This window comes from Camellia sinensis, chromosome 1, assembly GCF_055761805.1.
Source record: "Camellia sinensis isolate YWXY chromosome 1, ASM5576180v1, whole genome shotgun sequence".
NCBI lineage: Eukaryota > Viridiplantae > Streptophyta > Magnoliopsida > Ericales > Theaceae > Camellia > Camellia sinensis.
In genome coordinates this window covers 188770524-188842612 of record NC_138961.1, presented here as the reverse complement: position 1 = coordinate 188842612, position 72089 = coordinate 188770524, and the positions used below count along the sequence as shown (strand labels likewise).

At 36.8% G+C, this 72089-nt stretch overlaps 3 protein-coding genes across 11 annotated transcripts; 2 read left to right on the top strand and 1 right to left on the bottom strand.

The window, feature by feature from the left end:
• The first annotated feature begins 4091 nt into the window (after positions 1-4091).
• On the top strand, positions 4092-8726 carry LOC114285850 (putative mannitol dehydrogenase). The gene is made up of 5 exons (XM_028228930.2): positions 4092-5163; positions 5599-5712; positions 7329-7842; positions 7997-8150; positions 8319-8726. Exons 1-5 carry the CDS (start codon positions 5066-5068, stop codon positions 8519-8521), a joined length of 1083 nt encoding a protein of 360 aa, XP_028084731.1. The 5' UTR covers positions 4092-5065; the 3' UTR covers positions 8522-8726.
• An 18591-nt stretch (positions 8727-27317) lies between these two features.
• LOC145821680 (uncharacterized) lies at positions 27318-27713 on the top strand. The gene has a single exon (XM_082918232.1). The coding sequence runs from the start codon at positions 27318-27320 to the stop codon at positions 27711-27713; it is 396 nt and encodes a 131-aa protein (XP_082774358.1).
• An 8372-nt stretch (positions 27714-36085) lies between these two features.
• Positions 36086-66459, bottom strand: TOP3A (topoisomerase 3alpha). 9 transcript variants are annotated; one of them, XM_082923381.1, is made up of 24 exons: positions 66046-66459; positions 65039-65217; positions 64875-64947; positions 64550-64672; positions 64277-64398; positions 64114-64186; positions 63200-63316; positions 62050-62133; positions 60188-60367; positions 59978-60106; positions 58571-58645; positions 56401-56490; positions 56148-56252; positions 55112-55146; positions 53831-53960; positions 53226-53278; positions 52096-52195; positions 51233-51271; positions 43149-43227; positions 42906-42977; positions 41410-41493; positions 37397-37561; positions 36814-36943; positions 36086-36535 (listed from the first exon to the last, which is right to left on the bottom strand). In XM_082923381.1, exons 1-24 carry the CDS (start codon positions 66352-66354, stop codon positions 36301-36303), a joined length of 2781 nt encoding a protein of 926 aa, XP_082779507.1. In that variant the 5' UTR covers positions 66355-66459; the 3' UTR covers positions 36086-36300. The 9 variants fall into 9 exon arrangements, with proteins under 9 accessions (XP_082779507.1, XP_082779509.1, XP_082779514.1 ...); XM_082923383.1 differs by having other exon boundaries at positions 36814-36934; XM_082923388.1 differs by having other exon boundaries at positions 52096-52186; positions 66046-66453.
• Positions 66460-72089: the final 5630 nt, after the last annotated feature.

Below are 72089 nucleotides of genomic sequence, written 5' to 3'. Positions count from 1 at the left end.
TGGTTAATCTTTATTAACTCTATGAATTAGAAAAAGTGACAATATTGTACATAACATTAATTCATCTACATGTACAAATCATATAAAAAGTGTTGTAATGACAAATTAACTTATATTCTTATTAGGTGGAATCTCACTTGTAGACTTAAAAGTTGTTATTAACTATAAATCGTCTTTCTGCAGAGGCAAAAAACCTTTATTTTTCTGCCGAGGATAGGAATTTTGGATGGAAGTGTGTTCTATCAGTGTGTGTTTTGCAAAAATGAGCAAGAAACAGTTCAGCATGTGCTAATCTCATGCCCTTTGGTTTGGAAGGTGTGGACTGGTTTGCTACAGTGGTGGGAGATTCAATGGGTGGTTCCTAGATCAGTGGAGTGTTTGTTACAATGGTGGGATGGTATCAGATTCAAATATCTGAGAGGAGAATTTGGATGGCTTCACCTCTAGTTGCATTGTGGTCCATATGGAAGTATAAACATGAATGCTTGTTCAATGGAATTCAACCAAGGATGGGGGAGTTTCAGGAATCTATCATCATCAAATTAACTATTTGGTTGAAAGCCTCTTTCAAGGAGCACTAGTATTCTATTACTAACATCTTACTCAATTTTTCACAAATTAGAAAATGTAAAGGTGGAAGATTGTGAGGCAATTTTGTAAGATTATGAGTGTATGTTGTTTCTGTTTTGAGTTCGGAATCTCTCTAACTCTCTTTTGGGGGTTTGGGAATGCATATGATTGGTCTAATTTTGGGTGCCAATATAGTTGGGATGCTTAGTTTGGACAATGATGTAATTTTCGCCTAAGCCTTGTTGTAACCATGCTTTATCTTTAATAAAGTTTAGTTGTTTTTGCTGCTAAAAAAAAGAAAGAGTATAAATCGTTTTAATTTATGATAAATTATATTTTTTAACATTAAACTTTCACAGCCAAGGCATTTGACTTATAATACCCTTTAATAGTGTGAGTTCTCAGATTCGACTTCTATAAAGAGGAGTGTGATATCTTTTATGATAATATTTATTTCTCCTTACCAATGGATTAACTTGGGCATGTTTATTCACCTAAAAAAAAAAAAAACTTGATCATGTTTTTCATGGCCCAAGTCCATATCAATCCTAAAGTGAAGTGAACTTGGTCTATATCTTGATTAGCTAGGGGGAAGAGAAGATTGGCTCATCCTTCCATTTTTTATACAATCTTATTAATTGAAAGTATCATATTTTTTTATATCACAATTATTTTTGACTAATGATTAAAAATAATTAGCTTTCTCATAATTCATTTGAAAACTACTGTGATTAGTGGATATACAAAAACAGCCGCCAAGAAAATGTAAACTAAGCTCTTCTTGGCTCACCCGTGATTAGTAGGTACAAAATACAGCTGCCAAGAAAATGTAAATTAAGCTCTTCTTAGCTCACCGACTACATCAGTCTAATAATGTGATAAATTAACAACATTAAGCAGCCTTTCCCCACAAAAAGCCTAACAATTAATATCTAATTTGACACAGTACGTCACTCCCCCACCAGCTCAACCCCCTTTGACATCGAATAACCCTCATTTTTTTATTTTTTTATTTAATGGAGGTAGAGTTTGACTGTTACTGTTTTTAAGTAGCTTTTTTGCTTTTCGTTTTTTAGAAAAAAAAAAAAATTTGATGTGTTTGCTAATTGCTAAAATAGAAAAATTACTTTTTTATGTTGAAAAAAAATTAACAAGTCTTCAAAATTTTTGTTTATTAGTAAAAATTATCATATTATCTTTATAGTGTTGGTGGAGCGAATGTTAACATATGAAGAGTTAACTGATCTTTTAACAATTCTTTTCATATTTCTTATATATATACATATATTATAGTTACAAGAAATTAAAGATTAAGAGACAAATTTAAGAACAAAATTATTTTTTAAGGATAAAACATTTGTGTTGCCAAAAGTATTATTATTTTATTTTTAGTAACAAAATTGGATATTTAGTGATAAATTACTAACCTTTGTCTCAAATAAAAAACTTCTTGGGCATAAAAGTGTTTTTGTTGCAACATTTTCAAAATTTGGTCTTTAAAAATTTTATTTTTGACTTTTCGGAACAATCTTTTAGCAACTGTAGTCATGACAATTAAAATTAGTTCCTAAATATTTTTTTTAAGAAAATTTATACTTTTAAGTTCTATTTGTTTTGACATAAAATATTTGAAAAAGATTTTACTCATTTTCTGTTATTTAGTTGAACAAAAGCAAGTAAAACATTTTTTAAGGAAAATATTTTTGAATTATTTTTTCAAAAATAAATTCCGTAAGTCAATTTTTACAAAGTTGACTCACACACCTTTTCAACATATTTAGCATTTTTAAATAAACATTTCAGCTCACTAAAAAGTCATAAATGACACTTTATTGAATCAAAATTTTCTCTTTTAGGTAATAAAATACTTTTGTTTCAAGTATCAACCAAACACCGAAAAAAAATATTATATGTAAAATCAATTTACAAAAAAAAATTTATGTAAAATATATTACATTAAAACAAACAGGGCCTTAGAGACAAAAAACACTTGGGTACCATTTGGTTAAGTTTTCCAATAATGATTTGAACCAAAAAATTTCAAAACTTATAACCAAACAAAATTTTCAAAACTTATAACCAAACTCTTTTCAAAACTCTATTTTAAAAAAAATAATAATTCAAAAAAAATATTTTTTTATTTCTTTAAAAACATATTTTTATTTTTAAATTTTTTGAAAAAAATATTTTGTTATTTTATAATTATTAATTTGTTTTGATTTAAATGTATATGGGCGATCCAAAATTTTGCAAATTTTTTTTTAAAAAAAATTAAAATTTAAAAAACTATAAAATATTTAAAATAAAATATAAAATATAAAATATTTAAATATTTAAAAAAATAAAAATATTTAAAAAAAAAATACATCGCACAAATGTAGTAAATACAATGCACATTAAAAAAAATTATATTTACAATAAAAAATATTTATCCTAAAAAATAAAATTATGTAAATTTTTAAATATTTAAATATTTTAAAAAAAGAAAACCTAAAACAATTTCAAAATACAATTCAAAACTCAAAACTCTTTTCAAAACTTCTAACCAAACAAATTTTTTCTTTTCAAAACTTATATTTAAAAACTTATTTTTCAAAACATAACTCAAAATTCAAAATTTATTTTAAAAATTAAATCAAACAGAATTAATCTCTGAAACTTTTACATGTCGTAGTACAATAAAGTTACATTTCGGGCAAATTAAACAGACTTGCAAACTTTGGACCTTTGTAACCAAACAAAGACTGAACGCGATGGACTAGAGGTACCAAAGATGTGTTTTTTAAGCTATGTTTGACAGGAAAAATAAATAAATAAATAAAAATAAAAATCCTTGAGACAGATTTTCAATTTTCAAGTTGTTAAATAAACTTAGATATTCAACCTAACTTGTATTTTGCTCATTAAAAACTCATTTGAGATCAATTTATTAGTATATAAACAAACCAAATTCCAATACAATTTTAAGCTCACTAACTTTTCAAATCAAAATTAAACAACTTACTACTCAGCTTGATAAACTTATGTGCATTATAAAAAATCAAGCTAGTTAAGCTTGATTCATGTTTATCTCATTGAAGTTCGTTTAAAATTAACTCATTATGTAAACAAATTAAATTTGAACAAGTTTTGAAATTCATTAAGTTTTCAAATCAAACTTAAATAACATACTACTTGGTGGGTTTAAAGTCCTATCAATCACACAAAAAATAACATACTACTTGGTTGGTTTAAATAACATACTACATGCTATTAGAATTTTAACAAAAAATAATCACTGAATTGGTTGAAATTTATAAGTTTATAATTTTATTTTTAAAAACATAACGCATGTCACTTATGTGCATATTTTTTGTTAAAAAATACTAACAATTGTAATAAATTAGACAAAATTAAGACAGAGTCTAAAATTCAAAATCAAAATCAAACAAAATGAAATTACAAAAACAAAAATATAAGAATCAAAATATAAGAACTACTAAGGTAATTTATTCTGCTTTTTGTGTTCCCCTTTCCTGCAGGATTAATTGGTTTTCGAGTGGTTACGGAAGAGTCAATGGGTTACCAAAGTTAGCTATGGTGGGCAATATATCTAAACTAAATAAATTTAAAATATAATTTATTTTTTTTTAAATATTTAAAAAATTCCCTAAAAAAATCAACATAAACATAGTTGAATTTTACTGATTGATGTCCACCATCCTAATTAGGAATTATAAGTGTTGTTGGCAGTGACAGAGATAGGATTTTAATTTAAATAGGGCAATAACAAAATGTTATGTTTATAATAGTATTTTCATCCTGCCTTACTTTAACCCTAACAAATTTAATTCCCATTTTTAACCAAGACATCGGCTTAGACTATGATGATCGTCTCTAGAAAAAAACAAGTATTTTATTAAGAAATAGAAATTTCATTAAACAAGAAGTAATCTTTTACATATTTGTACATATATTCATCTCAGAAGAAGAAAAAAAATACCAATAAGAATAAATTAATAAACATTATAAAAAAGAATAAGAAATGAACATTTATCGGTAGACTTTATAATATTATAAAAGTGATTTTGTCATAAAATAAACATTTAAATAGTACAAATTATAAAATTATTTAAAAATTTTAAAAAAATATGAGTAGATATTCAAATTTAAAGGAACAAAATGAAAAATAATTTATTAATCTATACTAAAAACATAAATTTTTTGTGCCCGTCCTGGGCCCATGTGCCCATATTCCCTCCGCCACTGGTTGTTGGTTGGATGGAGAGGAAAGTAGTAATTTCAGCAGACAAGTAGAAGTCAACATTTGCTATTATATTATTAGTGCTCATCGATTACGTCACTAAACCCCAACCTCAGAGGATCTGGATCCTTCACTACTGCCTATATAAACCCCATCATCCAAGTATCACTCCTCAAAAACATTTTCCTCTCTCTCTGTGCTTTGTGTATTTTTACTTTATAGTTTTTGAAAAAAAAAACAAAAAAACAAAAAATGGGAAAAACACCAGAGGAAGAACACCCAGTGAAGGCTTTCGGATGGGCAGCCAGAGATGCATCTGGGGTCCTCTCTCCCTTCAAATTCTCTCGAAGGTATCTAACTATCAGTCATTACATATTAAAATTTTATATTTTGAATACTGTTATTTGTCGAAATGATAATATATCGCTCAAACTAATAATACTGTTATTTAAAACTATGACATGCATCGGCACCCAAAATTCTACTAGTCATGCAATGATTGTCATGTTTTTTCTTTTTTCCTTTTCGTTTCTGTTAGTTATAAAATGTTTTGAAATATTAATCCCTACATTTAAAGGAGAACTGTGAATTAGTGGGGAAAAAATTAAATACAAAAATATGGAATGTAAGTGATTTTATGTTTTGAATCAAATGAAATATGATATTATTTGTACCGTAATATAGGATCTACTCACACTTTTATAAATTTATAATTATTTTATAATCTTCTTGTTAATTTATAATTCCTCTTATATATTTATGTGCCACTGGAATTGATATTTCAGGGAAAATGAAGAATATGATGTGACATTGAAAGTACTGTATTGTGGAATTTGTCACTCCGACCTTCACTTCCTCAAGGATGAATGGGGCATGTCTATATATCCTCTTGTCCCCGGGTATGTTTATTGCACCCTCCTCTCTCTCTCTCCATCTCACGCACATACAAATACACAATGCATGATGTTGGAGATATATATATCGAGAAATGTTAGGGATCATGAAATTTTTTTCATAAAAATGATCATGAAAAATTTGTGACCCTTTGATTACCTTGATTAATATGTGGTGCTTTACTGTAAGTGTAATCCAAATGTCACAAATTTTTCATGACCATTTTTATGAAAAACTTTTCATGATACTTAGTATTGCTCTATATGTATCATCCAACTTTTAGAAAAACAGTTCAAAAAAAATAACTTCTAGAAAATCGAGGCAAGATACATTTTCCAACATCTTAATTATACAGTGCCATTTTGGGAACATGGTAAAAAGCCACGTTTTTTGACAAAATGTTCAAAAACGTGACTGCCAAAAAGGCCAGAAAAGCCATTTGGCAAGTGTCAAAAATGCAGCCGTAAAATTACAAATTAGGGCCTATGAAAAAAAATAAAAAAACAAATCTATTATGTTGAGTAAGGATATTTTGGTCATTTTAATTTGATTTGATACCATAAATAAATATTAAACTAAAAAGCAAAAACTCAGCTTTTTACCAACTTCCTAAATCACTTCCAAAAAAAGCCAAAAAGCTTGATAAAAAGCCAAAAGCCAACTTTTTACCAACTTCCCAAAACAACAGTCCACTTTCTATGTATTTTTTTGAATTATATATATTTATTTCTATGCAACTAGTAGTTTTTTTTTTTTTTTCTTCTTCTTTTATTATCTGCATTATTTTGTTGACTTTACTTGCAGATATATTTAATTTCACTTTCTTCTATTATCTCTGTTTGTAAATTCCACTGAACACAAGTTTCACCCTTCACCCAGAGCACACATCAACCCATCGCAAGGAGAGTTTCCAAAGAGATGGAAAGACAATTACTTTTTTAGTAGTTTTTATTTTTATTTTTAAATTTTTATGATAAAGTTGTTGGGGTTGACAAATGTTAAAAAAATTATTTATTTGTTATTCAAAAAGTTTAAGTGGGGCTGCCAATTTTTTTCTTTAATGAACCTTTTTTTGAATGTTTTTTACTAGAAAAGTCTTAAAATAAATCACTAAAGACAAAAGATTTTTTTTTTTTTTTGGTTTTGCTAGTTACCAAATGGGGAATTTTTTTTATAATATCAAAATTTTATAAGATAAAGGACATGTAATATTTTCATAGTAGTTGGGGTCTCTCAACATTTTCACAAAAAAAAAATTTGACATAAAAAATTTTAATTTTTTACAGAAAAATTTCTCTGATATTTTGAATTTATCTAATATGATCACAGAAAAAGTTTATCGAAGGATCTTAACCAATAAAAAAATATATATATTGAATCTCTCCTACTACCCAAAATTGAAAAGAGATGTTTTACTAATTTTTCCTTATCAAATCTGATAAATTTTGTTTAACAAGTTTTTTCCCTCTCAATTAAATGGGCTGAAACCAAACGGTCAAAAACTAGCCTTTTTTATTGAAACAAATAGAACCTAAAAATAGATATTATTTCAATTTCTCACACTGGTAGTTGAAATACAGTATTCAAACTAACATTGATCACATTGAATTCCACATTGCAGCCATGAGATTGTAGGCATAGTGACAAAGGTTGGCAGCAAGGTGCAAAAGGTCAAAGTAGGCGAAAAAGCCGGTGTGGGATGCTTAATTGGATCATGCCATTCGTGTGATGATTGTGCCAACGACCGCGAAAGCTACTGTACTAAACAAATTCTTACCTATAGCACCACTTACTATGATGGAACCACCAACTATGGGGGCTATTCAGACATCATGGTTTGTAACGAGCACTTTGTGATTCGCTTTCCTGACAACCTTCCTCTTGATGCTGGTGCTCCTCTCCTGTGTGCTGGGATCACAGTCTATAGCCCATTGAAGTACTTTGGACTAGACAAACCTGGTATGCATGTGGGTGTGGTTGGACTAGGTGGCCTTGGTCACATGGCTGTCAAATTTGCAAAGGCTTTTGGGGTTAAAGTTACAGTTATTAGTACCTCTCCTAGCAAGGAGAAGGAAGCCATTGAACATCTTGGAGCTGACTCATTCTTGGTCAGCCGTGATGTTGACCAGATGGAGGTAACTCTTTTTTTGTAGTTTGCGGATGAAATTGGCAAAATTAAAGTGCAACAAGTGCGTACTTGGTGAACTATAAGTATAATTAGTCCCCTTTTTTTTTCCCTCTTTTAGTATGTAGTAAAATTTCTCATTTTGGAATTTCGAATGTGTTTAGGCTGCAATTGGCACAATCGATGGTATCATTGATACAGTCTCTGCAGTTCATCCTCTCCTACCATTACTTAACCTCTTAAAATCACACGGAAAGCTCGTTATGGTTGGCGCACCAGAAAAGCCACTTGAGCTACCAGTCTTCCCTTTGATTATGGGTAAGCAAATATTACTTCTTCTTTCAATGGATTAAAGAAAAAAGATCCAAGGCATTTTAGATTTATTTGAAAGAATTACAATCAATATAAATAATTATTTATTACCGTCGTGTATGTATACATTTGTTTCAAGGAAAAATATTGTTGATAAGAAATGGAAAATGACAGGAAGGAAGTTGGTAGCTGGGAGTGCCACTGGAGGTTTGAAGGAAACTCAAGAAATGATTGATTTTGCAGCAAAGCACAACATTACATCGGACATAGAAGTTATTCCAATGGACTATGTGAATACTGCCCTAGAACGTCTAGTGAAAGGCGATGTTAGATACCGATTTGTGATTGACATCGGTAACACATTACATGCTACCTAAAAAGAGGCCCTTCTGGCTAATAATAATTAAACTTTTGTTCCTTTGAGGATGTGTCAAAGCCAACTGTTTTGCAAGTTAAATTGTGTATCTTCTGAGAGAGTCTTCATTCAGAAGTTGATGTATTAAAAGACGTTGTTCAATGGGTGAATAATGTGTGTTATGAGTAATGAATTCAATGAAAAGCTGTCATGTATAATTGTGGAAAGCTCCAATTTTTAGCACCGACTTGAATTGCGTTGTGTTGAAATTTAAAATAAGATAAAAGAAAATATCTTATCTATTTGAAATAAGTTAAAATGTGTTTTTTTTTCTTCTATTTCTTGGGTGTAAAAAACTAGTTACATAGTCATAGATTACCTTTGACTAATGGAGAAGAACAGACCTAACAAAAAAAATATGAAATTATTTTTTTACCCCAATATTTTTATTTAAATGAACAATAATAGTCCAACACCACATCTACAAGCTCAATAATCAACACGAGAAATAGCTCATAATGAAAAAAAAATAATCAACTAAAAACAATGAATAACCCAAAATGAGAAATAAATAATCGATCTTTACCTTTAATTAATAAAAAGAAACTCCTAACCTCCCAGTTAAAATTTTATATGACTGACTAACTGAACTATCTTTGTTGATTGATTTTCGGAATTTGTCTTGGTATAAAATGTGTGAATTGTGATTAATTTCCAGTCTTCTAGCACTGGGGATTGCATGAGACTAAAATGGGGCCAATAAAGTTTTGGAACATCTAATGGAAAAATAGAGAAAGTATGTTGCCTACTCAGTCCTGCAACACGCATATACACTCAAAATCCAAATATAAATCTCTGCTCTACCAGTGTAACCCTAGTCAAGATTAATTGATGCCTTTAACAAGGTCAAGATTGTTCACGAGTCAAAGCCCGTTTGTTAATGAGCGAAACTCAATTTTTTTACTACCTACTAAATTATTCCAACGGATTCATGTTAGTGATTATAAATTCTGAACATACTCCAAAATGTAATTTAATTCATTACCATCATATATTCGCTTTACGCCACTTTCTTGAGCTCAACTTTCAAGTGTTCTGTTTTGACAAGTTTATAATCTTTTTATGGAATTCATCTTAACCTCTACATACAATAAATGGAAGGTGATCCATAATCCAATCTAAGAAGACGAAACAAATTAAAATGCAAAGCAATACTCCATAAATCTCAAAAAAAAAAAAATAGTAGAATAAACTCACCAAAATAAATACTTGCTTAACATTGCCCTTTGTCATACGGCTGACAAAAAAAGGGCGGTGAGTAGCTTTTTTCTCATGAGTCCCTTCCCACATTGACAATTCGTGTTCACCGTCCTCTGCTTCAAATAAATAAATACATAAAATTGATGTCCTCAAACTATTTCTCATGATTTTATATTATTCACCTTAATTTATTCTTCATTTTTCCTAATTCACAAGATTCAAAAAAAGAAAAAAAGAACTATATAGTTCAAGCTATTACCATTCTTTCTGTCTAGCTTTTGACCCAGTGTTCATCCTCCTCTTTGGCGCACCTTCAAAAGCTTCGTGTGAAGAAGCATTTTCTTGCAATTTCACTCTCTTCTTTCCCTTATTTTTAACAAAGTTACTAATGTCTTGAGTACATTTTGCATGAAATGCAGCTTCTTTCTCACATGCACTTCTGTCGAACACCGTCACAATGAAATCAAAATCACCGTTGTATTTGAAAACAAAGAAATCTCCATATTCTGCAAAGTGATCTTTCGCAAATGCAAACCATCCTTAGTGAAAAAATAGACCATCTTTTTTCTGAATAAAATTAACTAGCCAAGTATTCCCACTTGGACCAGTCAAGAAAACCAACCTTGATGTCTTGCCTTTCAAGTGGTTAACAAATCCTAAAGGAACATGCTTCAGTGAAAGTAATGAATTTTAGTCAACAACTCAATGGCCATAAAATAACAGAAGATCAGTCCATCAAATATTTCATTTAACAAGATTGTGAAGAAAAAAGAAAAATAAAAAGAAAAGAAATGACACTTACAATTTCAATCTTAAATACAAATTATGCACAGGGCTGGCCCTGGGCTAAGGCGAGTAAGGCCTGTGCCTAGAGCCCCCAAAATTTGGCCCAAAATAGGGCCCCAAATTTTGAAGATCCATTATACTATCAAGTTTTAAATAAAGTCCAATTATTGTTAGAAGCCCTCAAAAACAAAACAACCCACTAAAATAGAAGCCCTTCAAAATAAAACAGCCCACTATAAAAGGCCCAAATAAAAATATGTAGCAGGCCTATATTAAAAACAAATAAAAAAATTAGTCTAATTGAAAAAACAAAGGGCCCAAATTTACTCAAGCAAACTTGAGTGGCCACTAGCAAATTTTTTTTTTTTTTTGGGCGTATGTACAAGGGGCCCAAATTTATAAGCTCGCCTAGGGCCCCTGAATTTTCAGGGCCGGCCCTGATTATGCAAATGTGAAAACAAAACAAAACATAACATGGTTGAAAGCTATAAAAGATGGGACAAACGTTTTGAGCACAAGTCATGTAAAAATAACAGATTATGAGAAATTTAAAGCAAAATTCAAATGATCATTACAAATTTATGATCCATTTTCCAATTTATGTCAAAAGCAAAAACACGAAACGAAAAACGAAAAAGCCAAAAAGCATAAAAGAGCTGCAAATATCATAGCTTCTATGATTGAAATTTGAACATTTATATCAATACAAGACATCGAAAAGTACTAGTTATTGAACATAAAAATTAAAATTTTATTAATACAGGATAAATCTCAACCTAAGAAAATTAATAGCAGAGTAGTATGAATATATATGATTACCAGACATTCGGAGTCGACATGAGGAAGAAACACCTTAAAGAAGTGAGGCTGTCTCGCACCCAATTTGTCGTCTTTGATCACAAGCGGTGCCATTTGTTTGTTTGTTTGTATAAACCTCTTCATCCAAAGAATACAAACCATTACAAGGACCCCAAAAAAAAATTACTATATTTTTTATTTTTGGTTGGAATTACACATAGTTTTAAATATGAGCAGATACTTTTATATTTTTGCTCTTCCAATATCAATACACCCCAATGTATTGATGAAAATGAAAATCACATGTATGTATATTGACTCATTCACGATTTGTATGGATTTAAATTATAGATATTGCTACTTCACGGTTGATATAGTCAATTTAACTGCTATAAAATTCCTTTTTGCATATATATATTGTTTGATATTTTAATACCATTATATTTTTGACCGATACGAATTTGTTTTCCATGATCATTTTTTAGAACTTTGGAATTAACACTATAGGAAGGGGGAAAAATACATAATATAAAGTGTTAATTATACTAAGTTTCTCTTAACTATTAGCGAATATCAGTATAATTTGATTATTTAATTATAAAAATGAATCACTTCCATCCTTCCAAAGGATGACAATTGTACAAATTTTATAATTGAGTGATCAAAATACAAGTTCATGGAATAAAATGATATTTGCTAATAGTTAAGAGGAATTTAGCGTAATTAACCCTAATATTAAAGCACTCACAAGCACAAACACAAACACAAAATACACCCAACCACACACAAAACACACACATATTGAAACACTAAAACCTCTAAATAAACCCAAAGAAAAACAAAACAAAAAAAAAAAAGACTAGAAACCCAAAACAAGCAAACAAAAATGAGCAGAGCATGAGAAAGAAGCAAAGATAGGAATCACAAAGTGTGAATAAGTAATTTACAAAGAACATGTACTTACTTGATTGATCGTGAAATTGAAAATTGGGTCTTTTGTATGGTTTATATGTGAATGTGTTTTCACTTATTCGATCAATAATAAGAATAGAAAACCCCTTTCGGGTTCTCGGTTTTGTGCAGCAATTTTTTAGGTCTTATTATAATTACTAAGATTTTATTTATTTATTTATTTATTCTTTTGTGAGATTTGGTTTGGAATTGAGTATTGACGCGCGCACACATAGGATTATATGAATGGTAACAAACAACGTAGATTATAGATATGTTTCACTCCAAAACCGTAGCTTCCTTGTCTGTAGAAATTTTGGCCATCAATTTTGTTTTTAATTGCAATTAAGTGGGAAAAAAATGCAAATCAGTTACAGAATAAAAAATAGTTAGAAAAGATATGGAAGCTTAAAAGACAAGGGAAAATTATCAAGAAATCCCATTTGAGAGAGTTTTGGATTAAGAGATCGCTATTTTTTTTTTAGTACTCTCACCAATCCTATTTGTATGGTAATGTTTACCAGCAAATCCCGTACATTGTTGGGGTGTGGATTTTGTTACTTTTTTACCCATGTATTGTATGTAGCGTGTTTGGTAACAATACAGAAACACCACATCAATCACATCAATAACATTAACCATCCCACACCCATTACCCCCACACCACACAACCCCCAACAATCTACACAAACCATTCACACAACACCTGCCACACAAAAACAAAAACTAACCACACCAGCTCCCCACATCTGAATAAACAGAACCTATACCGGAAAAAAAAAAAAAAAAAAAAAACAAACACACTAGTTACCCCCAGACATCACCAACCACAACCCCCAACCCCCCCAACAGACACCCACATCATCACAACCCCCCAACACACGAGTCCGGATCGTCTGCCGTGGTTTCCTGCAATGGCTCTTGTGACGGTCCAAAATGACATCGTTTTGAATATTTTTTTTTCTTCTTCTTCCTTCTTCTTTTGCTTTTGAGCCTCTTTTTCTTCTCTCTTAGCTCTCAAATCAGAGACAACGGCAACGACCACGAGCCCCTCCCAGTGCCAGCGACGATGGTGCAACGAGAGAACAACGATGGCCCTTTGAATCACATCTGTTAACAAGCCCTTTGATCCATGAAACTAGAGACTTGAAATTTGTCAACAAGCCATATTGGGCAAATGCTCTAGATCCATGAAACTGTCAAGTTCCTCAACCTCTTCCTCTCTCTCTCCATGGAAAGAAATCACGTCTATTAAGTTCAACACAGTGGTTGTGGTTGTGCGTTTGATTTGTTTGATTTTCAACATAGTTTTCATATCTAAAAACATACCCATTCATTATAAACAAAAATCCAGATTCATGAGGGCTTATCGAGCGATTCAAGCTTATCAAACTCATCGATCATGCACCGAACATCGTCATCCGAAGTGATCAACACCAGAGGGGCTTCATCGTCGTCGATTGGGAGTTAGTTAAGATCCGTAGATTCGAAATCTTCGATTAGAGCCTTGTTGGTAGTTTTGTATGTTGTTTTGGACACTTTGAGAACATTCCCCTTGTTCTTCTTCCTTATTCCCACACATCATCTCTCTCTCTCTCTCTTTCTCTCTCTCTCTCTATATATATATTTATATTTGAATGAATCTACAAAACAAGGTTGGACTTGAAGGGCTTTAGGGTTATTCCCTAATCATATAATCGCTCTTTCATATAAAGATGAAAAGGGTGTGAGAATATAAAGACAACCAACAACCAAGGATCAAGAAACTAAGGAAGAAACATAAACGGAAGTAAAGACAGACATTTTCTTTGGGGAGCTTCTATCTACACACACCAAATCCCCTCTATACACACACTTAATGATATTTAATTTTATTACAATTATATCCCTAAGTGAAATTACTATTTTAGACATCATACCCAATTCAAAACGTCTCAATGCACACATCCATCCAAACTTCACATCTGTCGAAGCTCCAAGTTTGTAGCTTCTTCCATTGAGCTAGAAGTGAAAGCACTCATTCACTCATTCGTAGCTTCTTCCAAGTTCGTAGCTTCTTCCATTAAGCTCCAAGTTCGTAGCTTCTCAATGCACTCATTCATCATACATTAAGCTAGAAGGGAAAGCATCAACCTTCCTCATTCGTAGCTTCTTCCTCATTCATCATTGTTATGGAGGATTTGTCTTCTGAAAATCAGCAAATAAATGTTCATGAGAAACATAGCGAAGGAAATGTGAGTTTCTCTTGTTTTTTTTTTTTCAGCGTCGTTCGGATAACCAGAGTCGAATTATATTATTTTGTTCGGAAATCTACTACCGAAATAAGTATTTAATTTCGGAAGTTGTTGTCCGAAATAAGTATTTAATTTCGGAAGTTGTTGTCCGAAATAAGTTAACTTTTACAGCATTCAACTTCCGAAATTTTAAAATGAATTCGGACAACTACTTCCGAATGAAGTAAAAAAAAAAAAATTCCCATTTTATATTCCAAATTTGCAAACTGCATACCAAATTTACAGTTTCGAATTGCAAACTAATCTTTATAATGCCATTAAAAATTTGTAATGATATACAAAACATGTAGGAATATGTGTCAACTCAAGGAAGTCAGGTTTGCGCGGATTTTGTGTTGGATTACACTACTCAATTCACAACTAAACTGGATCACGACCTCGACCACGACCTTGACCTCGTCCTCGCCCACGCCCTCGTTCCCGTTCATGGTCAACATCCAATTCACGACGTCGTCTATTTGAAGCAGTAGGTGGGACTCGTTGTTGACATTCAGAATCCATATTATTTGCAAAAAAATAATATATTTAATGACTATACAATTGAAACAAGGGAGCTTCTATTTGCACACACCCATTCCCCTCTTTACACATCTTTTTCAATAAATAATTGGTTCGGAAGTAGAATTCTAAAAATAAACAATTGGTTCTAAATTAGCATTCCGCAAATAAACAACTTGTTCGAAAGTAAAGTTTCAAATTTTTTTTTATTTTTTCCACATTCAACTTCCGAATGTGTTTATTTAATGTCTATAATAGTAATTTCACTTGAAAATAAAATTATAATAAAAATAATTTTTATTAAGTGTGTGTAAAGTGGGGAATGGGGATGTGGAAATAGAAGCTCCCTTGAAACAAGAATATACAAAAGAATGGGGGGGAAAAAAAACTGTTCGGAAGTTAAAAACCAAAACTACATATTCTGTTCGGAAGTTGAAAACCGAAACACAAACTTAATTTCGGAAGTTGAGTGTTGTCCAAATTCAAAATTTTCAGAAGTTGACTGTCGAAACAATGAAAAATTTTCGAAAATCTACTGTTGAAATTAATGATTATTTTCGGATTTCTACGTCCGAACAAATTGTTTACTTTCGGAAAACCAATTCCAAACAACTTGTTCATTTTGAAAATGGTTTAATACAAAACTCTACATTACAAATTCAAATAGGAATAAGGATTGCAAAGTAAACTAAACTAACCTAACTACGAATGAGATTGAAAATGTGCTAGAATTCAATGCTTCTTTGGGGATGAAAATGTGCTGGAAAACCGAAACTTCTTGATGGATGCAGCTTTGGGGATGAAAGCTGTGTGAAGCAGGGAGTTATAGGGAGAGATGGGTAATGTGTGAAAAAGGGTAATGTAAGAGATGCAGCGCAGCTTCAATGGGTGTATTTGCACCGTTGGTAGAGCAATGTGAGAGATGCAACTTCAATGGGTGTGCACCGTTGGGAGAGCTGGGTTTGAGGGTCTGGGGTGTGTGTGTGTGTGTGTGTGTGTGTGAGGGTAGATGTGGAATGAAATGTGTGTGTAGTAAGTAAAATAATTAGGAATTAATTTTTTTGGTGTGTGTAGTGAGAAGGATGTGCAAAGAGGGGATTTGGTGTGTGTAAATAAAAGCTCCATTTTCTTTGATTTGTGATGAAGAGTATTGGCTATTTGGCCCCTTCTCTCTCTCCCAACACACACACATCATCACAACAGCCCCAACACACACCCACATTATCAGAACGGGATATCAAATGCCGTTCACATTGCAATCCACACCACCAAATCACCCCCAACAAATCTACCAACAAGATTGCCTCATTTATCAGCCCCAACCAAATGTGGTACACCGACAAACACCCCCAACCCAAAAACAATTGATTTCCTAACAATTTTCCTAAATTACCTACTCGTCATCATTGGTTTGGCCTTAGGCCCCAATCACGACGCCTGGAGGGGTTGATGACTACTCGTGCAATAGAAGATGGATAGTTTTCGACCAACATTAGCAAGTGATGGTTTTCTAAACCTTCTACCGCATCACTATGTTTATCAAACGGTGTTCACTATGTGGAGCGTATCATCAGTTTTGAATACAAGTTGGGTTTACCCGATAAAATTTCTGCCATAAACAAAAAAACTGGCCAAAAACTGGGCTTCGATGTAGTGATGTGGTTGGACCAATCCAACGTACCAACGCAAAAAAGTCTATAGGATACTTTTCCAAAACGTGGCAAGCCCACCATTTGCACAATCTAAACAAATCAACATTAAATTTATTAACTATAGGCAAAAACGTAATACAACCAAAAATGGGACTTCTGAGATCATCATAAAACAATTGGGACTGAATGGTTTACAATTCATTCATATGGGATTTATAGGTCAATTCCCCAAAAGACAATTGCAAGCCATAAAAATTAGGCTAATTCTATTTACACATTACAATTCACACTATTTGTGTCACAACCCCAAATGGAGCTTTAAATGGAAATTCCATTAAATTAAACCATTAAGTCCATTAAAGCAGTGCATAAGTAGGTATGAAATAAAACATGCAATTTTCATTGCTTAACTTTTAAATAATTTACATCATGTACATAAATTGGAATTAGGGATGGACAATTAGTTAGAGCAGCGGGTGCTGTAGCGGAACTGATTGCAAAAGAGGGGAAATCGGCCACATTAAAATTACCTTATGCGCGGGTTGCGCAACAACAACTGCTATGCAGCGAAATGGGCCCATTTTAATTATCCGAACCGTTCATATTATAAAATACATCAAGTAGAATATGCCTGTAAAAAATCAAGTTAATCAGATATCGTTTACTCATTCATCCACTCACATTTATATTTATTTTAATACTTTAAATCACAATTATTTTTTATTTTTGTAGATACAAATATGAGTGGATGAATAGGTAAAAGATATCCGATTAACTTAATTTTTTACAAGCATGTTCTACTTAATGTATTCTAAAATATGAATGGTTCGGATTATCGAAATGAGTCCCGAAATTGGCTCATTTTGCGGCACAGCAGTTACTGCTGTGCAACCCGCGCAACAGCATCCCCAATTCCACATAAATAACAAAAAATATAAATATTTACAATCACAAGTATAAAAACCCATTAACTATTACATAACTCGTCAAAAACTCATCTCTTAAAAGTACAAAGTATCAAAAAGTTAACAAACAAAAAACTCTTCAAAAACCACTCCTCCAAAGTGAGTCTCTATTGTTGCTCCTCGTACTAATCGCATACATACATATAAGGGTGCAGGGTCAGTCAAAGCCTAGTAAATAATATCAGAGTAAAGTGATAAATGAATGAATTCTAAAAACATTCGAAGATTTCTAATAAGAATACTCTATATTAAAACATGATAATATGGTACATCCATTAGAGCGAAGCAAAACAACGCATTCTCTGTTGTCAAAGGGAGATCTCAATAACAGCCATAGTATGAAAATAAACATCCTCCAATGGTTAGGACTCACTAAGGATGCCACTAATAGATTCATCAAAATATAGAACATTCATTCATTCGGAAAGAAAATAAAGATTTCACAAAATGTGACATATTATCAAGGTTTCAAAACTAATTTTCGAACATTACTTTACAATAATATTACTTACAAATGACTCATGCTTGAAGTTATTCCTTATAGTCTCGACCTACACAACAAGAATATAAGTATTGATAAAACAAAAGTAAAACAATTAGACTATCTTAACCTAGTTTTTCTTCTCTAACTAAACATGATTTAAGGCAGTTTCTAATTATGTTTCATTTTTGTTTAGGTTCAAAACATGTATAAGGGTGTTCGATGGGTCAAAAGAAACGAAAAGAACTCAAAACAATCAAATGTCCTGTTTGGCCACTCTTGTGCACTAGAATTAGGCCGCACGAACGAAGGGTCAAGCATAATGTACTCAAGGTTCGTCGCACGTGCGCAACCTTGGCCGCTCGCACGATAGCTTGGGTCACACAGGTGGTGGCTCAAGTTAGGGTGGATTGGGTTTTGCACGCTCATGTGGTCGATGGTGGCCACTCGAAGCGCCCGACGAGCAAAAATTTAGGCTGAAGGTGTTCTTCGAGTTCTTAAGGTTCCTAACTTCAATTTCTTCACCTAAAAGCCTCAAAACATGATATATGATGTACTAAAACATAAATAAATGATGCATGATTCATAGAAACTCATTTGTATGCAAGGATTTCAAGATTAAATAACCAAAAATAAGATTTTATCCAAGAACTCTTTAACTTTGTTCCTTTTCAAACTTCCCTCATTTTCTTCATTCAAATCTTTCAAAACATGACGTTTGAGGCTTTAAAACATGAATAAATGGTTATGAGTTTTGTAGAAAAACATTCATATGCAATGAATTCAATGCTAGAGCAAATCAAAACATTATTTTCTTGCAAATTCTTCCATCCTATTTCCTTTTCCCAAAACTTTCATCAAAACTCTAACTTTAATCCTTCAAAATCTATCTTAAATGATTTTCTAACTAGATTATAACAATACATGAAAGGGGGTTGAATTCCTTATCCTTAGTTTCTAGATTGAAAGCTTGAATTCATTTTTGATCTTTCTTTGTTGATTTCCTCTATTTTCTGCTTCAAGAACACTGAACTTCTCCAACTATCAAGAATTCTCTCCAAGTCTCTCTAAACTGCTCTTTTATTGTAGAAATTGGTTAGCTTAAGTCACTAATTGTCCCATTAGCTTAATTAACCAAATTTAGGTCTAATTAACCACACTTAATTCTTAATCTTCATTAATCTAATTAATACTACTTAGATTTTAATTAATCCTACTTGAGTTTTGCTAATCCTGCTTAATTTTTAATTAAGTACTCATTAGATTCTACTCGTTAGACTAAGACTATTAAGCTCCTCACTTAAGGTTTTCTAAGTCATCTAATTGTTCAATTCTCAAGTTCAAGATAGATTTCCCTAACTACATTGTCTTCCTAATTCTCAAGCCAAAGTTGCACATTCTAATTATTGTAGGTTTCTTAGGTTTTCTCTCAAGTACATGCTTTCTAAGGCTTCCATCAAAGGCATTTCTATTCTTATTCAATAATCCTTAGTCCTCTTCTAAACTAGCACATCACATATTCAACACAAGATAACATAATCAAATTCTTAATATGAATCAATGTATGAATGCAATGCATGACTAAGTTGTCACAATTTGTGTCATTTGGATGAACTTTCAAATAAAAAAAAATGTTTGGATAGAAATTTCCGAATAATACAAATTGTCTATATTGAGAGAAAGTGTCTGTATTGGGATTATGGTGCAGTAGTGAAAAATATTAGATCCTTGGCAGATAGAGCTTGTATGTCCTCCCATAGTAGCTAATATTGGACGCTCGTGTATGCTTAAATGAGGTTTTGCCATTGAATTGGGTTTCTTGCCTCCCAATGGCTCTTGTTAATACTCTTTCGTTCAATTCTAAGTAATTGGAGTTGTTTCGATCAAAACAAAACAAAACAAAACAAAACAAAAAAGAGAAGAAAAAGAGAGAAAGTGTCCTGTTAAAATAGAATTAATATAAAATCTGGTAATGGAAATTTGGAGAAAAATACCCCGTCTATTCCTTTCTTCCTCGTCTCTATTTCTTTTCACTTAGCAACTCTAGTCACCTCACCAGTAACTCACCATTAGCTACCATTGCCATACCCTCCCCTGCTATCTCCAGCCCCTCCACTTTTGCCTCCTACCATGGTTACCACTACAACCACTCTTTCCACCACCCCCTTCACTCCTCGCTAGTCTAATCCCTTCCCACCCAACCCAACCCAACAATCTCATCTCCACCTTAATCCCTATTGCAACCCCACACCCCTTCCTTGCTACTGCAAGACGTGCTTGGTTCTAATGTAATGTCACTTTGTGCTCAATGCAAATGTCGCACTTGTCACTTGCACCATAAGGTTGGAGAGGAGCTGGGGATGGCAGGGAATGAATTAAGGATGATGGAAGAAGGTATGACAGTGCTGGCTAGTGGCGGGTGGTCAAGGACCTAAGATAGGGCAAAGAAGAGGGAAGATGAGGGGTAATTTTATCAAAGTTGCTCATTCCATATCCTTACAATTAATTTTCAAGATTACATTCCTTATGTAACTTTGAGAAATATGACACTAATTTGCAATTATTTGTTTGCTATTTTCTGCAGGGGAAATGCATGGAAATCCCCATGAATCCAAAAGGGGGCAGACCAAAGAAGCTGAAAAATTCGCAAACCGAACTGATCCAAACCAATCTAGTTGATTTGGTTTATTTTTTTAATTCGCCGTTCGGTCCTAGTTTGAAAAATTGAAAAACCAGTCTCCGCGGATTGATTTTGGATTGAGATCTACGTTTCCAAATTGTAACTGAGCCGGACCGTGTAACTTAAACCATATATATTTATTTGCTATATATTATGTTTGTTTAAGTTAATGGTGAAACAATCTGTATGTTTATGTTTTAAAAGTTTATGAGATTAATGTTGAACAATGTGTGCTTAATGATATGTTTTTTGCTTAACTAGTAAATATTATGAGAATTGTTTGTTTAATGGACAAATAATTTGAGAGGGGAGATTTGCGCCGTTAGTACAGCCGAGCTAAGATAGGGCGGGTCGTGACAGACCTCACGGCGCCGTGCTATTTCCTCTACTGAGACGGCCGGTGGGTCTGTTTTGCTCGGTCAAAAGATCGGCTGACCGGGCAAGAACTAAGCCTGGCCGAGCTGCGACTAGCAAACATTTGGCAGGGCACACAGCCAAGTGGCGAGACCGGGCTACGGGTAGCTCGGGCTAAACTATGGACAAGTGAGGGATGGCACGTCTCTGACCGGTTAGCCGAGATGGGCAGATTCCAGATAACCTCGGATGAAGGTAGAACGGACGGAGGCCAGCATGCCTCGCGACCGGTATGCCACGATAAACCGGTCAATACTAGCCCGGCCCATGAGCATCACCCCACTGCCGTAGTCCGGTGGGGCATAGCTCGGTTGAGTACCTGTGGTGACAGTTCTTCGCAAGAGATAGGCCGGTCGTGGTACTCCGGCCAGGTGTGCCACCTGGGCCAATGGCGCAAAGGAGAGGACATCTGCTCCACGCACGCCTCAATACCGTTGGACAGTTCTGCGTGTACTGGTAGAAGGACTAAGCCTTTACACGTGTAAGGTGGTGGGAGGCGAGCACTGCCACCTGTCCAAGGAAGGACAGCAGAGGCAGTGCGCGCGCAATCTTGAGGCTGCATGGCTAGCCTAGAAGTATGGTGGAAGACGAACGTTAGAGGTATGCAACTTCTCCCCCAAAAGAAAATACTCTCTCTCTATCTATCTTCTCCTTCCTCAAGTGGACTGACTTGATCGTCGGAGGGTCTATCCGGCACACCACCGCCGGGCAACTCACCATTTCTGTGTTGCCAGGTAGACGCCGTCAAGAGAAGCTTGGAGCACAAGGAGTACGGAAAGCAGAGGATATTTCGCCCCCGTACAATTGGCGCCGTCTGTGGGAAGTCTTTGATACTCAACCCTTGTTCTTAGAGCTTCTTCAACCATTTCCATGGCCAACAACGGCGAAGCCCCACTGTCCGTCGTCGATGGCGTCACACCTGAGTACGTCCGCTTGAGAGAAGGTCCTCCGAATATTCCAGCCATGGCGGGCCTAGAGACCCCTTCGCAAGATGCGCGAGACAAACGCGGGAGGAGTACTGATCGCTCGCCGAGTCCGGAGAGCCGCAGACGCCAGGGGGAGTCCCATGCGCAGCGCCTGGAGCACAAACTCAAGGACTAAGACGCCCTCATTCGCAAGATGGCGGCGGAGATGGAGCTGCTGAAATGCCAGATTAAAGGGAAGGGTGTTGCTGGAGAGGGCAACCTCAGTGAGCGCACCCTGTCCCCTCGTAGTAACAGTCGTCGCCAGGGGAGGACTCACTCTCTCTCCATCACCAGGAACTATGGGGCTGGGGATTCCGACCTAAGAGAGGGCAGGACCCTCTCTCGCGACAGCACCTACCGCCCCTCACGCCCGACGCCGACGTCGGGATCCTCTTTCTCCACACGTTCCAGGGACTTGAGGGATGTATTGGAGGAGAGGGAGCGCCTTCGGGAGGCTCGGAGAGTGCCGGCATTGCAGAGGTTAAGCGCTCCAGTTCATTGTAGTGAGGAAGTGGCGATGCCAGCCCCCAAAGTGATGGCCCCTGCGCTGGTGGACAAAGAGCTGGCACGACTTACAGCCACGCCGCTGTCTCCAGAGATTGAGGGTACGCCACTCCTTGTCGGATTCCACCAGCCAAAGTTCACTCTGTACGACGGCAAGACGGATCCGTACATGCATGTGAGCCATTACCGGCAAGTAATGGCTGGACACCGGAGCAATGACGCCTTGATGTGCCTCATATTCCCAGCAAGCTTGGGAGAGCTGGGTTTGAAATGGTTCGAAAGGCTCCCGGAGGGGAGTATTGAGGGGTGGCAGCAACTAGCAGAAGCCTTCGTCACCAGATTCAAAACCAACACACGAACGCCGAAGGAAGTCGACCATCTCCTGGGCGTCAAGATGGAGTCTGGGTGTTCGTTGAAGGCATACAATGCGAAATACTGGGAAACTTACAATGAGATCCTCGACTGCCCCACCAATCTGGCGATCACTCAATACAAACGGGGTCTCCCAGTCGGACATAGGTTGCGAGATTCACTCACGATGCATCAACCCACAACCATGGAGTCATTGATGCAGCGGATCAACGAGCACATTCGCGTGGAGGATGATGCCGCCTCCGCGACCGAGAAGGCTAATCCGGTCGCGGCGGACAGAAGGGTGACGGGGCTAGTTCACTCGGTTGGGCAAGAGGATAACCACCCAAACAACCGGTCAAAAGATCAGCGCCACGGATCAAACCGTGATGACAGAAACAAGGGCCGCCGAAACGACCAGGCTGACACTCCCCGTGATGCAGCGAAGGATGCCAAAAGAAAATTGAATGCACGGACTAGAATCACCACGGTCTTTAAAATCCCCATCTACCGCATTTTGAGCGAGATTTGAGGTGAACCCTTCGTCCGTTGGCCGGCCAAGTTAGGGGCTACGCAGAGGGGCTTCAATCCAAAATATCGCTACACCTTTCATGAAGAACGAGGGCACCGAACAGAGGACTGCTTGCCGCTCAAACAACACTTAAAAGAGTTAGTGGCCGCGGGGCATCTTGACCAATACATAGATGGGGGCATCAAGGCCATGCCAGCAGACCAAGCCGAGCCGAACGGCCTGGCCGCTCTAGAGGTGCCTCCGCAAGGTGTAATCAACGTCATCCACGGCATCATTGAACCGGCCAGGGTCTGCGAACTGAGAGGGATGATCAAGAAGGCCGAGCACATGAGGGAAGTGCTCTATGTTCAGCCCGCTGTGAAGAAGGGAAAGACCGAAGAGAGGGACATCCTTTCATTCTCAACCAAGGACTTGGAAAGAGTTCAGATGCCGCACAATGATGCTTTAGTAGTCACTCTTCGCGTCAAAGTAGAGGATCTTGATCGACCAGGGGAGTTCGGTAGAAATTATGTATTATGACGCGTTTAAACAAATGAAGTTGGAAGACAAGGACTTGGCCCCCGCAACGTCCCCTTTGGTCGGCTTCAACTCACAGCCAGAATGGCCAATCGGAAAGATTATTTTGCCGGTCAAAGCGGGATCGGTCGTAAAGCAAGTACAGTTCTGGGTGCTCAAAGTTCCATCGACTTACAACTTGATCTTAGGCAGGGGTTGGCTGCACGCCATGCAAGCAGTTGCTTCGACCTTCCACCAAGTCATGCGCTTTCCGGCACCAAGCGGACAAATAAAGGAAGTTTGGGGGGACCAGGTGATGGCGAAACAATGCTTCGTTGCGGTAAATGGCAACCGAGCAGCCAAAGGGTTCGTCCAAATGATTGAAGGGCCCGAGGGTAAAGAGGTCCTTGAAGACGTAGGAAGAAAGGCCGAGGAAAAGTCGGTCGAAGATTTGGTGGAAGTGCGCATTGACGAGAACGATCCAACTAAATTCTTCCTCTTGGGATCGTCCTTGTCTAGCGCCGAGCGGATGGATTATGTCAACTTCTTGGTTTCCAATTTGGAGGCCTTTGCCTGGACGCCTTACGACATGCCTGGCATTGACCCGAGCTTCATTTGTCATCAATTGAATGTCTTCCCCAATGCACGGCCAGTCATTCAAAGGACGCGCCGCTCAGCCTTGCACCATACTGAAGTGGTGGCAGAAGAAGTAAAGAATTTGTTGGAAGCTGGGGCCATAGAGGAGGTGCAATACCCTCCGTGGATATCCAACACGGTGGTTGTTCCGAAGAAGAATGGCAAGTGTTGAGTCTGCGTTGACTACAAGACTGTCAACCGAGCTTGCCCCAAGGATGGCTTTCCCCTCCCACGAATTGACCAGCTGGTGGACTTAACCGCTAGCCATCAGAGGTTTAGCTTCATGGACGCATATCGCGGCTACCACCAGATAGCCATGTATAAACCGGATAGAGAGATCACATCGTTCACAACCCCCAAAGGCTTATATTGCTACAAAGTCATGCCGTTTGGACTAAAGAACGCCGGGGCGACTTTTTAGAGGATGGTAACGAAGATGTTCGCTCCTCTTCTGGGCCAAACAATGGAGGCCTATATCGACGACATGGTGGTGAAGAGTAGGGAGAAGTCCCAACACCTCGCCGACCTAGCAGAAATGTTTGTCATCCTAAAGCGCCACAAGCTTCGTCTAAACGCCTCCAAATGCACCTTCGGAGTTGGCACTGGGAAGTTCTTGGGTTTTCTGGTTACGAACTGGGGAATCGAGGCCGACCCCTCACAAATCAAGGCTATACAAGACCTAGAGCGTCCCAACTCCACAAAGGACGTACAACATCTTGCCGGGATAGCAGCCGCGTTGAACAGATTTATCAGCCTGTCTTCTGATCGTTGCAGGCCCTTCTTTAAAACTCTGAAGTCCAAGTTCTTCTGGGATGACAAGTGCGACCGCGCACTAGCAGACCTGAAAGCATATCTCTCCTCAGCCCCTATTTTGGTCACACCTCAGCCGGACGAAGAGTTGTACCTCTACTTAGCTGTCTCTCAACACACAGTCAACGCGATATTGGTGCGTACTGAAGGCATCCAGCACCTACCGATCTTCTATGTAAGCAAGACTCTTCTCCCAGCCGAAACGAGATATCTTCCCTTGGAAAAATTGGCCCTGGCCCTAATGATGGCGTCAAAAAAGCTGACACACTATTTTCATGCCCATACAATAGTTGTGTTAACCGAGTTCCCGCTTAAAGTGCTTTTTGAAAAGGCAGACTTCACTAGGAGAATTTTGAAATGGGCCGTGGAATTAGGACAATATGACATCAAGTTCCGACCGCGCACCGCAATCAAGGCTTAAGCACTTGCCGACTTTGTGGCGGAATTTGCCCCTGGGATGCATCCAGTATGCCCGGTTGATTTGGTTGGTGCAGATTTAGCACAGCCCATGGTTCTGGCAACAGAAACGAGTGTTGGTTCGCAAGTAGGAAAAGGGACGAGCACGACCGGACTAACAAAGTCCGACGATGATGAACCCAACCAAGACAAGGAAAGGGACCAGAATGAACCGATCAGAGACTTGGAATTAAGAAGCTCCCAGAACCCCTCTGATTGCTGGAAGCTGTTTATTGGCGAGATGTGGAGGCTCTTTGTTGATGGGGCATCCAACAAACATGGGGCCAGGCTGGGCATCGTGCTGAACTCACCGGACGGGCTAATCATCGAGCAGGCAATTACACTCGGCTTCCCAGCATCCAACAACGAGGCTGAGTATGAAGCTCTCCTTGCCGGATTAAGAAGCGCGCTGAGAATGAAAGCCACAGCCCTTATGGTATTCAGTGATTCCAAGTTGGCGGTCAATCAGGACTCAGGGGAGTATGAGGCAAAGGACGAAAGAATGGCCAAGTATCAGGCGCTGGTACGCGCAGAGATCAAGAAGTTCGCTGCAATAAGGATGGAACAAATCGACCGCGAGGGAAACAGTGCGGCTGATGAATTGGCCGGACTTGCTTCTGCCCAGACAGCTTTTCCTAACCCCTTGATGATAGAATTTTTACCCCGGCCAAGCATTGAGGAACCAGAATCAGCCGAGGTACTCTGCACCGACTTGGGCCCTTCTTGGATGGATCCTATCATCGCCTTCCTAAAAGATAGAATTCTACCAGAAGAAAAGAAGGCGGCACACAAGATCCGGACAAAGTCAGAGCGGTTTTAGCTCTCCCCGTCCGGGGCCTTGTACAAAAAATCTTTCACCGGGCCGTATTTGAAATGTGTCCACCCCACCAAGGTGGAGGCTTTCCTCTACGAGATACACGAGGGCATCTGTGGCAGCCATACTAGGCAACCATAAAGGAAAAGGACGTAAAGAAGTTTGTATGGCAAAACGTCATCACCCGTTTCGGTATACCCAAGGCCCTCATCTCGGATAATGGCACTCAATTTGATGGTAAACTCTTTCGCAGGTTTTGCGAAGAGTTGAAGATCGAGTTCTACAACTCCACACTGGCTTACCCACAGTCCAACGGTCAAGCCGAGGCGTCGAACAAGACCATCCTGGACGGGTTGAAGAAGCGGCTTGAGAAGGCCAAAGGGAAGTGGGCTGAAGAACTCCCTAATGTGCCTTGGGCATACCGCACTACGCCAAGGCGGTAGACCGGAGAGACACCATTTGCCTTGGCCTATGGCATGGAGGTCGTCATCCCGCTGGAAATTGGCATGCCAACCATCCGGTCTGAGAATTTCGAGCCAAATTTGAACAATGAAGCAGTGGCGTTGGAGCTAGACCTGGCCGAGGAAAGAAGGGAGCGGGCTTTAGTCCACATAGCGGCTTATCAACAAAAACTCTCCAAAAAATACAACAAGGCAGTACACCCTAGGCTATTCAAGATTGGGGACTGGGTCTTAAGAAAGGTGCTTGGCAATACGGTGGTCCCCGGCGAAGGAAAGCTCGGTGCAAATTGGGAAGGACCATACAAGGTGATTGGTCTTGCTGGTAAAGGGGCATACTATCTAGAAGATTTAGATGGCAAGGCTGTCCCCAAACCATGGAATGCGGCCAACCTTAAGGTCTTTTACTTTTAGGATGTAATCTGCTTGTGTTGTTTAGCTTTTCTAGATCTTTAGCCTTTTGACACTTGATGTAAACGATAACAATGTTTTTGTAATGAAAAATAGCCCTCTTGTTGTTTGGTATTACATCTTTGTACAATGACATCGCAAGGACACAAGGCAATTATGGATGCCAGGGGCAGAGAGACCGACCTGAATGGGACCGGACTGATTTCCTCACGCCAGACTGAATGCAGACCGCACAAACAGTTGGTGCATTGTCCGACGATGTAATTGGCGTATGGCCCAATTCGCATTAGGGCCGAGCTGGTTTTGCTCGCCCGGTTGAAATGTTGGCGTCATAACCAACTTAACTAAAACATTGGTGTTTTGCCCAGTGTAAGGGCCGAGCTGATTTTGCTCGGCCCAGTCGACATATTAGTGTCTTGCCCAATATGGAAAACGAGCGGAGTTTGCTCGGCAGAATTCGCAATGTTGGAGTTTTGTCTAACCGATAAGAAGCCGAGCTGAATTTGCTCGGCCTAAAAGAAATGTTGGCGGCTTACCCAACTTAAAAGGCGAGCTGATTTTGCTCGGTCACGTCGAAATTGTATGAAGTGTACAAACGAATTAAGGCCGAGCAGATTTTGCTCGGAAGAGTTAAAATGTCAGTTCATTTGAAAGTTCATGGAACCGAACTACTAGTTCTGATTAGAAAACGTTTGAGGTGATTTTAGCTCGGCAAACTGTACGGCACAGCCGACCTGACAGTTGTGAATCGTCAACAATTGAATCAAGGAATCCATGCAGATGCAAACCGAACAGAAATAGAAGATGAGCAAGCAAAAAGTCAAAAAAATTCATTGATAAAGGAAATTTAAGTACAAGACGGGGGGCATAGCCCGGTTACATTCAAAAAAAAAAAAAATGGTCAATCCAACTCTACGTCAACCGTTTGTTCGGCGACTTGCACAGTTTGCTCGGCCTCCTCCACATTGTGCTCGGGCTGGTTTTCTTCGGCGTCATCGTCAGTGCTTTCCACCACGGCAACATCCCGATCAGCCTCTTCCTCCGCATCTGGAGATGCTTCGGGAGGATTTTGCTCTGCTTGTTTCGCGGCAGCGGCTTCTTCCTCGACCTCTTTCCTTGCCTCCGCGATGAGCCGGTTTTGGGTGGCCTTGGAGTACGCCTGCATGTAGACCGGGATATAGGCAGCAGGCAGATTGATGAACATGTTAGAATCCTGACCAAGACCAACTTTCTCCACGGTAGCTTTCCAGTGCTTCCAGCCGCACTGGAAAAAGATGTCCTTGGTCACTTGGACCTGCCGTTCGTAGGTCTTCTCGCCCTGCGCGTATCCCCGGTCTTCCGCATCATCTACGGCCTTGTCCTTCTCGGCTTTGTGCGCATCACGCAGTTTCCTCAACTCGGCGAGATACCGAGCCTTCGTCGACTTCACGGCCCGAAGTTTGTCCTCGTTAGCTCGGTCAACCGTTTGGCTCATGATATCTCGCTCGGCCTCAACTGCTTCCTGGGCAGCTTTACACTTCGCTATCTCGGCCTTTTGTGCCTTATTCTCAGCTATGGCATCCCGCAGGCTCTGCCGCACTTTGATCATTCGGTTGTGGGCCAAATAGTTCTTTTGCGCGGCCTGAAAACAAGTGAGAGATCATTAGTATTCGAAAAATCGAGCAAAAACCAAGTAAACAGATCGAAGCAAAGAATGGAGAACTTACCAGCACTATGGATTTTGCCGCCGAGCGGAGGACCTTGAGGTCGGAAAGCTCGTCGTGTTTTTTCATATCAGCGGGCAAGATCAACCCCTTGGTCAAATTGAAACCAAGCGAGCAATCCTTGTCCACGTAGACCGAGTCTTCAGCAGAAACTGCTCGGCCCTGATATTTGAACTCGGGCGCCCAGACCGGGGGGGTAGTTGGGCCCTTGGATCTGCCGGTCTGCGGTTGCTCGGTCTGGTCCCCGAGCTCGGTAGAATCTTCATCTGCCAGACGCGGCTCGGTTTGCTCCTTCCTCTGCCGCTTCTTGGACCGACTAGTCGGTTGCTCGTTGGCAAGTGCCAGTACTGCCCCTTCTTGTTGCCCGGCGGGTGTGGAGGATGTCCCCCCGGTTGCCTCCAGTGTTTGGGACTCGCTCTCTTCACCAGTAATCATAGACTTGATTGCCTTAATCTTCACCATTTCTTGCTCGGCAGTGAGGGGAACAAGCCTGATCGGTGATAGGTTTGGATCTGGTTCTGGAGATGGCTCACGCAGAAAGTCGGTAACCCGGCTCTTGCGCGGTGCGGTGTAGTGGTAGGTCTGTTCGAAGCCGAGCAGTTTCGAAGCCTCCCTCTCCTCGGTAGGATGGCGTAGCAGGGCTCTGATGGCCCCTTGGTTGGCCTGGTGGTAGTCTGCTGCTAGGTGCTTATCTGCAAAAAGAAGACAAGTGTTAGATCGGCACGGAAAGTAATTGATGCATAAAGAAAATAGCGCGGCTTTATGCGCGGTCAGCCGAGCAACTCACCGGCACTGCCAAAATCCTTTCTAATATACCATCCCGGTATGGGTGCCTCGGTGTCCTCATAGCGACCGGACACCCACAAGAAGTCGTCGTCGTTGGTCTCCTTGTCCAGGTTACCCTCTATTAATTTTGCTCGGCCCTTTTTCACTTTGAGGTACCAGCAAAGCCCGCTCTTATTTCTACTAAGACTATACTGATGGAAAATTTCAGCCAGACTGAGATTGAGACCGAGCCTCCGGTTCAGCTCGGTGACCCCGTTTATTATTTTGTAAGTGTTATTTGAAACTTGGGTCGGGCAAAGCCTTGTCTGCCTCAAAAATTCGCAGATCAAGGGCTGAACCGGGAAGCGGAGCCCTCCCTCTACTATTGACACTACCGCAAAGGGGCACCGGTCTAGATCTCCCCAAGGGGTGTCTCCCTTTTTGGCGAGCTCTAAGATGACGTCATCTGGGATGTTGTAATCCCTGCGAAACTCAGCCATCGCACCGGGTGAGCTAACCATATAGCGGTACTTCCCCATCTATCTCGGTTTTATTTGATATAGTGTATATCTCGATCAAAAATGTTGGTGGGTCTACTCGGACTTTGAGCTCCACCAATTAGTGCTGGACTGGCTTGGTCGGTCCTATTTGTTCTGCATGTTAAAAAATAATTCCAAGCGTTAGCACGGCATAAATTGCGCGGCCCCTATGGGAATTGGCTCAGTGAAGGGATTATTGGCGTTTGGCCGGTTCGACCCCTACCTCGGCTATGCTACTTGGTCGATTTCCTAGTTCGGTTCCACTTCTGGCTCGGGTAAGGTCCAAAAAGGAGATTCGAAGAAGTTACAGCTCGGTTAAGGTTTGAAATGGAGATCTCAAGTTTTAGCTCGGCGAGTTCCTACATACCAATCTAACTAAGTGTCTAACTCGGTTGAGACCTCAGCAATAAGCCACAAACCATTTTTGATCGGTTGAAGGCATAATTACGGATCTAAATGAGCGTTTAGCTCGGTCGTGCACAGTGTTCATCCTGTTCATCTTGTTTATCCTGAGTTCAAGGTTCGTTTGTTCGAACCAAGGAGAATCGGGGGCACGATGGCCCCATATACCCATCCAGTTACAGTTTGCCCTATGATGTGCCAAGACCCCCCATCAAGGAGATATTGGAAGGTTCCAAGCAAAGAAAATAAAGAACGAAAGCACAAAAAATTGAAGAGCCTATAGGAAAAAGTAGTAAAGGGGTAAAAAACTCACCAAGAACGGATGCGAAGTGAAGCAGTCCCCGCGAGCATGAACGCAGCTTCAGGAGTAACAGAAATGGTGAGTGAAATGAGAGGCAGCAGCGACGGTGGTGAAGGAAATGGAGTTTATGAGGTTAGGGTTTAGGCTCAAAGGAGAGATGAATAGTAAGAGTCGAATTGACCCTTCGTTTGTGCATAAAAATGGGGGGGGGGAAAACCCAAACGGCTGCGCCGTTTGAATTCTGTGCGTGCGGAACAGCTGGCTGCATGACCCAATGGCGTGAAGCCACGTGGCACTGAGAACGCGTTTGTCAGTATGGTGATACGACGCTTGACAAGACTGCAGTGAAAATGACCGACCAAATGATATAGCTCGGCGACAGATATCGCCCCAATCATGCTCGGCCAGGAAAGGATGCAATTCACTAACCGTTGGCTCGGTCACGGAAATAATCCCAATCACAATGACTCGGATGGGATTAATGGGCAATTGAGAGGGGAGATTTGCGCCGTTAGTACGGCCGAGCTAAGATAGGGCGGGTCGTGACAGACCTCACGGCGCCGTGCTATTTCCTCTACTGAGACGGCCGGTGGGTCTGTTTTGCTCGGTCGAAAAGATCGGCTGACCGAGCGTGAACTAAGCCTGGCCGAGCTGCGACTAGCAAACATTTGGCAGGGCACACAGCCAAGTGGCAAGACCGGGCTACGGGTAGCTCGGGCTAAACTATGGACAAGTGAGGGATGGCACGTCTCTGACCGGTTAGCCGAGATGGGCAGATTCCAAATAACCTCGGATGAAGGTAGAACGGACGGAGGCCGGCATGCCTCGCGACCGGTATGCCACGATAAACCGGTCAATACCAGCCCGACCCATGAGTATCACCCCTCTGCCCCTTTGCCGAGGGGCAGTCCGGTGGGGCATAGCTCGGTTGAGTGCCTGTGGTGACAGTTCTTCGCAAGAGATAGGCCGGTCGTGGTACTCCGGCCAGGTGTGCCACCTGGGCCAATGGCGCGAGGGAGAGGACATCTGCTCCACGCACGCCTCAATACCGTTGGACAATTCTGCGTGTACTAGTGGAAGGACTAAGCCTTTACACGCGTAAGGTGGTGGGAGGCGAGCACTACCACCTGTCCAGGGAAGGACAGCAGAGGTAGTGCGCGCGCAATCTTGAGGCTGCATGGCCAGCCTAGAAGTATGGTGGAAGACGAACGTTAGAGGTATGCAACTTCTCCCCCAAAAGAAAATACTCTCTCTCTATCTGTCTTCTCCTTCCTCAAGTGGACTGACTTGATCGTCGAAGGGTCTATCCGGCACACCACCGCCGGGCAACTCACCGTTTCTGTGTTGCCAGGTAGACGCCGTCAAAAGAAGCTTGGAGCACAAGGAGTACGGAAAGCAGAGGATATTTCGCCCCCGTACATAATTATTTTTAAAATTTATGATAGTTTGAATTTTTTTAAAATGTTTTATAATTTTTCTTGTGAAAAGATTATCTGAAACCGTGATTCCAAACCAAACCAAACCAAACCAAACCAAATTGTGTTTAATTAATTTGGTTCGAAATTGATTCCATAATTTTAATAGTATTGGTCCTAATTCCATCCCAAAGCGATCCAAACTAGACTATGCTCACCCGTACAAAAGATCACATCTCTACAATTATTTCCAAAGCTTGTGACGCTAATGCAGTATATAAAAGGACTAGATAATTGAAATTCTGAAGAAATTTTTATTGATAAGAATCTGTACGAAATAGTTATGTATCAATTTGGGGATTTTCTCAAAATAAGTCAAAATATCAAGTTATTTTTTAAACTAGGCTTAGTTCGGACGGAATTTTTAAAATAGGCTAAAATATGGTTACAAACCACGCTTTTACCGTTTTTGTGGTCCTCCCGTAAAAAATTTGTAAAATCGTAAAACGTGGTTACAAACTGCGCTTTTAATTAAAAAAATATGGTTACAAACCACACTTTTAAATAAATTTTTTTTTCTTCAGAAAACGTGATTAGGAACCGCACTTTTAAGTAAAATGTAAAAACGTGTTTTGAAAATACGTTTTCAATAAAATACAAAACGCTGCACTCACTCTTCATTCTCACACACACACACATACACTCTCTCTCTCTCTCTCTCTGACACACACACACTCTCTCTCTGTGACACACACACACCCACCACACTCACATCTTTTTAATATATATAAATTTTATTTTATAAATTTGGGACCAATATTAAATATGTATAATAATAATTTATAATAGCAAATAATAATCAACTATATAATTTTTATAATTTTTGTAAATATAAATCATTTTTATATAATTTTTATATTTCGAGTGGTTAAAAATAATTTTTCACAAATTAAATTGAAACAACCATACGTATGTGTATAACATGTCCAAAAGTTAAAATGATAATTATTTTTTACATTTAAATGATATTTATTTTTTATTTTTTATTTCTTAACCAAATTAATTTTTAATTTTTTTAAAAAATTCTAAAAATCAAACCATGCATAACCTAAAAATCTTTTGATAAGTCATTTCTTATGTTAGTAACTTATTTAATTATTTGTTAATTTTACGACATTTTTACCATCTGAGGCATGTTTGGTAACCATTTCGTTTTCAGTTTTCAATTTATATTTACAAGAAATTAAAAAACTATCATAAAAACTTGTTTGATAATTTTTTTGGTTTATAAATGGTTTTCTCAATTTGAAAATTTGAGGAAAAAATATAAATTCAAAAAATGAGTTTATATTGGTTTTTAAACAAAAATTTAAAAATTTTACTAATAAAAATTTTTTTCAATTAATTTTATTTGAAAAAAAAAATTATTTACAAACTAATGTAAACTCATTTTTTGAATTTATTTGAAAAAAAATTAATTGAAAAAAAATTTTGTTAGTAAAATTTTTAAATTTTTGTTTAAAAACCAACGTAAACCATTTTTTGAATTTACATTTTTTTCTCAAATTTACAAATTGAGACAACCATTTATAAACCAAAAAAATCATCAAACAAGTTTTTATGATAGTTTTTAAAATTTTTATAAATATAAATTGAAAACTAAAAACGAAATGATTTTGGGCCAAAACTTAGTAAAACATTAGAAAACTCACAGTACATGATGAATTACAAACTATTTTACAAAAGCTAGGCCAATTGTATTAAACAAAGCTTGAAACATGAAATAACATAACTTGCATGTAATATCATGAATTTCAATTTCCCAAAACATGATCAAATGAGTCATTAAGCTCAAAAACAAGTTGAATTCTTTTAACAAAACTAATATATGAACGTGCATGTGGAAATTCTTGTAAAAACAACTTCAAAACCTCATTAAATTATTAAAATAATTTAGTTATGTGATAGTTATGAGATAATATGGTATGTATGAATAACTAAATATAACTAAGTTATGAGTTAATATGATAATGATTATGATCTATATGATATTAGTTATTACATATCCTCATAACTGATGTACAATACATCCAAATGTACCATAGCATCACCCTCAAGTTATAAATAACCAATGTGGGATCATTAAACTGATTGAATTTATAAAGTCCCAAAACATGCCTCAGATCGTAAAAATGTCGTAAAATTAACAAATAATTAAATAAGTTACCAACGTAAGAAATGACTTATCAAAAGATTTTTAGGCTATGTATGGTTTGATTTTTAGAATTTTTTTTTGAAAATTAAAAATTAATTTGGTTAAGAAATAAAAAATAAAAAATAATTATCATTTAAGGGTAAAAAATAATTATCATTTTAGCTTTTGAACAAGTTATATACATACGTATGGTTGTTTCAATTTAATTTGTAAAAAATTATTTCTAACCACTTGAAAGAAAAAAATTATATAAAAATGATTTATATTTACAAAAATTATAAAAATTATATAATTGATTATTATTTGCTATTATAAATTATTATTATATATATTTAATATTGGTCTCAAATTTATAAAATAAAATTCATATATATTAAAAAGATGTGAGTGTGTCAGAGAGAGAGAGAGAGAGAGAGAGAGAGAGAGAGAGAGAGAGAGAGTAGAGTGAGTGCAACGTTTTGTGTTTTATTGAAAACATGTTTTCAAAACGCATTTTTATATTTTACTTAAGAACGCAATTCCTAACCACATTTTCTGAAGAAAAAAAAATTTACTTAAAAACATAATTTGTAACCATGTTTTTACAATTTTACAAATTTTCCACGGGAGGACCACAAAAACAGTAAAAGCGTTGTTTGTAACCACGTTTTAACCTATTTTGAAAATTCCGTCCGAACTAAGCCTAATTTGGAAAATAGCTTGGTATTTTAGCTTATTTTGGGAAAAGTCTCATCAATTTGTATTTTCTTATGTCATGTCATTTGGAAAACAAAAATTAAGATTCAAATTCAAATTCAAGATTCATTCATCAACTCACAATCGGCAGTCAATAGTTAAGGGTTCAAATTTCAAGTTTGTAATGAATTCGGACGTCTGTGACTAAAAAATGTTGGAAAATGCTAGAAGTCCCAAATTTTCTACCAAATAAATGATCAAATGTCTCACATGGGTGTGGGGCCCACAAAATTGCGGACCCCATACCCATGTGAGACATTTGGTCATTTATTTGGTAGAAAATTTGGTGTTCCTATCATTACTCAAAAATGTTTGATCTATCAATATAAGCAGAATCAACTAGACTTGTCCTCAAAAAGAATCAACTAGACTAGCAAGTTCGTATTGCATAATATCAAAAAAAGATACCCACAATATATATATATATATATATATATTGTATTACAGCCCACAATTATTCTAAAATGAGCAGGTACAAACATTTGCTACTTTTAAGGTAGGTGAGGGGTCATGAATCACGTATCACGATTTGGGCAAACATTCGCAAAGTGTGAAGGATCACCACAAACAAAGCACCTTCTACCAGATATCGGATCACCTGTTGCTGACACAAAAGTCGTGTCAACAGCACGTCCACTCCGGCCTCCCCTGCCACGGCCACCCCTTGCTCTGGTATTGGATGCTGAGCTGCTGACATTTGCACGCGGAACACTTCTTCCCCTATTACTGTTGTTGAGGCTATCCTCCCATCTGCATTGTGCGGGACCAAATGAAAGTATTAAATTGTGGAAGCAGGCTTCTTCATCCCATTAAAACAGATACAGAAAAAGGAAAACATTTTTGGCCCTTCGGTATCGTTTTTAAAAACTGCTTTCATGACAGCTTTTGTTTTAATTAAAAATGGGGGGATGGAAACATGGGAAGAAAAAGGAAGGAATGATTTAGAACCAATAAGAGGTCAACATATAGTTCATATCAAGTAATATTTTATGCAAAAACTATGCGAATACAAGTCTAGATTGACATACGCAAAGAAGTTGCAGCCCTGTGATTGACACGAGTAAAACTTTCTTCCTCTGTTACTTTCAGTATTCGCAGTACGCAAAATGCATGGTGTACCACATGTATCACAAGGAATTGAAGATTCTCCTGCATTATCTGAAGGCATTATAAGATAAACCACGTATGGACCTCTCAATAGCGATGATGAAAAAGCTACTCTACACTATTCAACTCATCCGTAGAGTAGTCAACAAGGGTTAGAAGCTTATGTGATAATTCAGTTCGGAATCTCTCTTAAAGAAGATGAGCTTTTTTGCCTTTGGGGGACGTGAGCAAAGCACAACTGGCACAAAGATACCCTAATAAGTCGTGTAACTCATTCTACAAGAAAGCAACTAGCCTCTTCAGGTATCAAAATATTAAAATTTTTGGTGCCAATTTCTGATCCTGGTAATTTCTGTCTAAGTATGCATAAATATTTGGATGCCTGCTCACACATTCCCCTGGATGTATTTGTCTTGCAAGTCCTAATTTGATCATATAACATGGAACATTATTCTAAAGAGATTTTCTAGTGATAAGGGAAAATAGAATTTACAGAGATCTTACCAGATTGCTGGTTCATTCCCTGAGATCGAGCCCTGGAAGAGCGAGAAGTTTGTGAAGGACAGTCGTTTGAAGAATGCCCATATTGCCTGCAGTGTGTGCAAGCAATCTGCCTTGAATTACTTCGTTGGGCACTGCTGGAGGATGTAGCAGTTCCTCGACCTCTTGCTGAAGAAAATATTACATTACTCAGGATACAGATCGTGGTTGATTGCAAGAAAATATATTAGAGTTTCTATAAATAGTCTCTCTTATGAGCACGTGAGTGCATAAGACATGATTCAATTTGTAAAATCTTTTGATGTCTTACATTGTATAAATTCTTCTTGTAAAATTCTGGGCAAAATATCAAATTAATGGGAAATGGGGGAACTAATTGCACATCAATCTGAGTGCAAAGTTTTCATTGATTTGCAATCAGTTTCCCATTTATCTAATATTCCCCCAAAATTCTTTCAAATCTTTTCTTTAAAAAGTGTTTTACCGGTATTGAAAACATGCAGTATTTTTCTTAAGCCAAATGTATAATTTGTCTGGAACAGCATAGTTTCTATCCTGAATTTCTAACAAAATATCCCGTTATCAAGTTGCAATATTCATTCCAAAGAAAACGATGATAACCTTTGGTATACCATTCCGGCAGTCATACCACCATCTATTCATCCTTCACAAACTATAGCACATGGAAATACTGCAATGCATGATTAGGATGGACTATGCAAACTATGAAGTATAATACAATATTAGTTCCAAGTCAGCTAGTGTATATTATAATCAAATGTAGAAAAACATCTATTCCTTGCTTTTTATCTCATAAAATTAGGAACTAGAAGGATCAGCATAGGAGTAGCATGCAGGGATGGTGTATTACTTTTAGACTGTTAAAATTGATGTATTATTGATTGATGTAATGTTATATTTTTTACAATGATTCATGATTCCTATATATAGAAGAGGGTGAGTGTGTAGTAGGTAAGGAGTAGGTGAAGTGGAGGTGGAAGTGGTGTAGTGGGTTAGGTTTAGTGGAGTAGGTGAGGTGGTAATGGTGTAGTGGGTTAGGTTTAGTGGAGTAGGTTTAAGTGGGTGAAGTAGGTGATAGGTTTTAACAGCCCCCCGCAAACTCAAGGGGGATAGGAACTAGCCAACTTGAGTTTGGAGAGAGTAACAAAACAAGAAAATAGATTAATACATAAAATAAAAGAGGATAGGAGACACTGTATGGTCGTGTCAGACCGTTGGTGAAGACACTGTATGGTGGTGTCATAACGGTGTAGAGGACACTGGATGGCGGTGTCAGACTGATGTAGAAGACAGTTTATGGGGTCATGTCGGACCGTTGTAGCAGACAATGTTGTGACAGTTGTTGTGACAGTTTACGGAGTCTTGCTGGACCCTTGTAGAAACTAACCGGAATCAATGTCGGGACAGTTTATAGAGTCTTGTCCGACCCATAAAGGAGCTAACCGGAATCAATGTCGGGACAGTTTACAGAGTCTTGTCGGACCCTTAAAAAATACACTGTATGATGGTGTATATAGGCTGCCCAAATATATATATATATGGATATATATAGTGAGCCCTCAAAAGTCGTGCCCTCAAAAGGCGCGCCCACTTCATCAAAAGGCGTGCCCGACAGAAAGCGTCGAGCCATCAAAAGGTGAGCCGGAGACGCGGCGAGGCACGTGAGCGACAGAGTGGCGTGTCGGCCGCGTCGTCAGTGTCGATATAAACCAATGCGGAGGCTGTGGAAACCAAACCAGGCTGAAACCTCTGAACATTGTCAGACTGAAACACTCTGAAAATACTCTGGATCCAACCCTTCTCTGAAAAACTCTGCGTTTTCGGAGAGAGAAACTTTGTAACACTCTGTAACCAGTCCTTCTCTGAAAGTACCAGTCAGAAATCGCTGCGTCGCTGAAACACTCAGCAACCCAAAAAAACATGGCCTCTTCTTCCCGTCCAGCTACCCAGAACATGGCCTCCTCTTCCCGTGGTCTGCTTACGCTCTTTCCAGACCTAAACGAGTCCACAAGAGAAATAACTGGTGCGGTGGCACTGGAACCTCAACCAAGCGCCCCGGAATTTGCTCCGTTGAACTTTCCTATGCGGTCTGTGGAGCAAAGAATGGCAGTGCAGTCGGATGTGGAAGCCAATCAGTATACATTGAAGTCATGTGTGGAAACCATGACTGCGGTTACAAACTTGTCGAACCGGCTGCAGAGTAGGGCAAATGAGGTGCAGCAGTTAAACTCCCAGCTGGCTCTACTCCAACGCATGTATAAGGATGCGCGAGCAGAGATAAGTATACTAAAGGCGAAAAATAAGGAGCTGAAGCGGAAGGCCACCGTGATGTTCCGTTTTGGAGGTCCGCCATATGCTGCAGTGGAGGAGCAGGGAGTAGTGATCATGCCCAGTGGAGTGGGAAACACGGAGGCAACACCGGCAAGGGCCGCCCAGGACGGAGGCAAGAAGAAAAGACCGGCGGCAGAGTAGAGAAGGGATGTCGGTGTGTGGCCGTCTGCAAAAAAGAAAACAAAGCCGTTGTTGTGTTTTTTTTTTTTTTTTTTTTTTTTTTTTTTTTTTTTTTGGTGTAAAATGGTGATCGGGGTGAGCCCCGACATGAATAAAATGAGTTTGTGGAATGAGGAATGTTTGTTTGTTTGTGTGTTGGGTTTTTTTTTTTTTTTTTTTTGTGAAAAGTAAGGGAATCGAATAATAAAAAAAATATGGAGAGGGGGATGAAATGATAAGCATGGTGATGATGAAGATAGAATAATGAAGAAAAAAGAGAGCACCAATTAATTTGGATAATAAAAAATAAAAGTTAGGCGGTGAATGGGTGTGATTAAAAAAAGAAAAGTGAGTGAGAGGAGAGGACGCGTGAGAAATGAGGTGGTCAAAAACGTAGAATAAAAGAAAACAAAAAAAAGTGCACATGGGTTGGTATGTGGAATAGCTCCTGGACCTACAGGGATGTCACAAAGGTGCACATGGGTTGTAAAGTAAGGGAAAACGTGGGTGCAAAAGGGGAAGTGGCTGCAGAAGAAAAATAAAAAAAGAGAGGGATGGGGATAATATTTTATAATAACATTGGAAGCTTTGTTGTGGTGTGTTTGGTGGAACACAGATAGAAACATTTTGAGGTCTTTTCCCGCAGCAATTTCCCTTAGAACTGCAAAAGCCTGATTGATTTCAATCCTGAGGGCAGAGGCAAACTCCAGAACTGGCTCCTTAGGAATGTGAACTTCAGGAATATGGGGAGTTGACTTGTTGATAAAGGTGCTAGCATTAGACCACAAGAACAATACAGCCAGCGCTAGTATCAAGGCATGGCAAACGAAAGTGAGCAAATGGTATTCAAGCAACTCAAACAGAACCCAGATAGCGGTGGCCACACCCAGGGCTCCAGCGGATATCTTCTTGTTCCTCCACAGAAACACATCAGCAGGTTTTCCGCCGCCGAGGACCTTATGGAGAGGCTTCTCTCTTCCGAAGAGCCGGTAAACCTTCGACTTCAACGGCGACGTAGACGGAGACGATTTCTCATCGTCGTCTTGATATCAGGGAGAGGAACGTCGAGTTGAAGCCTCGGATGGCGATGTCGTCGACGGAGTATTTGTCGATGTCGTCGAAGATGAGGTAGGGCAGTGGCGGTGGGAAAAGGATGAGGGCGAGGGACCAGAGAAGGGTTTGTCCGGCGAGGTGGCGAAAAAGAGTAAAGGTATGTGTAGCAAATTCTAGCGGACTAGGTTGAGGTCCGGCGGGCGGCCAAGGCAAAGTTGCCGCCCGCCGGTGAAGCAAAAATACTAGGTTCTAAACCTGCTCTGATACCATGTTAAAATTGATGTATTATTGATATTTTACTGGAACTATTTCTTTCAAGCATTAGTTATCAAAAGCAATATTAACGATAAAGACAGAAAATGTACATATAAGCCATGAACTGGTTGTAAAATATGACATGCTCTCTTGCAATTTGTTCAAGTAATAACACTAAATAAGCATCTATTACACACCAGGTGTGGTTGAAAGATTGCGGGAACCAGTTCCACAAATTTCTACCAACTGCTTCAGCATCTCATCACAGCCTCCAATGCAACCTGACAAGATATGTAGCAAAATCAGTGTTTATCATAACTACAAACAACAATTGCCAACTTAATTAATTGAAGATTCACCAGATAAGAAACAGAGACATGGACACGAGATACTGTGATGTCAAAAAAATGACAATATTACATCCACAAACAATCAAAATTAACAAAAGTTAACATTAATTCAATATTGGAAAAATATATATATAATAAAAAAAATAAAAATAAAAATAAAAAAACTAGACTTAAATAATTAATAAATCATCAACAAAAAAGAGTGAACATTTTCGTTATTTAGGGTTGATTATCACAACGGCGGGAGAGATTGGTGCGGATGTGGCACATAGGATTAAGGCGGGATGGTTTAAGTGAAGAAGTGCATCTGGGCTACTGTGCAATAAACGAATACTCACTAGACTAAAAGGTAAGTTCTATAGAACGGCTATTAGACCAGTGATGTTGTATGGAACGAAGTGTTGCGCAACCAAGAAACAACATGTACATAAGATGAGTGTTGCTGAGATGATAATGCTAAGGTGGATGTGTGGCAAAACTAGACAAGACAGAATTAAGAATGAATATTCGAGAATGGGTAACAGTAGCACCAATAGAAGATAAGTTGAGAGAGAGTCGATTGAGATGGTTTGATCATATTCAACGGGGACTAATAGAAGTAGTAATAAAGAGATGCGATACAATGACGCTAGATGGAAGTGTTAGGAGACCGGGTAGGTCTAGATTAACGTTGGCTAGCGTTGTAAATAGAGATATGAATCTACTTAATTTGACTAACGAAATGGCCTTTGATAAAGCCGCGTGGAGAAGAAGGATTCATACACCCGACCCCATTTGATGGGACTTAAAGCTTGGTTTGGTTTGGTTTGGTTACAAGATAAAGAACTTATCATCCAATGCATCATCTGTTCATTACAATCTAAGCAAAAAGTGATTATACATTCAACACCCAACATCCATCAAAAGCACTAAAGAAGAGGGGGGAAAAGTTAGTCGGTGTGTCCCATCTGTGTCCATATTAATTCTTAATCACAAAGAGAGAATTAACTGCTCACTATTTTGAAGATGAAATTGTTGTTCAACTACAACATCCCTGGTGACTCTGAAATAATTCTTAATAACAAAACTACTCATTTGGAAGAATATTCCCAACCCCAAGGTGAAGAAAGCAGCCACAACCATGAGTAGACCGAAATGAAGTGCAAAAATGAAAACATCTATGTGAAGATTAAGTTCAAATAAAATTAAACGCACTAAGTAACTGACAACAAGTTGAAGGGCAAATATCAATTAAGTACATACAAAAAATTATGACAAAAGAGTACTGCTTTATCATCATAAAATAAAGCCAATGCAACGATGAAATAAATCAAATCCCTATATCTCTTCAAATCCAGATATACCTAAATGGTCAACATTGTAGTTAGGTGGTATCTCCAGCCGCCGAAACTTAAACTGAATCATGAAAACTGGACCTGTGAAACAATTGTCTACTATCAGAACATCAAGAAATATTAAATGAGAAAGTAAGCGCCCATGAATTATTAGTATTAATTGTCAAATAATTAAATATAACAAATGAAAAAAATGACCATACAAATCAACTAGGTCGCCGCATATAAAACACTAAGCAGAGTCTAGATAACCTGGAGAGCATACGCTGCAAACATTAGTCGTAACAGTTGCTTCAGCTATAGATCCAGGAAGCCATACAACATTCCTACACTGCAAAGATGTGGTACAAAATAAATTTAAGTCACCAAAGAAAAAATAAATTCACCAAAATTAAGCAGCATAAAATTTCTCAACTGGACTCACATTAGATTTCCATGAGAGAAAGAGAGAGAGAGAGAGAGAGAGTGTAATTTGAATTTCTCCTTAATCTTGATTATTCACCTTGTCACTTCACGCAGTAATTCAGAAGCATAGAGGGAAAAAATGATGTTTGAATATGGGGGGGAAAATCATCAGCTGATGATGATAATTCCGGTAACGACTGCAAGGGCATGGTGGTGATAAATTATAGCAAAAGAGTAGCATCGGCTGTTTACTTGGTCTGGCCAAGGAAGGTCAAAACATCTATATAACTCATTCGTCAGCAAAAGTCTAGAAATTCAATCATTTGGAAGTTAGAGGATAACAAGATTGCTCAAGAAGTTGACAATCAAAATAACAAACATTAGCTAGTTCAATCTGGTCACCAGAACCCACTCAAAGTTGGTGAAAGTAAGTGACGGGCCTCTAGAGTTTGTGCAAATGCAGAAGGCTTAAAAAATTTAAGGGAAATTTTATAAGATAGCTCCAACGCCAGCTTTATTTTAACTAATCCCAAGCTTCCTAACAATATTATGAAAGCTTTTTCCATTGAATTTGCTAACTAACCAGTTAACTTCAGCCTGCCAAGAATGACAAGGCATTCTGATATTGCATAAGCTTGAAACCTGCAGCCAGACAGACCTGCAAAAGGGGCAGGAGAGGAAGAGATGCTGCAAATTTTCCTCCTCTTGACCGAAAGTAGACAGGTTGCATTGGCAATGACTCACCACTCAAAGAGCTTGTCTTTGGTTCTGAGTTTGTCCTTGAATTCCATCCAGAGAATAAAACTGTACATAGGAGTGCATTCAGCAAACCAGACTAATATGTTTTTTTAGCATCATTAGCTCTTAGATTTATTTTGTTTGGTTGTAGTTCAGATCTTCTCCTTTTGTAATGGAAGGAATACGTTACTAAACATGTACTTCTCTTATTTTTTTGGTAATAAATACTCATAAAAAACAAACATTGTTTCCAAAAGAATACAAAAAGGAAAGGAAAAAGAAATATGTACAAAATGTTAGGCTGGATGATACAGGCTACAACAAAACTAAATTAAGAAATTAACACACTTTTAGAAGTATATGAAGTACCAATCGAGGACAAGATAGAAGAATGATAATCTAAGATTGTTTGGACACAATTCCAAGATCATTGAATGGACCAATAGGAGCAATTTGACTCAAATTTAAGGTGCCAAGAGCACAAGAGCAAAGCCAAAAGGGAAGATGATGAAGGAAATAGATAGAACTGAAACTAAAGGCAAGGCTGTCAAAATCGGGATCCTAAATTAGATCATTGGAGGTGTTTACAAGATCGGATTGCAGAATCAAATCAAGGATCGTAAGATCCAACCGAAAAAGACAAATTACGTAATAATTTAATTTAAATAAACATTTCTTAAAAAGTACACACAAAATGAGCCTTTATTCTATTAAAAAAAGTGAAGATATTGTGAAAAATATAATACTCCATGTAAAATGTACAGATAAAATTATATAATACAAAACTCGATGGTAAATGTTTTATATTTTATCAAAAAAGAAGGTGAAGAAGAAGAATTATATAACAAAATACTTTACAATCTACAATAATACATAAAAAGAGAAGAAAAAATATTTAACAAAGCTGGATATGAAAATAGATTAATAACTCAAAAGAGCAGCTTAACCGAATGATAAGGTTTGTAGTTAGCATCCCTGGTGGAACGGATTCGAGTCACAAAAATAATCTCTCCAAAAATTGTGGTAAAGTTGCAATCATCTTGCCCTCCTCAAATTCGACTAAAGCTAAATTTGTTTTTCCAACTAGTTAATTTTCTTAAATAACCGCAATATTTAAATGTCTGCTTCCTAATTTGTTTTTCTTAATCTATTTGATTCAATACTACTTAATTTTTATTATTTATTTTGATCACATAAATTGGTATTTAAACAACAAATATAAAATTTACAATAAAATATGTCATACAATACAAACAAGGCTTGTAAATTGGATCGGATTTGGATTCGGATCCCATGATCCTATAAGATTCTAATACCAAGATCAAAAGATCCTACCTATAAGGAATTTTTTACACGATCCGGATCGATTGTTCCCAAATGGATCGTAAGATCCAGATTAGGATTATGATAACCATAACCAAAGGGATAACACAAATTTATGTAGCAATCTTCGCAACAACAAAAAATAGAGCTATTAACAAGTTTTGATATGAAATTGTAAGAGATGCAACAGAGATGGCTATTTTACAGAGCAATGCCACAACTTGGGAGAAGCATGTGCAACTACCCAATGCAGCACTTGGTGATGCAAACAACCAATGCAATCCTGACAATTGCAATACTCTTATGCGAAGATCCGAACCCTAAACTTAAAATTGCTAGTTTGTTCAAGTCAATTAAATAATACTCCCCTTGTCCCAAATTATTTGTCCGGCAAGGAAAACAAGAACATAAAAATAATGTATTCTTGCACTAAAATTTAATTCACTAATTAAAAGATCTCATTAAGTATTTTTAATTTGTGAAAAAAATTGAAAATTTTAAGATATACATTATTTTTAAGTTCTTCTTTGCATGTCGGACAAACAATTTGGGATGGAGGTATTATCCTATAAGGTTTAAAGAGAAAACCTTCTAAAATTGGTCATGCAAATATTGATTATCATTGTCACATGTTCTCGTTGACACTATTCCAAGTAAAGCTCCATTGCTTCTATTTTATTGTCAATCATTAGAATTTTTGAAGACATCCAACTCAAAACCAATTAGTTATAAGTTGAGGGCCCTTCAGATTATACAAAGCAAGCTTGGATGACTCAAAAAAGCGATATGGGACAAGTATCTAACACTTTCCCGCACATGCAACCCGTTCGCATGTGAAGGTGATAAACAAATGAAAGGAAACAAACCCTAGGTCAGAGATTTGGCTCGAGAGACCACCAAAGACTAGCTCTGATACCATGTTAGAATTTTAGAGGCATCCAACTCAAAACCAATTGACTATAAGTGGAGAGGCCTTTAAACTATATAAACCAATAGCAACCCAAGCTTGATTCATATAGTCTAGAGGCCTCTTCACTTAATGCCAATTGATTTTGGATTAGACGCATCAAAGAATTCTAACATGGTATCAAAACTAGGTTTTCAATAGCCTCACAACCCAAGTTTCTGTCCTGGGTCTATTTCTCTCATCTCTTTATCACCTCTACATGCAACCGAGTCACATGTGTGGGGGAGTGTTAGAGACTTGTCCCACATTGCTTCTCTAAGCCACCAAAGTTTGCTTCATATAGTCTAGAAACCTCTCCACTTAATGCTAGTTGGTTTTGGGTTGAATGCCTCCAATAATTATAACATTAGCTATAATATTTTCTTAGTCATTCTCTAAATTACATCTATTTTGTTAGAATTTCCCATCTTTACCTTCACCTACTCCACTACACACTCCACTTCACCTACCTCCACTTCACCACACACTCCACTTCACCTAACCCACTATCACCTCCACTACACCTACTACCACATTTTCTTCTATATACTCCACTTCACCTAACCCACTATCACCTCCACTACACCTACTACCACATTTTCTTCTATATATAGATTGTATAGGAATTGTAATTTATAAATCTTGTACAACATCAAGATATCAATCAATAATATATCTATTTGTTACATGGTATCAGAGCCAGGTTAATAACCTAATCATTCTGCTTCACCGGCGGGCGGCCGCCTCGCCTTGGCTGCCCGCCGGACCTCTACACATACCCAGACTGTAACTTCATCTTCCTCTCTCTTACCTCTCGGCTCTCTCAGACCATGACAGCCATCTCTCTCTCTCTAGAGACCATACCATGACAGCCATCTCTCTCTCTCTCTAGAGACCACACCATGACTCACAACAACTGTCACAACATTGTCTGCTACAATGTAACAAATAGATGTATTATTGATTGATATCTTGATGTTGTACAAGATTTATAAATTACAATTCCTATACAATCTATATATAGAAGAAAATGTGGTAGTAGGTGTAGTGGAGGTGATAGTGGGTTAGGTGAAGTGGAGTGTGTGGTGAAGTGGAGGTAGGTGAAGTAGAGTGTGTAGTGGAGTAGGTGAAGGTAAAGATGGGAAATTCTAACAGCCCCCCGCAAACTCAAGGAGGAGAGAAACTAACCAACTTGAGTTTGGAGAGAGTAACAAAACAAGAAAATACATAAAAATAAAAAAGGATAGGAGACACTGTATGGTCGTGTCAGACCGTTGGTGAAGACACTGTATGGGGTGTCATAACGTTGTAGAGGACACTGTATGGTGGTGTCAGACCGATGTAAAAGACAGTTTATGGGGTCATGTCGGACCGTTGTAGAAGACAGTTTATGGGGTCATGTCGGACCGTTGTAGAAGACAGTTTATGGGGTCATGTCGGACCGTTGTAGAAGACAGTTTACGGGGTCATGTCGGACCTGGTATCAGAGCCTCAAGATAGTGGGTTAGGTGAAGTGGAGTGTGTGGGTACTCCACCTCCATAGACACAAGATATTTCACGTGGGTACTCCACCTCCATAGACACATCAAATATTTTATTCACACCCAAAATCATCATTTTCCACCGCCCCACTTTTTAAACATATTATTATTATTATTATTATTTTTTTTTTTTTAAATATATTATTATTATTTCTTTCTTTTATTTTTATTTTTATTTTTATTTTTATTTTTCACTTTATTAAAAAAAATAAAAAAAAATAAAAATAAAATAATTGCAACCAATTTACAAATTTGCACAATACACTCATTTTATTCATATCGGGATCAACCCCGATCCACATTTTACACCAAAAAAAAAAAAAAAAAATTAACTGCCAGCCGAATGGTTAATCTTTTGAGGCAGCTTCAGAATACACTATCACCATCTGCCATATCGGGATCAACCCCGATCCACATTTGTTACAAAAAAAAAAAAAAGGATAGGAGACACTGTATGGTCGTGTCAGACCGTTGGTGAAGACACTGTATGGGGTGTCATAACGTTGTAGAGGACACTGTATGGTGGTGTCAGACCGATGTAGAAGACAGTTTATGGGGTCATGTCGGACCGTTGTAGAAGACAGTTTATGGGGTCATGTCGGACCGTTGTAGAAGACAATTTATGGGGTCATGTCGGACCGTTGTAGAAGACAGTTTATGGGGTCATGTCGGACCGTTGTAGAAGACAGTTTACGGGGTCATGTCGGACCGTTGTAGCAGACAGTTTACGGAGTCTTGTCGGACCCTTGTAGAAACTAACCGGAATCAATGTCGGGACAGTTTACAGAGTCTTGTCGGACCCTTGTAGAAACTAACCGGAATCTATGTCGGGACAGTTTACAGAGTCTTGTCGGACCCATAAAGGAGCTAACCGGAATCAATGTCGGGACAGTTTACAGAGTCTTGTCGGACCCTTAAAAAGTCGCACCCTCAAAAGGTGTGCCCAATCTTTCAAAAGGCGTGCCATCAAAAGGCGTGCCCAATCCATAAAAAGGCGTGCCATCAAAAGGCGTGCCCAATTTTGTCTTCGAGCGCCGAGCGGCGCATGATGCGCGTGGCTGCCTTGGCTATTTAACCAAGACGAAGGCTGAGGCGGAGGCATACCATTCTGAAACCTCTGAAACCAACCCTTCTCTGAAAAAACTCTGCCTCTTCGGAGAGAGAAACTGTGGAACATTTTGTAGCCCAGAAAAATGGCTTCGTCTTCCCGCGGGCTGCTCACCCTCTTTCCCGACCTCAACGAGTCAACAAGAGAGAGAACTGGTGCGGTGGCACTGGAAACTCAACCAAGCACCCCGGAGTTTGCTCCGTTGAACTTTCCGATGCGGTCGGTGGAGCAAAGAATGGCAGTGCAGTCGGATGTGGAGGCCAATCAGTATACTCTGAAGGCATGTGTGGAAAGCATGACGGCGGTCACAAACTTGTCGAACCGGCTGCAGAGTAGGACAAATGAGGTGCAGCATTTAAACTCCCAGCTGGTTCTGCTCCAACGCATGTATAAGGATGCGCGAGCAGAGATAAGTGTACTGAAAGCAGAAAACAAGGAGTGTGTGGTGAAGTGGAGGTAGGTGAAGTGGAGTGTGTAGTGGAGTAGGTGAAGGTAAAGATGGGAAATTCTAACATATTTTATAGTTTTTCTTTTTTTTATTCTCGTGCTTGAGCATATGGTGTGCAAGTATCTCAAACACCATGCTCTAAGAGTCTTAGAGCATGAATTGATCTAAGAGTCTTGTAGCATGAATTGATCATCTTCGAGCCTTCATCCCATCATTTCTTCATCTATGGTGAAGTCCTTTGATGGATTGCCAAGGCATTTGTGAAGATCTTTAGTGGATTCTAGAGGTGGTGGTCATCTCGTAAATTTAGCACTTAGAAGATTGATCCCAAGAGAGCAATGAACCCAGCAAGAGTAACTTAAGTCCGTAGAGTGTGGGTTCACCAAGGATTGTAAGAAACTCTTGTAATTGTTCATTTGATTAGTGGATTGACTTTCTGGCCTTGGGCCCATTTGCTTTCATCTCAATTGGAGGCTCTCCAATTGAGGTTTTCCATATTAAAATCATCACTCTCTTAATTGTTTAGATTGTGATCTAGCTATGGCTTGATCATTTGATTGGTTGAATTGACCAAGTGGTTGATGACTGGACTAGTAGATCCATAATTGTGAATCAACCTTGTCAAGGAATTTCAGGCTCTCCCAAGAAGTCTCTCGACTTTCCATGAAAAAGGGTAGATCTGCAGAGAAAGGGCACATTTTGATGAAGAGAATACATATTTGAGAGGGTTTTGAAGATTTGGAAGAAGGGATTTGATTTGAGGATTCAAACCCCGTGGTGCCTACCAATCACTTCATCACTGCTGCATCTGCAAAGAGGCTAGCATCTAAGCTGTTATTTTCCTTGTTGTCTAGAACTAGAAGACTACCGTATTCCGGTATTGTCCCTTGGATTTCAAGAACAAACATCATTTGGTGCTTAATATTGGTTCTAGTCGAAATGTTATGCTAGAAAATTATATTTCTTGGTTCTAGTATCCTTAATATCAGATTGTAGAAGCTGTTTGTGCTCAGGTTTTGCTATTTCTGATTTCAAGTGTCCAGGACTTCGTTGGCTGCATCTATTGCCTATTTGTTGCATCCATTTGCATCAACTTGGTAGAAGGGCCCAATCTATTTGCATCAAACATTCTGCTTGATTTACATGATGCTACATCATATCCCTAAAAATAGTAGAGCTTTTTTTATTGGCTAAAAATAGTAGACCTTATACAGCAATATTCAAAAGAGCCTTGAATCTTAAAACCACTAAGTTTCATATTTATGTATACTCCTTTGCGCAAGCTCTTTTTTCTGACAATTCCCTACGTTATTAGACCAGCATATCTTTTTCATCTCTTTACCCAGAAAAATGAAGTATTTTTCTTCCACAGTGCGTCATATTAATTTGGATAAAGCAAAATCGAATTGCATTCAGCTTACATGAGTGGATTAGACTTTTTGCTATTCATAGTCGTGGATGGTACAAAGCCGTATGAAGTAATTGATAGGATATAGAGAACATAAATAAAGTTCTACATGATTTACACAAGAAATGAAGCAATTCTATTTCACATTTCCAGATTTGCAAAATGAAAATACAGTAATGTATTGCTTCATGCATGCAATTAGTAAATACAAGATATTCAAAAGATCATCAGATGGACAATCCAACATCAAGTCAACAATAACAACATTTCGCACAGATCAAGTTTATTTTAAGAAATGAATAATTCATCTCATTCTCAAAGGTTCAGTGCAACATTGAATAGCTTGTCTAATATGTTAAACATAATTCCAAATGTAGGATTTTTAATAAGTTAACAATATCAATGGCAAAAACACCTACTTGTGGATAACCCAAGCACCCAACCATGAAATTTCCATCCTGCATTAGAAATATTTTTTTATCAGCAAAAGAAATCTTTATTGATGAATTAGAAACCCGTACAATACAAGAGTTAAACATCAATAAAGGAGGGTGCAAAAAACATCATAGAAAGAAAAATGCCAAAAGATCTAAGTTCAAAGAAAGAAAAATTCAATTTATGAAACCACAATCATATTCAAAAAAAAAATGGCAAACAAACAAACAAACAAACAAAACAAAACAAAAAGACAAATTTCTTATTATATGACAGGGGTTCAGAGGGGAGAAAAAATGAGGTAGTTTCTCGAATTTGAATAGTAAGTTCCCTGGTGATATATGAATTAGAACCTAGCAGACCAATGCCCCATAAGCCCATGGTTTGTCTTTTTCCGACAGTTTACAGGAAAGGCAAAAATAAATATGAAAGTTCATCTATAAAATGCTTTGTTCATAAACTGACTAAAAGAAATAAGAGACTTTGTACCCTAAGAAAGACGAACCAAAATGTTTAATTAGCAGCACACTTCGCATGGTACTTCAAGATATTGACCCATCTTAAATAACAAAACCAACAGTTGATTATTCCAGAAATTGACCAGAAGGATATCAGATGTATTTCAGAAAAGAAACTGCATAGCAGTGTTATCTGTTAACAATATCTATTTATGCTACATAAATATACACGTCGTTTCAACTTCAAGACAACTTGCTTAGAAACGTGAAAAATAAATGAATGCAAAACTTTTAGCAGAAATAGAACTACCCACTGCAAAACAAAGATAGTGACAAACATTTTAATTGTTTATTTACATCAACAAAAAATCTAACATGCAAATAGTTACCGGTTTCCGCTTAAGCACCATATCTGATTCCTGGCAAACACCACATCGCCGAACAACATCTCCAACTGCATGCTGCTCATCTGCACCTGATCTACTAGTTCTACAGAGATAGCAGAAGAATTTAAATAAACTATATACTATTGGGGCCGCAAATGAGCCAAGGCATGCCGAGCGGAGCTTTTTTGTGATTATGTTCAAGTTGAAAGGGTGTTTGTGCTCGGCTCACCATTTTTCAATGAACTCGAGCTTGGCTCGTTACAAAACACACAACGGCAGCTATGTAGGACAAAGAAGAAGAACAAACCTTAAGCAAACATAAATTCTTTTAGATAAGTAAAGACCAATCCAAACATATTAGATAGATTATGGTAGAAAATATCAAAAAACTAAAAATTCAAACTAAATCTCTGTCCAAATACAAAATGAAGGATCCTTTAGAGATTAAAAAAACTTCGAGATTTAGTGAACTTTTGCAGATTGATTTACACATCTAAAAGAAAAAAGTAAAGATGAATACCAAAGAAAAGGAGAAAGAAAGATGAAGTAACTCCGCTGTGAATTGAATGAAAAAGGAGAGAGTGGAATAGATAGCCAAAGAATACATAATCATCCTTCTTTCGTCTCTGCTCTCTCACTCTCTCAGTAGTGTTGACTACAAAGAGAGTGCATCTCTTTTTGTTGCCTAAGACAGGTCCTAGGAAATTAGACATTTGAGGGTCAAATATAATTATTAAACATAATTATTTTTAAGTTCAAATTCAAAGGCACTATAGATATATATCAACTCCAAGGGTATAAGTTATAACGTGAAGCATATATATTATACGTATGTTGAGACACGAGCTTCCGAAAAATATCTTATGTACATTGAGAAACTAAACAATGGCATGTTTGGAAGACCCTTTGTTGTTAGTTAGCGAATCAAGTCTAACCAAGCTGAGCTCAATCTTACTCAAGCTTGGGTCATATAACAAACAAACCTAAAATTCAAGTTCAAGCTTGGTTCATCTATTTAGTGAACGAGCTTGAGTAATCCTCATAGCGAGCCAAGCCCGAGTTGTTCATGAACAGCTCAGCTCATTTGAAGGCCAATATATTATTAAGGGCACTTGGGAAAGGTAAAGAACCACCTCTCGAAAAAAATTCCCATGGCTTCAAACAATTTTACTTTATTCAACCTTGCCTGCAAAAAAACATCCAGTATAATTATCCAAAGGCATAATCATACATAATGTGGAACGCATGGAAAAAATTAGACAGTCATATATATTAGGAAAGAGAATTACAAAGAGATGATATTTGTTACAAAGCATATACCAAAACAAATATGCATCTGATTAACCATTGTGATTGTTACATGCAAAGTTTTCATTGGTCGTAAAGAGATTTTATACTGTTGGAAAGATTTGGTTGTATGACCAATGCATGTCATGGTACACACACCATTGTAATTATTCAAGCACAAGATAATAGCAATCAACACAGTAAGTCTGTAACACAATTACATTTCATACACTAATTAAGAATATAATGAGGCCAAGAATCAAAACTCACTTCATTGGCTCACAATGTCATCTTATTATGAGTTTTTTTTTTTTTTTTTTTTTTTAATAAATAAAAATACTTGCAAACAATATTGAGGCCATATTTGCATGGAAGAAATCAACGCTACAGCATGATTTTGTTGAAATAGTATCAGGCATGGGTCTTCTCAAGAGGTCATGGATTAACTTACATCTAAGAAGCAAGCTTTCATTTGCTCCAAGCAGGTTGACAAAACCTCAGCTTTTCTCTTTGTCCCTATGCTAACTGCTTTCATGTCATTCTCCATCATAGCTCGAAGATATGGTTTCCAAAGTTCATAACTGACAAGAAGAAAACAAAATAATTTATAATTCCTCATATTACCAGTAACAGTAGCATATGAATATAACCTACATTATGTACAGATATATTGCACTTGTTCTTCAATTAAAATAATACATGCTTGTGCTTTCCTTTCTTGCCAATTATTTAGGCATTGTTGTGTGGCATGAGGATTCACCATATCAGGATAGCATGATCAAGTCATTCACCACTTCTCAAAATGTTTAACTCACTGAATAATTCTTTTTCAGGACACAACAAATGTATAGGTAACACACAATTTTTTTGTGACAGATTCATCAACAGAACCATTTCACATCAGGCAGAAACACCACAACCACTACTATGTGAACGTATGGTCTTTATGCCAAATCAGATGCATTTTGCCATGATATCCATATCCTTACAAGGATGTTGTAATGGCCATTAATATACAATTAAGACACTTCTCAATTTATGGCTGTAACAACTAAAAATAATGGCTTCTATTTTCAATTAATTTCATCACACAGCCATTATTTAATTACTTTGATTTATTTAAAAATTAAATAATAATTTCACTTCCATCCTTAAAATATTTTTAAAAAATCAATGGAATTTTAGAGGCAAAAACTGCTGAGCTTCAGACAGCATAATGAATGATGGTGGATAGTTGAGCAAGCAGTGCCATTATAACAGCTAATTATACTATTAATAATACAAAAAAAATCGAATAAATTGCTCAGGAGCAAATTGCAGTTAAAAAAATAATAATATACCAAACTATTTTTTAATGGGGTGTTTGGGAATTGGCTTTTTCAGTGCGTTTTGACCTTTTACAGAAAGACGGAAAAAAGTAGAGAGAATGATTTGAACTTGTAGTGGCTTTTTGGCAAAAAACTCTACATCCCAAACAAGGCCTAAGTATTGAAATAAAAATCTTAACCAGTTAATGTCACAGATTTACATAATATTTGTGGTCACCTTTTTTAATATAATATCCACAACAAGCAAATTGCTAATTGCATTTGCACTTTCCTGAAGCAAAGAACTAACATGCCATCTAAAATCATTAGTCAGGTAAGTTTAATATCTCTATACACCCATAGAAGGGTGATATTGTGCAGAAAACAAAAAACACTACTAAAAGAAATTAAGCTTAAATAATTACCCCATGTCATCATATCCCATAACTAGTGCCTCACCCTGAAACCAAATCAGATTCATAATCACTTAAAAAAAGAAACAATATTTTGTAGGAAGCGGCACAAAGTTTAATTGCACCAAATTATCAATGCTAAAGCTCACCCACACATCTATAACAATGAAAGAGAGTAGCATATAAGGTACTCAAAGGACAATAATGATAAATATTTATAAATAATAATATAAAAAAAAAAAGGGACAATAATGATAAATCTCAACAAAAACTACATCTAATCATTGCCCACAAGAAATCAATGGCTTGTATAACAAACTAAAAATACTTCCATTTTATCTGGTGTGTTGACATTTTTAACATGATGAACTGATGTAGACGGTTTGTATAGATAGAACTCACTAAGAAACGATGATCACTGAAGTCCAAAGAGAGTCTCGTGCACCCTTAGTTTACCCATTCATCTTTAATAGCCTAAGTCAAGTAGCCACTTGGGAGCAAAAATGGGTGATGGTGTGACACTAACAAGAACAAAAAGAATTAAGAATAGTTTGGTCCATGCTCGATGGTGACACAGTCTTGGGTAGAACTCAACTGCAAAAGCTAGCTTGTGAAGTGAGGGTGTTCTCACGCTTATACACTGCACATCCTCTTTGTACCCAGGCAACGTGGGACTTTTTCACACATCTACATCTTGATTTCTTGATAAATTCAATTCAACATGTCATTCATGTCCCATGTCCATATTTGTGCCATTTGGACAGGAGAGAGAGAGAGAGAGAGAGAAGGGAGCAAGTGGGGTATGTGCTCCGATGCAAATAAAGCCACAGTTTTCATTTGCACAAAAGCACAGATGCACTTCCACCTCCATGTTTTTAAATTACCTTCACGTCTTCCATTGATTTGCAATTCCCCAACAAAAAACAAGCACGTAATTACGGGGGAAGGGGTGGGGGGTTTGAAACTACAATTAGAGGGAAGAGGAAATATAATGCACAAAAGATTGGTTAATAATATTGCATATATAGTTGAACTTGTATGAACATACAAGATTGGTTGGTGAGAAACGAGTGTTGGAGTCTTTGGTGGCATAAAATCGATCAAGCAGCTTTTTTATGTGATCATGCATTGTGGCATCTGTGCCAATGCCCGCCTAAAAAAATAAGGGGAAAACAAAGTATTTGTTAAACCATAATAACCAACATATGAAAACTCATGACTAGTGAATTTAAGCTACAAAACAAAGCACAGAATCAAAAGCAAATCAATTTAAGTTTAAATATCCTATAAGATTTCCCCACCTTGTCCATACAATTTAGTAAATCAGCTTCACTTAAAAGTGATGGTGGCCTCGTAACTCCTGAATCAAGAGTCAATGTTGTTGGAATAAACTGCAATATTACCAGAAACAGAAAGTAGGAAATTAACATTTATTCCTCAATCTCTCTCTATATCATCATGGAGACGCATTAATGAACCAACCCGAACTAGTGCTATTCAAACAAAAGAGCATAAATTTTCTTCCTTATCTCAATTTCATCTTTTCTTTTTCATCTCTTTTTCTATCTTACATGAATTCTTCCAAATTAGAGAAGCATTTGTGCCAAACAATTGACATTTGGATGAAGTTATGGAATATGTGTTCAACATGTATTTGGATATTCACCCAACAAGCTTGTTGAACAATTCGAGTTTTCCAAATAGCTATGCATAAACCTCCCATATTATGCATGAAATGTTTTATGTCACCTTGTAAACCCCATTTTATCCTGTAAAATTAAAGATTTTTGTATCCTTGAGTCTTTGGACATAGTACTTAGATGAATCTGACATAAAACATTCTCGAACTCAACACTCATACCTGAGTCCACGTAACACAGCAAGCAGTTAACACATTCTAATGTATTTTCAAAAGGCTTCCTCAAACTGATGCTTATAATATCCAACATTCTTAAGGAGTCAACCAAATCTTTCAATTTCTAGCGATTTTATAATGAATAAGTGTTTGTTGTTGTATTACTTCAGCTCCAGCTCTTCACAGCTGTTCTACAACTGTCCTAGTGGAAGTTGTGTTAGTGGTTGGTGTAAATAAGGAGCTAATTGTCAGTAGCACTCAGTTTTGATCATTTTGAGATTGTAATTTCAAAGCCCTAGCTCTTGTACCCTAGATTTGGAGATTATCTCTATCTAATACATTCAGTTTCTACTTTTTCCCCAAACAAAGTACTTTTTCAATGATCATAGTTCACTTTTCTTGAACACATCGCACCTCTTCTATTTTTACTTTATTTACAACTTGATCACAAAGCATCAAATGACAGCACTGGAGGTGAGGAATGTGGCATTGTTGATTGCAATGTAATGGCGATGACCACGGTGGCAGTGGTTGTGATCAGATAGTAAAATGGACAGTTGTGGGATGGTTGTAGTTGCAGAATAATGCCATCGGACTATTGGCGGTAGCGGGTAGTGATTTTACAAAGCAGAAGTGACAGGCTGGCTATTACAGTGAAGTGGCAGTGTTCATGTTGGTAATACTGACATGATGGTTTTTCATTAAATATTAAAAGCTTACGGAACAAATTAGATGGAATTCTACTTAAATTAGATTTGATTAGTTCATTTTTATTTTTTTCCTTTAATGTTATATGACTTGTAAAAAAGGAATATTATTGGAATAGAGCATTCAGCTTGGCTAATGTTCTTGTTAGAATAATAAAGAAGAAGAGAGAACTTTGAGTATGCTATCATATTGAAATTGTCTTTAAGTAATCCAAGAACATGGGATCTGTTCATTACTGTGAATCAAAATACCCTTTTCTACTTAGGAATCAAGTTATATAGTCGTTTGTCTTATTTTAACGATAAAAGCACATACAAGCATGTTTAACATTCCAATTCTGTGTGACAAGAATATATCAATGTTTGACTAGAGACTTGACATATGATTTCATTTATACTTGAGCAAAAACACAAATTACTTCTCACTAAAGAATGAGCAGGCCACAACTTCATATTACACATGTGGCAACACAGGCCAATGTCACCAGCTATATTTAGAAATAGAATAATGGAGAAAAAGAAATCCATTCTCTCATCTCTTTGCTGTTCTACTAACCCCAAAATAATTTATTCTCCATTTCAACTTCCAGCCATTTCAAAAGCCGAAATCATGTGTTCTCTCCAGTAATTTAAAAGGATATTTGACGACTGAATGAAACTTTTTTTTATTAGCATTAAAAGCTCTAAGTATATAGATATAATTTACAGATCAATTAGATATTTAGCATGGACAGTGGAAGAAATAAAATGTTGCAGAAATAAGTCATCAAACAAATAAGAGATCATCAATCCAAATCCCCATAGGTTATCAAAAAAGTGATGAAGCATATCCAAGTAAGTTGAGAAATAATTAGTAACATCTAACTAGATATGCAATCCAAGGCAATGAGAGATGATTTTGTAGCAAACCTGTTGCCCAAAAGTATATGTTGGGATCATTGAACCTCCCCATGATTCAAACCTGTAGACATCCAAGTAATTTTTCTGGCCAACATGAAACGGAGATGTCAAAATAACAATAAAAGCATTTAATAACATATTTAGTAAGCATAAAGACATTATATCTACTTTCCCACATCTAAACAAAATTTGAAACTGAATTTGGGGACACAACATGTAGGCAACATGTTAAATGACATCCTAGATTGACACAAATTTGAAAAAAATGTCAGTAACCTGCATAGAATATCTTCTTTTTCTTTTTCTTTTTCTTTGGATAAATAAACAAACTTTATTAAAAAAGCATTAAGACGATACAAAGAATACAAAAATCAAGCCCATCAACAACCCAAAAATCTAACTAATCAATTCCTCAACAAAATCTATAAAAGCCAACACATCCAGATCAACCGTGACAGTGACCCAACTATGCAGCACAGTGAGCAGCTGCCGCTCCAGCCACGGAACCGAGTGAGACACCCCCCGAAAAATGCGCCTATTCCGCTCTAACCAAATCAACCACATCAAGCAATGACCCGCAAACATCCACCCCTTTCGGTGCCTCTTCCCAACCCTCCCCCTAGCCCAACTTTGCAACACCGCCAACACCTAACCCGGCTGAACCCACACCAAACCAAAAGTAGCAACAATGAGCATCCAAAGACAAGCTACCGGACAATGAACAAGCAAATGATCCACTGACCCTGCATCCCCACAACACATGCAGCACCAATTAACTAAAATGTGCCAACGCCGAATCAAATTATCAATAGTCAAAATTCGCCCTAAAGCCGCTGTCCACACAAAGAAAGCAACTTTGGACAGACTCCCCACCACCCAAACACTCTTCCATAGAATATCTTCTACGAGTATGAGAACATGAAATTATTAGCATATAGGAATCAGACATTTTTTGAAATATCAGATTTTTCTCTTTTCCATTCTCACACATGTATCTGCTAAATGAGTTTTAAAATCCGAAATTGTGTGAGATTTGAGGGAGTGAAAACTTGTTTTCAAAACAAAATAAAACACCCTTTTTTCAGAGGTTTGAAAATTTTGAAAATAAAAACAATCACCGATCGTGCTTTGTTTTCAATTTCCAAAAATTTTGAAAATGAAAATAGAAAAGAAGCAACTGAAAATGCTACTAAACGAGGCCTTAGTGATTGATTCATACAAAAACATTTCCTCAAACAATTTCACGACAAAATTGTACTCTCAAGATGCTTCTTTTTACAATGGACTGAAATTCAATGCTATGGTAATCATTATATTGAGAAATAAGCATACTCCCAATTATTCAGATTCCAATAACAAGTTTTATGTTACTTCAAATGGCTAAGGAAAAATGGAGAAACATGGTAGAAAACTTACTTCAAGTATTACTCTCCCAGATGCAGAAAACATTTCACCGGCAATGTCAATTTCAACTGTAGTTTCAGCTCCTACAGCTGGTTTGGAAACACAGGCCAGGAAATGGCGAACAACCAGCTCATACAATCTCTGTTATAGAGAAACAATTTTCATATGGTTATCTGTGTGACCAATTCCAATATCGCTAAGTTCCAAAATAACTGTACTTACATGGTGATCCTGACTCCATCCAGATTGTCCACCAGAAAACTTTGTCGGGTGGATTGGAGGATGGGCTTTGTCATCATGGCCACCATTACCAGGGTTCCTCCAAAGTCCTTCTCCAGGGTCCAATAAGCGCTGAGCATATGAACCCCATACAGGATGCCCCTCCTGTTCTTGCACGATTGCCTACAATAAATCAAGAGAACAGAAGTCCTTAACACAGCAAAAGCAGCTAATGCAATCATACAAGAGGTATTATCCAACATGAAATAACTTAAAGGGTATATTAGCAACTCATAAACTTAAAATCCATATATCCCTCAAAGTCTAGATTTTCTTCCACCTTTTTAACCATAAAACCCACAGGCTGTCCAAAATTTTAGCCCACCAAATAATTAACTGCAGACAGAATGACTCTTGCTTTTAGTTTTAGTATACTACGCCATCCATAACAGTGTTTCACCTATAGCATCTACCAACTAAAAAAATAATTCTCTGAGAAAGGAAAGAAGTGCATCCAATCGTTTTCTCTGTCCATTGCTGATGACAAGAAAGAGAATCCAAGTGACAAGTGTCATTTGAAGAAAGATGAAAACGAGAAATGCCACAAGACAGAACAAAAAAATATCAGGTTACAAATCACAAAGTATTCTAGGAAGTAGAGAAATCAGCTTCCTTACTACTCACTCAAGCCTAACATTACATGCATAAGGTGAGAATTCCAGAGGCCATGAAATCTAAACTTAACCAGGTCAGCATGACTTTTTAATTTTATCAGAAACCCACAATTTGTGCTATAGTTTGAATCAAGCCAGACTATGCATGGATCCTTTAAAAGAACATTATGCAGGATTGCTCCCTATTAACACAGGACGTTAGGAGGGGAAAGACAGGAGCAAACCTGATCTTTGGTATTATTTGCACAAAGTGGCTGCTCTCAAACTCACCCATGTTCTCATGCTTAGAAGCTCTCGCTTCTACCATTGCACCAAACAATGCCCCTATGCATGGAACTGCTTTCTTTTGTTTTTTTTATTTATTTTACCCTTTTGTTTTCTTTCATTCTTCTCACCCTCATGTCTCACTCTAATCCAATGCTTTGTCACCTCTTCATTCTTCCTTCTGAAAAACAGATAACAAAAAAGACTAGATACGCGCAATCTCAATTAATAATTGATTTTTTTTCTTGAATGATAACAATACATTAAATTCACTCAAACTGCTAAATGTAAATAATTTCACAGTTAGTATCTGATTCATGAAGTGAGAAAATGGGAGCGAATGAACCTTTTGTGAAAATATCTTGAGCATGGAAGCACCTCCAAAGCATGCATATGCATATAAAAATACATGTACATGTAACACTTACTGAATTAATTCTAATTTTGTGCATCAGGTCTATGTAAAATTAATTAAATATACTATAAATATAATAGGCATGCAATATCTGAATACATTAATATAGTATAAAAAACAAATAATAAAATACAAAAGAATAATTAGAAGATGGAGCAATGGTCCAGCAGCAGGAATCCATTCCCCGCATTCTTGTGCTCTACAGTTCAAATCTTCTGAAATATGGTTTCATTATGTTTTACCCTAATTGGAGGGTAATCTTCTTTGTGTGCCACTCATCATAACAAATACACATAGCAGGCAACTATCAATCAAAAAACACGATTCACATTCGATCTGTGGAGTTGACAATGATAATCTAAGAATTTGACTGGTTTAGGCTAACTCAGCAATCTGCAAATTGGAGCCCAGTCCGTCCGCCCAAGTTGACATAAATTCCACGTTGAGCATTAATAATTCTAAACAGCCAGGAAGTTAGTCATAGTTGTCAATGAACAAATGAAGTTACTCACACGCAAATCAGTCCTCTCTGAAAAGCTGTCAGTCTCTGTACGAGGATAACTAATGAAACCAGTTTGGTAAAGGTCTTCTGCCACCTACCAAAATCAATAAAAGAATAAATAATTTATGTAGTTAATAATATTAAAAATACCAGTTTCTAGAAGGAAAAAAAAAAAACAAAAAACAAAATTCTAAGAGGATTAGTTTAGCCAACATCTTGAAATGGTATGACAAATTTAATGAGATATCCACCCCTAAAACCATCTGAAAGCAAAGGAATTCCAATAAGGCAATAACGGTCACAATACATGACAAAGTGAATAATTTATAGAGACCTTGGTGATACTTTCGAGGGTGGTGAAGTGGCATCCAGAATGAAAAAATAAGGATAGATCCAATGAATTTACACGAACAACAAAAACGAACAAATCAGCAAGGAAAGGCAAACACATAATCATGACATATAAAAGCCCTAAAATATTTTGATATCCACACCCACTGCAATCCACACGCACATGCCTACTGTCAATCTGATATCACAAGAATATAGAGAAATAGTGCCAAATGATAACTAAAGAGAGCCAGCCATGACAACTGATTGACGTACAACAACAAAAAATATTGTGACATTAGAAATATAATGAATGCTAAACCTTGAATAAAATGGATTTACAGACAACAAGCAAAACAGGTGAGTGCAAGAAGAAAAAATTAAGGATTTTGATTGTCAACATCCAAAAATATGTAGTTTCAAAAACCAAAAAGAAAAAGGATATAAAGCAACAACCAACATTTTGGGGGGAAAAAATGATAATGAGAAGATAGAATCAAAGGAGAAGAGAAAATAAACAAATTTCCATGGATAGTACTTCAAAAGCATTTGAAGGATGAATTCAAGAGCCAAAAACTTGTGATCTAAACCTAATGCTTTTTGTTTAAAAATATAGAAACATCAACAGGCAAACTTCATTACTTTGAATGACAATGTCCAAGCATAAGTCCAAGCTTAAAAACATCCAAAAATAAATAAAATGATTTTGGCCTTCTTGAAATATACATGTAATGGATTAGAATTCAAGGAATCAGTTTAATAAGTGAAGATAATATTAAGAAACAGTCAGAAATCTGATGAAGCATCATTGCTGAGCTCCTACAACTGACCTTCATGGTTTGTTCGGAACTCATCCGGAAGTAGCGGGATGCACGTTTCTCAAGCTCAATAGTATTTAAAGGATGAGGAGGATACTTCAGTTTCTCCTGCTGTCTAACTGTTGTAACCTGAACAGAAATTATAACTGTGAATACCAAGCTATGAAGATGAGATGCAGAAATGAAGTTGGTGTTAATATAATGCTCAAATAATTCAATTAATTGGCAATTGACACCCAAGTTAAGCAAATATGATAGTAAACTTATTTATCATTCACCTTTGCAATCATTATTTGTTTTCTTTCCTCTTAATTATAATTTATAACCAAATAAAAAATATAAAAAATAAAAAAACAACGCCCAATTAGTACACATTAATGTGTGCTTGGGACGGGAAAAATTGGGTACACACCTAACTTTTGGCATAGTACACAAAGTGATTGTCCCGAGACTTGAACGCATAACCTCAAGGTTATTAAGCGAAGGTTTTACTATTGAACTCCTCTTAATTATAACCAAATATTGCATATATTTTACGAAACCTATTTAAGGTTTATTTTTGTAATTTCCCCAACCCATATATTTTTTCAAAAACAAAATCATGGTTTTACATTCCGGAGGAACCAAAATCATGGACCAGGTAGATATGATATTCAGTTTACTGTAGAAGTCTTTGATCGGCTGTTTAATATATAAGTTTGCAAGTCTTAAAGGTCTGAGTACCAACCTAATTTTCTTTCTGAGGCCAAGCATATCTTTATAGTTAGGTTTATTAACAAGCTTAGGTGCAGTTTGCTCGACTAGTCTCACTTTTCTAAAATTAGTACAATGGCCTTAAATTGAAATCCTAATAACATTCATGATTATACTCATAAAGAGATCAGAAACCAGTATTAGTCATAAAACATGACTCTATATCCACTCACAGTTGCAGTGGGTTCCTGAACACACATTTCGTATATTATTACAGCACAAGTATAATCAAACATATGCCCACGCCTGCAAAACCACATAGTCAGTAAGCTTAAAGCACCAATAACCAGATACAAAAAGTTGACATTGAATGGTGCAAAATCCTTAGCAATTTACATCCAATTGAATGTAGCAGTGCCTTCATCTGAATTGTGAGTGCAATTGATTGTCCAGAATTCTTCAGACTCGTGTGCTTGTATCTCCCAATACCGTTCCACAATAAAGCCTAGTGTAGGGAACTGCAGCGGTCAATAAAAAATTAGAATGATCAGGACAACATCATAGCACTTCCAGCTCTAAATTACAAAGTTAAAGATTAAAGGCCTTACACATACTTTTTGATTGGCTGTACTTAACGTGCAAAATTAATGTTTAGAATTGTTGAGATACCTGACAAGGTCCATAACTTAGAATAACATTTCTGTCATCTGTAGCAAAATCAAGATTGAACGCATCTCTCAACAGCATAGTCTGAAACCTAGTGAAGGAAGCACCAATCCGGAGATCTATTTCCTGCAAAAGACTCAAATTAAATGAAAGGAAATATACAAATTTACATACAGCCAACTCGTGTTAACAACAGCTAATCAGTGAGCAAACTAGAAGCAGTTTCTGTCTAAAATAAGGATTGTGCAAATACAAGCCAAGAAGAAAGTCACCAAAGTACTATAACAAGATTGACAAAGTCCCAACTGAGTGATTGGCAGGTACTCACTTGCCTAACATCAACAGCATCAGCAAACAATTGATTAGGTCGAACAAGAGCCTGCACCGACTCACGGATATCCCTGAGCATCCCCAAAAGGTAAACATTATGAAATTTGAACTCAAAAACAGATAATCGGAGCTGAAAGAGAAAAAAGGATTAGTCTTCGAAACCTTTCAATTAAGGCAGAGAAACGAGCCCTCCACACATTAAGATGACGATTTGCTTCTGTGCAGACTTCGACAACTTCAAATGCAATGTTTTCTCCTTCTCTATCACAATCCAACCACAACACAAGCCACTGGCACTTCCTAGCTTCCTCCTCTAATGTCCTCTTTATATCCAACTTATCCTAAGCAATTAAGAGCTGTTTTAAGAGAATTGCTTACATTATATCATCACCAATTTTACTCTCTTTTTTCGTCAAATTTTAGTGAAAATGTGGTTAAAAGCTTTATCTGGTATTGAACACTCCAATCCTTACTTTCTCTTTTTCCATCAAATATTTTTTAAAAAGTCCAAATTTATACTTAAAAACCTGTTTAAACCATTTTTGATAAAAGAAAATCATCTCCAATCCTTCGCCAATTCTATTTTAATGCATAAACAGCTAAAAATGAGCTCCAATCATTTCAACAAACTCGCATCCAATCAAGGGAGAGGCAAAATTTCGCCAAATCAAGGTTGAACCAAATCCTTCGCCAAAGTTCCAACAATCATATTTTTACTCAAATTTGATGAAATTTCTAAAAGCGAAAAAAATAGACGATTTCCCTTTAAAACGGGTTTTTAGTATAATTTGGAATTTTCAAGAAGATTACAGTCATATTTTTAATCAAATTTTATGAAATTCTAGAAAGAGTATTATTGGAGATGATTTTATTTCATAAAAAATGGTTACAACAGTCCTAAGTTCGTAATTTTCAAAGAGTAAGAATTATAGATGAAAAAAAAAAAATTAAGGAGGTTTTTAGTTTTCAAAAACATTTGATAAAAAAGACAAAAAACAAAGTAAGAATTGGAATGTTCCACACCAGATCAAGCTTTTAACCAAAATTTTCACTCGAATTTTATGGGGGCGAAAAAAAAAAAAGAAAGTATTGGAGATGCTCTTATATATATGTATGTATATATATATATATATATATATAGAGAGAGAGAGAGAGAGAGAGAGAGGAACCTCGGGAACGAATTTGCGGACAGGGGCTTGGTAGAGGAGGAGGGGATCGCAGGAGTGCCATTTACGATAGCGATCTTCGAAGTCGAGTTCCATGAGATGGCCGGTGACGGAGGTGAAAAGCATGTGACATTGTTGGCCGTGAATCGTGTAGGCGAACTCGAAGATCCTGTTGAACCTAGACCTACCGTCCCTCACTCTCATCCCACCTTGGCTACTCTTTGACAGTATCCCCGCCACCGCCTTCGCCACCGACGGCTTCTCCGCCACGTTCAGTACCCTTATCGTTCTGCCTCCGCCGCCGCCGGACATTGCTTTGCTGGGAATTGAGGCACCGATTGGAGAGTGTATTTCGCTTCTTCGGCGCTTTCGAAAGCGGGGGAATGGTGCGCCGATAGCTGTGACAGATTATTTTACATTTTTTTTTTTTTTTAAAAAAAAATTATAAAATAATGTGTTAAAAATAAATTAAAAAAAAAAATTAAGGTCTTGTTTGGTTTGTGTTTCTCAAAAAATTTTGAAAAAATTCTCTACAAATAAGTTTTTAAAATTAATCAAACCAAACAAATTTTCTCAACAAATTTTTCCAAAACTTGTTTAGTTTATAAGTTTTCTAAACAAATCTCTCTCTCATACACATCAAATCAATCACTTTTTCTAAAATTTTCTCTCAAAATAATTTTTCAAAACATCTTTTGAAAAAAAAACAAATCAAACAAATTTTCGTACTTTTTATCTCAAAACATGTTTCTCAAATACAAACCAAACAAGCCCTAAATTCCTGATATTAAGATTTTATAATATAAATGACATTAAATATTTTTATAATGTCTAATGTCCCTCAAATCGATGCAGAGAAAATTCAATTTAAAAAATTTCTTTGATTTCAATCCAGATAAATTCTCACTAATTTAGTTATGATTTTCTTTGAATTGTTCTATAACAACTATCTAATTTTAAGTAAATCCAGGTCCAATCTATCACTGTACTATATATATATATATATATATTCATCATCATCTTCCGGTAACAATCCATGAAAATATCATCTATATTTATCATCTCTAGGTAACAATCCATAGAAGTCACTATCTTCAATCCAAATAATTTCTCTAGTTTCAATCTAGAGAATTGATTTATTTATAATTTTATCTGATTTGTTTACCATTTTATCTACGTTTAACAACAATAACAACCATCTAGCTTTAAGTAAATCCAAGTTTAATCTACCACTGTATTCTACATATATATTTACCATCTCTGAATAACAATCCACGAAAGTATCATCTATATTCATCATCTCCAAGTAACAATCCATAGAAGTCACTCTCTTCAATCTAGAGAAACCAGAGAAATTCTCTCCATTTACAACAGAGTTGTATTTTTATGAATAGTCCTTGGTGATCGTACATTAATCCAAGACACCCTAACCTTGGACGTGTCTTCACAATCTCGAATCACATCTCATAATCGAGTTCATGAGAGTGAGATTCCAGTTCACAATGACTGTGGCCAGCCAACATCAAGTTCACTGAAGCCTAGCCAGTTGTCATATGAGTTCACAATCAAGCTCATCCAATTGCAAACCAATCACGATCTGAGTTCGCATTCGCGATGCACCCTAGCCACTCAAGATTTGAACCTATGCTTTCGCTGATGTTTTATTATGATTCAACCTAGATTCAGAGTCGTAGCCCACATGCGAGTTGATCTTCCCCTGGAACTAGATCGTGATCTGACTCGAAGTTGAGCCCTAGCACTTTTGTTTCGAAGTTGTACCAGATTTTGAGTTGCGATCATATTTCGCTTCTAGTTTTGAGAGCCTGCCTTAAATGTCATGACGAGGATGATTGCAGGGAAGAGGTACTATGGGGGGAGGTGGAGAACTCGGAGGAAGCGAAGAGGTTCTAGGAGATTTGATTTGAGAGAATCAAATTTCTCTGTCATATATGAATGTCAGGTTAAAAGACATTAGACATCATAAAATAATATTATGGATCTCTTCTATTACTAAAAATGTAAGAGAGACTTTAGACTAATTTTTTCTTTAAAAAATAGATAAAATTATATGATAAATTATAATAATTTTTTTAAACTAAAATACTTAGTACCAAAGCCTAATTTGGTAGAGATGTAACAAAGTAATTATAGATTATAATTTAACAGATTATAGATTATAGCTTTAAACATAAACTGTTAGTCTATTTGATGTAGCTGTAAGATTATAGATTTAATCAGCAGAGTAGTGTTTTGTTAAATAAGTTGTAAAATAGCTATTTGCTGTGTAATATTCTTTTTGCTCTTTTTTTAAAAAATTTTTATATTCATTTTAATTATTTATTTCTATATTTCTTTTCTTTATTATTATTAATTGTTTTTTTTTATTCATTTTATTTTATTTTCCTTTTCCCCTTATCTTCTCTTCTTTTATCTTCTCTCATTCTCTTCTTTTCTCTTATTTCATTGTTAATTTTGTTTAATTTATTAATTCATTACAATTAATACCAATTAATATTCATGTTCTAATTTATATTAATGTTGTGATTTCATTACATACTATTTTTTTTTATATTCAATTTAATTATTTATTTCTATACTTATTTTCTTGATTATTATTAATTGATTTTTTCTTTTTCTTCATTTTAATTTTATTTTATTTTTCTCTTTATTTTATTTTCTCTCCTTTATTTTATTTTTTATTCTCTTAATTGTTTTTTATTCTATTCATTCCTTATTTATTTATTTTTCTTTTATTCTCTTATTTTGTTTTCTTCATTTTATTTTATTTTATTCTCTTCTTACATATTAATTATTTCCTTTCTTTTTTCTTATCAATTTTTTATTTATTTATATATTTTTTTTCTCTGCTCTCCTCTTTCACCCATGACAGTCGAAACCCTAAAAATGGCTTGATTTCCAACGATGAGCTCAAATTTAGTAACCACACAAGCACCGGAACGACCCCTTGAGCCATCGTGATCAACACGAAAAAGAGAGAGAGTCACGGTTCTGGGTCATGAGAGAGAGAGAGAGAAAGAAAAAAGAGATCGCGACGAAGCAGATTGTGATCGCGAGGGGACAGATTGCGATCGCACCGCTAGGGTTTTAGATCGATTGCGAGAGAGAGAGATAGGAGAGATCGCGACGGAGCAGATCGCAATTGCGACGACACTAGGGTTTCAGATCGAGCGATGGTTAGGTTTTACCCCTCAATTGAGAGAAAGAAAGAGAGAGAGATGTCGATGAGCTCCTTACTGCATCGGGTTACAATGTGAAGGCCTCAAACATGGATGATGTGCTGTGTTGACCCTTTATCGTCACTCTTTCCGTCACCGGAAATCGCCTCTCTTATTTCGTGAGAGGGAGAGAATGAGTGTGTTTTGTTTATATACCCGGTACACTTGTAATAACTTGAAAGTGTAAAGGGCATTTAAGTCTTTGATATTCAATTTGTCGCTTAAGCTGAAAAAATAAGCACTCAAGTTGTAGTAGATCTGTTTTCTGACCATTTTGGGAATGTTCCATTTACCTGCAAAAAATGGCTAATTTCTGCTCTCGAATGTTTATTTTTTTATTGTTTGGCAATGGGATTGACTTGACAGAATAATAAAATAGGTTTACAAGTTAATAAGATAAAATATCATATTTAAATTATATTTAAAAAAAAACAAAAAAATTTAAAAAGTCTACTCAAACAAATTGTTTAACATAGATCAAAATAGTCAAAAAATAAAAAAATCAACCCAACTTTCCAAACGAAGACAGGTTTCACTTCTCTAGGAAATCCAATTTGAGATATTAATATTCACTCTGTTTTAGTTTTCAGAATTCACTTTTCAAGAAATTTTACTTTTTTGTTTTCCGTATTTTTTTATTTTTACTGAATTTTTTTAAAATATGTTAAGTAACTTTTTAAAATTTTTAGACACGCTTAACATAAATACACTTAAAAAATATAAATTTTATGAAAAAAATCTTTAAAAAATTACTAAATATAAAAAATATATAATAAAAAAACAAAAATTCAGCATATTTTTCATATTTTTATGTATTTATTAAAATTTTAAAATATTTTTCACAATTTTGTACTTTTTTAGATACATTTGAGTAACATGTATCTAAAAAAAATAAAAATAAAAAGTGCTTAAAAATTTTAAAATATTCACTAAAAACAAAAAACACTAAAAATAAAAAACTCAATTTCTAAAAAATTGAATTTAGAAAATTGAAACTAAATACACTGATTTATTTTTTTATTTTTGTTTTTGTTTTTTAGATAGGGAGATAATATTTGAGTAATGCCAGGGATCATGAAAATTATCATGAAATATTCTCCACATTTAAATTACACATATGATAAAACACCACACACTAATCAAAAGATAAAAAATCTTCATAAAGTATTTCATGATATTTTTTTTCATGATTCTTAATATTATTCATAATATTTTGATTTAGTAGGTCTATCGTGAGCTCCATTTCGAATTTGTTAAAAATAATAAAAAATTTAAAAATTAAAATGATTAGATTTCTATAGTTATATATTTAAAATACATTTATATTATAAAAAAAAAGACAATTATTCTTGAAATTATATTTATTGTAAATTTTTTAAGACAAATGTAATTCAAATATATAGTTTCTGAAGTCCAATTATCTTATTTTTTAAATATACTTATTCTTCTCAATATGTTTTAAAAAGTTAACAAATTTGATCACCAAAATTGAGTTCACTAAATGCAAACACTCTCTTAAGTTGGATGTTCAACTTGAAAGAAATCCAACCCTTAATTTTTACATTGAAAAATTACAGCCAAACAACAAATTTAAATTGGGTTCAATAATAAAAGAAAAGTCTGAAACTCGGACTTAAGCCCCCAAATTTTCTATGTAAATGTTTGTACAGTGGAAATTAAATTTATATAGTGTAGGGTATATGATAATTTTGAGTAATTTTTTGGTAGTTAAGTTTGAATTTGTAGTATTATTACTATTACAAAACAACTGTTGAATTTTTTATCTTATCAATTTAAATTATACTCTTTTTATTTCATTATAATTTAAATAATCTGTCTATTCTATATTTTGGGAACAAGGTTAAAGTCAGCTTATTGACTATTTGGATTTTTTGAATCACAACACCTTTTTACTTTTTGTGTATGTTTTTTTAGAAAAAATTCTAAAAAGTGAAAAAAAAATAGTTTTTGACGTGGGTAGGCCCATAAAGACCATAACCCACTATGAACAACCCAAGCCTACCACTTAGGGCCCAATACATAACCCAACTGATAAGGCCCAGCACAGTTGGAAGTCAACATGACATGAAGGACCAATGATATTCAGACACGTGGCAGGTAAAGGACAAGCCACCTTAGCAGACAAAGATCTGTAAAGTTATTGCCACTGCACATCACCATTAATGCACCCCCTCACAGCATTTATTACGACAACACCTCTCCGTCGGGACAGCACGTCCTCACCCTGAACAAAGTAAGCTACAGCATAGACTTTTGGCCAAGGTGACAGGTCGGAAGGGACAACAAAATGATTACTAAAGGATATAAGCAGACGTTAAAGACAAGAAGAAGGTTAAGCTCTCTATTTCTAATTCACATCTCTACATTCTACTTCTCTCTCTCTCTCTAACTTGCTCTTCGGAGGGTTCGTCGGGGGACTCCCCGTTCCCCGTTGAACTCTTGTACAGGTTCTCAGGTGGGCTTGACCATTCAGATATCGGTTGGAGAAGCGTGGACCAGTCCGATCCATTCCCTCTGGAACCCATTGTATCGTAACTGTATCATCAATTGGCGCCATTTGTGGAAACGCTTTGCTCCGTGCGCCAGTTGTGTTCATTGTCGCCGGAGACCCTATCCCAATAACCCTTTCTTGATACCCATCAAAGTGTATGGTCACGACTAGATCCATGTCTTCTCACCAAAATGCCGTCGACCACCAAGCTGACCCCCCCAATCCAAACAACCCGCCATAGTATTTCATTGAGCTTACCAACAGCATTAACCGCATGGCCAAGCAAAATCAAGCCCTGA

Coding starts and splice junctions, on each gene's coding strand:
- LOC114285850 (XM_028228930.2), top strand. CDS start 5,066: ATGGGAAAAACACCAGAGGAAGAACACCCAGTGAAGGCTTTCGGATGG. Junction 5,164..5,598: donor CCCTTCAAATTCTCTCGAAG/GTATCTAACTAT, acceptor TTGATATTTCAG/GGAAAATGAAGAATATGATG. Junction 8,151..8,318: donor AGTCTTCCCTTTGATTATGG/GTAAGCAAATAT, acceptor GGAAAATGACAG/GAAGGAAGTTGGTAGCTGGG.
- LOC145821680 (XM_082918232.1), top strand. CDS start 27,318: ATGGAGGTCGTCATCCCGCTGGAAATTGGCATGCCAACCATCCGGTCT.
- TOP3A (XM_082923381.1), bottom strand. CDS start 66,354: ATGTCCGGCGGCGGCGGAGGCAGAACGATAAGGGTACTGAACGTGGCG. Junction 65,218..66,045: donor TCCGCAAATTCGTTCCCGAG/GTTCCTCTCTCT, acceptor TTAATTGCTTAG/GATAAGTTGGATATAAAGAG. Junction 60,107..60,187: donor GATGGAGTCAGGATCACCAT/GTAAGTACAGTT, acceptor TCTCTATAACAG/AGATTGTATGAGCTGGTTGT.